The following is a 72,089-nucleotide window of genomic DNA, read 5'->3' on the forward strand; positions in this document are numbered from 1 at the left end:
TATATATATATATATATATATATATATATATATATATATATATATATATATATATATATATATTAGTGTGGCCACCCCCACTTGATTTTTGGAAACTTTTTTTAATCTACTTTTTTATTTGGTTTCTATAGTATTTAATTTGTAAATTAGTTTTTCTGTCTTGTCTTTCCCAGTTTGGCAACACCTGCTACTGCAATTCTGTTGTACAAGCACTTTATTTTTGTCGCCCGTTTCGGGAAAAAGTTCTGGCATACAAGGTCCAGCCACGGAAGAAGGAAAGCTTGCTCACATGCCTGGCGGACCTGTTTAACAGCATTGCCACGCAAAAGAAGAAAGTGGGGGTTATACCTCCCAAAAAGTTCATCTCCAGATTGAGGAAAGAAAATGGTAAGTAAATAATGCCTTGCCATATTAATGGAGGTTTCTCATGTGTGCAGTAAAGGTGAACTGAAGGCAGGTATTCAAATGTCATACTGAGTTGTACCGAATTGAGCCGGAGGTTTGGAAACCCACTTAAAGTAACATTTTAAAAACTTCAGTGAAGTACAATGTTAGAATTGTACCCTCTGATCTTCATATGATTGCCATACTGGGGAATGTAACCCTTTGAGAGATGCGAAAAATATATGCTAAAAATGCCAGCGTCGCTCACATTTCATATAAAAAAATGTTGTGTAAAAAACAATTAGATTTTTTAATACAAAGGTAAACATTACAGGTCATTGTGATGAATAAAAATGTTTGCTTGGTAATTTCTTCCACCTATTGGCACGCAAAGGATTAAAAGAAACTGCATGGCTATACTGTACATAAAAATATTATGTATTAATAAAACGCTCTCACTCCAACCCAGAAGCATTTAGCTGCTTTGCCAACTTGCATCTGTTGTAGTGTTTCTACAGCACTTATTTAACAGGGTATGACGTCAGGATGTTAACTTCAAAATGTTTGCATTGCCAAAGTTGACATTGACCTACCATCAAATAAGGTTATATTTACTGTTGGCCTACAGTAAAGGTAAAGGTGCGTACACACTGGCCGATATATTGTCTTTTCGATTGAATGGCCAATACATCGATGCACCGTCGGCAGTGTGTATGATCCACTGACCACCCATACAACCTTGCCGTGAGCCGTTGGTGATTGGCAGCTCAGTGGGCGAACGCATGCAAACATGCCCACCCATTTGAGATGTCAGCCCAGATGGATTGGGCAGCGTGTATGGAGAACACGATGCCCGATCCATCTTTAAGATAGATCTGCAGATCAATTTGATCTGCAGATCTATCTACCAGTGTTTACCCAGCTTTAGACTGACCATACACCCAAAGATTTATTGACCAATCTTGCGGTCTGGAACAAAAGTCTGGTTATATCTGGGTGCAAATGATGACAATTGAATTTTGCTAGCAAACTCCGGAAAACAGACAGAAATGGTCATTCGGATAAATCCGTTAAATCCCTTTTCCAGCATTTCAGTGCAAATGGTTGTGTTATTTCCTCCCAAATGTTACCAGATCTTCGCTCCAACGAGCCAGATTGGACAATAAATCTTTAGGTGTGTATGGCCAGCTTTAGGCTAAAATATCATTATTGTTAACCTTTACAATATCAACATTATGTCATTTAGAATGTAGACATGTTATACCATACCCTTTAGCATAGATGATAATATTTATGGAGCTTGTCCAACATGTTTTTTTCCCCTCCAAATAAATGTTATTGAGTTATAAAGAACGTGCAGTACATATACATAACATCAGACTGTGCAAAAAAGTCCAGCTCAAATCTGATACATTTCAGTTACCCATACTCGCAAGTATATTGTAAATAGCATAATAAATTCTGAGTCCAAAAAGTGGCCTTATCATACCACACATAAGAAATTACGGGTGAAATTTACTAAGATGTGAAATACACTTCACAGGTCATGTGGCTATGGGAAACCAATCACATCCTGTCTACTATATTCTAGAGGGTGGTAAATAAATAAGAAGTAGCTTCTGATTGGTTGCCCATAGCAACATGACCTGTGAAGGGTATTTCACATCTTAGTAAATTTCACCCTACATCTCAATTGAGAAAAAAGACACCGAGAAGAGGAAAATGTTTTATTTGCAGAGATAGGACCGTAGTGAGCTGCGGATGTAGGAAGGAAGATGATGGCTTTATGAACCGAGGCACAGAGGAAACCATTGCAAAATTTACAGTGTATAAAGCACAGCTTCCTTTTATGACAGAATCTGGGACATGTAGTTCCATAAAGGAATATTGTGAGGTGGACTCTTGCGCACTAACTTGTTGTTACTGTGTGTGTGTGTGTGTGTGTGTCGAACATCGAGCAGCTCTTTTCGTCACCATAGAAAAGCCGATAATGCTCCTTTTATTATGCATGTGAATAGGTATGGTGGCTGCTTTTCACATCCAACTCTCTTCCTGACTTACAGTATTCATAGTTCCGGTTACAGCTCATCCTGGTCATGCAGTGATCAGCAGCATTTATTAGCATTTTAATAGAGTGGTTTCATATACTTCAGAAACAGCACCCTCTTGTGGAGAAATGTATGTAATTCTGCTTGGGAATCATATGCTTTCTGTCTTGCATCGCAGTGATTTGTGAGTAACTGATATGGGAAAGAGGATCGAATAAAGAACATGGAAATTAGTAACTAATGATGTTTATAGGGAATAAACAAAAAGCATACTGTAATGTAATTTAAAAGGTTTTGAATGGGCAGTTTCATTAATAAACACACAAATAACTGTAGCAATACATCACATCTAACAATTTGGCCTCAAATCCAAATCTGTCCTCCTAAATGATCCGCGCCCTGCACCTACAGTAAATATTGACTCATACTAGGAATTTGAATCAGCACATTCCATACAATTGCACTGTAAACTATTGTTTTGTTTCTTTGGCTCATGCAGAACTGTTTGATAACTACATGCAACAGGATGCCCATGAGTTCCTAAATTACCTGCTCAACACTATTGCCGACCTACTACAGGAAGAGAAGAAACAGGAGAACCAGAATGGCAAGCTGCAGAATGGGAGCTTGGAACTGCCGGAACCAGATAAACCTGACCTCACTTGGGTTCACGAGATCTTCCAGGGAACCCTAACCAATGAAACCAGATGTCTTAACTGTGAGACTGTGAGTAGCACAGATTTCTAATGCATAAAATATAATCTATTAGGGTGATTTTCTATAACCACTGTTGTCAGATAAATATCCACTTTGATCCTCAATTATGTGCGAGGTCTGCATAGGTGTTTACATTATAATGCAGTGTAATAAGCTATTAAGCATGTTTTGTGTGTGTGAGGGGGGGGGGGGTTTGCGAGGGGGTTAAATATCAGGGATCGCCAAAAACAAGCGATCCTCACCTGTTTTAACCCCAGTGCGGTCCACACACCCTATTCCATTCGACAGGGAAATCTGACGGCGAGGATTCCCCCAAACAGCGAGGCTCTCGGCTAATGCAGGGAGCTCGCTACATTTAGCCATGAGCCTTGCTGTTTTAGCGGCCGCATACGCAGTTTCCCCCTCGCTCCAAAAACCTAGCGAGGGGGGAAACGGCGTGTGCAGGGGGTCGGTTGAAGACTGACCCTGCGAGCTGTGACAGTGAGCAGAAAGCATTGAATACACCCCTCTGTCTGTGTTCCTCTCTTTGGCTTTTTTTCACTTCCTTTCTTTCTTTTTCACTTCCTCCATTTACTCTGTCATTCTTAAATTCTGTTTCATAGCAGGAATCGCACGTGAAATAGAACTGCTATCTTAGTACATTTCCCCCTTTGTGTCTGGAACACATCATGTTGTTATGTAATGGGAGCAAAAACATTTATATTGTTTCTCTGCAGGCTAAATACTGGCTGCTTTTGCATGTTGCCCACAAATGTTAAAGGCCCCATACATCAGCAATCACAATTTATGGATTTTCAGATATTGGGATATTTTGGCCAGATAAATGGATTTTACAATCTATCTGACTTGCCCACACATTACAGATTTATTTCTGTGATCGGCAGATTTTTCCATCTAAAGATTGCATCTCCATATCTGGAAATTGCTCAATCGATTGTCATTTCAGCTGTTCATAATGTAAATAGATAAAGAAGACGAATTGGGAATGCCCACACATATAAAAAAGATCTGCAGATAATACCAGATTATTAAACATGTTTAAAAACCTGATTAAGCAATCGATTGGCGATTTTGATTGGGATTGCCAAAAGGGGGAGCCCACACATCTAAAATTAATTGTGGCAATCATCTCCATATCTGAAAATTGTCACAATTAATTGCTGATGTATGGGGCCCTATAGACCGCTTTCATTTTACAATACAATTTAGATTTCCGTTTGGACACAACCTACCCAAATCTAAATCTCTGCCTGGGAGAGATGCAATAAGCCTTAAAAAGTGATAAAATGGAGAGTGATAAACCACCAACCAATCGGCTCCTACCTGTCATTTCTCTTTCAATGGTCCTGGTGACACAGCTCAACACTGGGATGTAGGAGGGTCCGAAGGAGCCAGGCACCTATCCTAAAGCTTTAGAGGGTAGGCTCCTCCCCTACTGCATCCCGGACTCTTCAGTTCGTGTTAGGTGCCCACTGGAGTGGGTGCTATTCTAAAGGACTGCGGGAGCAGCCGAAGAAATAGAGTAGTTAGGGAATTTTTATTGTTTTATTAACTTTCACCCTAGCTAGGTAGGCACAGTGTGAGGATTCTCATAGTGAATCCTCACACTGCTAGCGCAGCAGGAGCTGACAGAATCGCGTCCTGTCAGCTCACTGTGCACAGGGGAGACGCTGTCTGGCCTCCCTGTGCAGCGCTTACAGCTTCTATTAAGAGGCTGCCTGGGCTCCGGAGTAGCCTGAAACCGGCTCCACATTTAGGTGGGGATCATGGGGGACAGGCGCTCCGTGATGGCGGCGGCCATTTTATGCGGAGCTTACACGCTGAGCTCCTATATGAGAGGACAGCAGCGTTGTGACAGGCATGTTCCAAGTGGTCCCCAGTCGAGGGGGAGACAATGGAACTAGGAAATCCTACCTAAGGAGCGGCTGGCTGGGGGTGGTTGGCGCCAAAAGGTCACGGACCCCGCAGCAGCAGGGACTTTTGGTCTCTTCCTTCACTCTGACTTTGGCGCCTTTCAGAACGCTTGCAGCGGAGCTGAGCTGGCTTACTGATCCTGGCAGAGTGACTTGGATTTCCTGGGCATCGCTTCCCCGCAGTTGAAACCAACAGACAGCTAAGTGACTGGGTGCATTGACTCTGTATAAACAGGCAGGTCAGTAAACGCTTTGGTGCAGCTTCTGGACAGGCAGAGTGATGTGTTGGTAGAATCACAGAGACCTATGCCATCATCTCAGCAGTCTTCTGGCTCCTTGCCTCTTACCCAGGCAGATCCTGCGCTTATTCAGGTGATGCAGGATACTGCTAAGGGGATCAACAGGTTCAGTGAAATACTGGACAAAATGGATGATGTTGCAGGGACCCCTAAAAGGTCTTATGCTATGCCTACTGTGGTAGATGAGGAGGAGGGAGAGTATACTGACACACCCTGGGATCAGGGTGATGATTTTGAAGAGACCTCTGCTGCTGGTATAGAGGATCTCATTGTAGCTGTAAAACAGGCTTTAAAACTGTCTGTGGAGGATAAGACTCCTGTTAAGGGTGTTTTTAAGCGACAGCGGAAGGAGGCTGTTACTTTTCCTTCAGATGAGGGGTTGCAGGAATTATTGGAAGGGGCTTGGAAAACCCCGGATAAGAGGCTACAGATGCCTAAGAGATTCCTTAGTCTGTACCCCATGCCAGAGTCTCATGCTGAACTCTGGGAAAAGGTGCCTGTTGTGGATGCTTCAGTGGCACGTTTATCCAAAGCTACGGTATTGCCTGTACAGGGCGGTGCAGCTTTTAAAGATTCTGTGGATAAAAAGCTGGAGGGAAACCTCAAGGCTATTTTTGAAGGGGTGGGGTTTACCCTACGCCCCCTTATTTCTTCAGCCTGGGTCTCTAAGGCCATTATAGAGTGGGCTGGTGAATTATGCACCATGCTGCAGGCTGACCCTGGTGCTTTGCTTGTAGCAGAAAAGATTAAGGCTGCTGCAGAATATGCGGTGGAAGCAGAGGAGGAAGCTCTTAAAATGGCTACCAGAGTGTCCACAGTCTCTATTAATGCCAGGAGAGTGCTCTGGCTTAAGGCCTGGGAAGCGGACAATGAGTCCAAGAAGGCCCTAGAAATGTTAGCTTTCAAGGGAAAGTTACTTTTTGGTTCTGAGCTAGAGGAGATTATAAAACAAGCCACGGGCGGCAAGAGTACATTTCTGCCGGCCTCCTCAGCAAAGCAGACATCCAGATTCGCTGCTTTTAGGCCGTCCTTTCGGCCCTCCCCTAGAGGTGGTGCGTCCTTTCGAGGACAGTCTTTCAGGGGAAAGTTTCAGGCCTCTAGGGGCAAAACTCAAAGGTCCAAGTTTGGCTCCTTCCATAAGAAGCCTGCCTCCAAAGGAGAGGACAAACCCTCCGCATGACTGTCAGGGGATGGGCCCGGCAGTGATAAAGGTGGGGGGGCGTCTCACACACTTCAGGGACGCATGGGCTTCTCTAGACCAGGATGCCTGGGTCTTAGAGATTATTACCCAGGGTTACAAAATCCCTTTCAGAGGGTTGCCTCCGAAGAGGTTCATCCCCACACCCGTGCCGAAACAGGCGCTCCTTCGCACAGCTCTTATGAGAGCGGCTCATTCCCTTTTGGAAAAAGGGGTGGTTATTCCGGTTCCCAGGGCAGAGTGGAAGAAAGGCTTTTACTCCACGCTGTTCCTGGTGCCCAAACCAGACGGGTCTTTCAGACCAATACTAAACTTGAAGTCCTTAAATGTCCACCTATGGGTAGACCATTTCAAAATGGAGTCTTTAAGGTCTGTACTCCTGAGTCTGGACCAGGGAGAATTTTTGGCGTCCATGGATGTCCACGACGCATATCTGCACGTTCCCATTCACCCGGAACATCAGACCCTGTTGAGGTTTGCTATAGGAGACCTGCATTTACAATTCCGGGCATTACCCTTTGGGCTAGCAACCGCGCCAAGGGTATTCACAAAGATAATGTCAGTGATGGCGGCGGTGCTGAGGCTCAGGGGAATCACAGTAATACCCTATTTGGACGATCTCCTGTTCAAAGCAGGGTCAGCAGCCCTGCTTCAGAGTCACTTGGCAGAGGCCATCAGTTTTTTGCAGGCTCACGGCTGGATTTTAAATTTACAAAAATCTCAGTTGGTACCATCACAGAGGCTTCAATTCTTGGGAGTCATACTGGATACCCATCTCCATCGGGTATTTCTCCCGGAGGTAAAGGCCAGGGATCTGGTCACCTTAGTTCAGGAGATTCTCAGAGCTCCGAGCTTGTCAGTATGGAGGTGCCTCAAGCTCCTGGGGAAAATGGTGGCGTCATTCGAGACGCTTCAATTTGCCAGGTTCCACTCTCGGGTGTTCCAATGGAACATTTTGTCAGCCTGGTCAGGAAACACTCTGACCATGAAGGCGGAGATGATAGTGCTGTCTTCGGACACTCGAGACTCCTTGAAATGGTGGACAGAAGTAGATTCCCTTCAGTGGGGTCGGTCATTACAGACCTGGGACTGGTTGGTAGTAACTACCGACGCCAGTCTCAGGGGCTGGGGGGCAGTAGTCCTGGATCTCAGGCTGCAGGGCCTGTGGACGGCAGAGGAATCAGTGTTACCAATCAACATCTTGGAGCTGAGAGCTGTCTGGAAAGTGATTTCCTTGGCGGGAGACAGGTTACGGAACCTCCCTTTGAGGATTCAGACCGACAATGCCACAGCTGTGGCGTATCTGAATCACCAGGGAGGTACACGCAGCAGATTGGCCATGTGGGAGGTGTCCAGAATCTTCTTATGGGCGGAACAGAATGTTCCTGCTGTGTCGGCTATATTCATTCCAGGAGTGGAGAATATAGAAGCAGACTTCCTGAGCAGGGAGGAGCTCAAGGAAGGAGAATGGAGCTTACACCCTCAGGTGTTTCACCAGATCACTGCGATGTGGGGAACTCCGGATTTGGACCTGATGGCATCCAGGTTCAACCATCAGGTGCCCAGGTTTTATGCCAGAACGAGAGATCCGCTAGCAGAGGCAGTGGATGCCATGACTACTCATTGGCAGGAAGATCTTCTTTATGCATTCCCTCCAATTCCAATGTTAGCGAGACTTTTGAAGAGGGTACAGGACCAGAAGGTTCCGGTGATCCTTGTGGCCCCAGATTGGCCAAGGAGGTCCTGGTACTCGAGGCTTCAGAGGTTGTCTGTGGACTCATGGCGTCTACCTCTGAGACCAGATCTGCTAAGACAAGGCCCATTCAATCACCTGGATTCCGATCGATTGATTTTGACGGCCTGGCTATTGAAGCCGCCATTTTGAAAAGGAAAGGGTTTTCTGACGCAGTAGTGCAGACTATGATAAAAGCCAGGAAAGCTGTTTCCTCGGCAAATTATTATAGAGTCTGGAAGACTTACATTAGATGGTGTGAGAGGCGAAAAGCTCACACATCTCACTTCAAATTATCAAGAATGTTGGAATTCTTACAAGATGGGTTTTCATCGGGCCTAAGCCTTCAATCATTGAAGGTGCAGATTTCGGCCTTGTCCATCTATTTCCAAAAAAGAATAGCCATTTTGCCGGAGATTCAAACTTTTTTACAAGGGGTATCCAGACTGAAACCCCCTTACAAGCAACCAGTAGCGCCTTGGGATCTGTCACTGGTTTTGGATTGCCTTCAGAAGGCACCATTTGAACCTTTAAGGTCGGCTGACTTTAAGTTTCTCACGTGGAAGCTAGTGTTTTTGTTAGCAGTAGCATCTGCTAAAAGAGTGTCAGAGTTGGGAGCCTCGTCATGCAAATCTCCCTTCTTAATTTTTCATGATTACAGGGCTGTTCTGAGAACAGTGCCTCAGTTTTTACCGAAGGTAGTCTCTGCCTTCCATTTAAATCAGGAGATAGTTTTACCTGTTTTTCAGCCCCCAGAGGGTTCTAAGAAAAGGGACAAGTTAAAAACTTTGGATGTTGTGCGTGCTTTACGCATATATGTGGACAGAGTGAAGAGTGTCAGGAAGACTGACACTTTATTGGTACTGTATGACGTACACAAAATTGGTTGGCCTGCATCTAAGCAGACTATTGCTAGGTGGTTGCGATCTGTGATAGCCTTTGCATACACCAAAGTGGGTAGGCCTGTACCGGCCAGAATTAATGCGCATACCACCAGGTCAGTTGCCACCTCTTGGGCGGTCCGACATGGGGCCACAGCTGAGCAAGTTTGCAGAGCTGCCACTTGGTCATCTGTTCACACATTTGCCAAATTCTATAGATTCCATGAGTTCGCGTCGGAGGACGCATCATTCGGGCGAGCAGTGCTGAGAGCTGCAGACCTGAGCGTACCCTCCCAAAGGACCGGCTCTGGAACGTCCCAGTGTTGAGCTGTGTCACCAGGACCATTGAAAGAGAAAAAGGGATTTTTGTAAGAACTTACCGTTCGAATCCCTTTCTCTGATATGGTCCTGGTGACACAGCGATCCCTCCCTTACGCTCAGTAAGTATGCCAGAAGTTTCATGATGTTCATGTTAAAATGGTTAAAAGTTAACAGTTTCTGTTATAAAATGTGCATATAATATGTGCAGGCGTTTGTACTGAGTTAATGTATTCCAGTGGCTTTGAAAGATTGAACTGAAGAGTCCAGGGATGCAGTAGGGGAGGAGCCTACCCTCTAAAGCTTTAGGATAGGTGCCTGGCTCCTTCGGACCCTCCTACATCCCAGTGTTGAGCTGTGTCACCAGGACCATATCAGAGAAAGGGATTCGAACGGTAAGTTCTTACAAAAATCCCTTTTTTTTAAACACAGCCTGTAGGAAGGAGCTGGTTGGCTGGTGGTTTTTCACTCTCCATTTTATCACTTTTTAAGCATAGTACATCTGGCCCCAAATGTTACATCTGCCCCACCTTCAGTACAACATGGCTTTGCACATTCATGTGCTTTTTTGCTTACACAAAGCTGAATTAGGCCCTTATATGGAATCGGTACATCTGTCAGAACAGACTTAGATCTACAGTCATTAGGTCGACCCCGGAAGGTCGACTGGCCCCAAGGTCAACAGGGTTGAAGGTCGACATGGCTCAATGTCGACATGGGTTTAGGTCAACAGTTATTAGGTCGACATGAGTTTTTCACTGTTTTTTTTACCCGAATGTCGACATGGACACAGTTGGAGTTGAACCGCTCGCGATGCTTCAGGCACACTTTTTTATTCTCCCACCACGCCCTAGTGGATGGTAGGGCATGAAATACCGCCTGTCGACCTTGAGCCATGTCGACCTTGAGCCATGTCGACCTTGGGGCCAGTCGACCTTCCGGGGTCGACCGAATGACAGTCGACCTAAGTCTGGTCTGACAGATGACCGTTTCCCGTCTATATACAGCAGCATAAAGCAGCTTTCACTCAACTGAATGAAAATATTCATTGTCTGAAAATTCTCTACATAAACCTATTATTATTGATCATTTCTAGGAAAGTAATCAGATAGTGAACTCTCTGTGACGTGCAGAACTGGTTTCAGTACTTAACAGAGTTTCTTTTGTTAACACTCTGCCTTTCCTATTCAAGGTTAGTAGCAAAGATGAAGATTTCTTGGATCTCTCGGTAGACGTGGAGCAGAACACTTCCATTACGCACTGCTTAAGGTGAGCTGGAAGCGATTGTGCGCTAGTTTCATTCAAAACTCCTGGCCAACGTACTTGTTAGAATTCTAGGTGGTTTAAAGATCACCTGTTAATGATGATGATTTTGTATACACAATGTTGGGAAATGATGGTAGGTGAAATAGTTGACATTCTTGGTAAAATACTGTTTTCCTAAACTGGAAACACAAACTTCAACGTGTAACGTTTCATCACTGCAGCATTACATTCACAAGGAACCTGAAACCAAATGTTACGTAGCTGGAATGATCAATCAGATGTAAATTTACATGTCCATTATAGGTATCAGTTATTATTCTATTTAGCTTCGATTTATTGTTAGTTTTTCCCCCGCAGTTTTCTGTATCTACTATACTGTATACAGAAAATGAAAGACATTACATCTACCTGTAGTAATTCATTTTAGCTATAGTCTTCCATCTCCACATAATAAACAGTGTGAAACTGCACTGATTCCCAAATGTTAGGGGGATACAGTCACTAGTTCTCCAGTAACTAGGTGCATGCACTAAAATGCATGAAGGTCGACAGGTCATTAGCTTGACACAAGCATTAGGTTGACAAAGGGAAGGTCGACAGAAAATGTCGACATTTGTGTTTTCACTTTAAGTCGACATGTGCCGGCAGCCGGTATTTCATGCCTTACCATCCATTAGTGTGGTGAAAGTATAAAATAGTGTGCCCGAAGCATGGCGAGGGGACGCGGTGCTGCATTTCAGTATCCATGTTGACTGTGTTGAAATTTGGGATAAAAAAGTGAAAAACCCCATGTCGCCCTTTTGCTTGTCAACCTTCCCCATGTCGACCTAATGCTTGTGTTTACCTAATGACCTGTCGACCTTCATGCATGTCGACCTTCCTGCATGTTGACTTAGAGGTGTCGACCTAATGCTTGTTGACCTAGTTACTGTCTATCCAATGATATCATTCCATTTTTTTAATCCGAATTTTATCCACAGCACTCCTAGACTAAAAATTTCTTAGTGAGATAAAAATCTTAATGAAATAAATTGTGTTTAAATTTCATCTTTACTTTTAATTATGTAGTAGGGACAAAATTAGCTTCTGTTTGTCCAAATATTTTATAACTGGCAGCCACAAGCACTGGTTATACCCTATTACACTGATTATAACTTATTTGAATTGGTCCTGGACCACCAACTCAAGCACCCCAGGGTGCCAAGTGACAGTTTGGGAACCACTGTTATACTGTTTGAGAGACCAGAAGCCAACTGTTAAAAGAACAATTTAATTTTTTTTTACTTTTTTGATCATAAAATATACTTTAAAAAGATGCTATATGTTTTAAGAAGACTGTAATTTTTTCCAGTTTTATAGAAGTATGCCCCCTACTGTGACATGTTGTGTTAGTCATACTCTTTTTTGTTGTGTTCCTGCAGGGGATTCAGTAATACAGAAACACTATGCAGCGAATACAAATATTACTGTGAGCAATGTCGAAGCAAACAGGAAGGACAGAAAAGGTGAGCCGGCTCTTCCACGTTCACATCTGCATTGCGGTGTTTGTACAGTACACGTCTATTGAGGGCTGGACCTGGAGATTATGGTGTGGAAATGGTAACACAGTTATGAGCTGTAGTACTTTTCTGTTAGGATTAATCCTGACACCACAGACATTGTGATATACGCAATATATGGGCACTTAGATGGGAGTTTTATTCAGATGGGATGTTGCCATGGGCAGCCAATCAGATTATGGGCGGTATGCAATGCTGCAATTTCCAACCGCATTGAAGGCAGATTACGACAAAACAAATCCGACTTTAAAACAAGTCGGATCAGTTTTGTCGGAAACTGCCATGGATTGTAGAATTCACAGACACTTTTCGACAATCCATGGCCGCTTTTGCCGACACCCCCACTTTCCAACACTCGAGCTAGAACAATGAATTCCGGCTGTCAAGTTACAGTCGAGCTGAGTGGAAACGGCCCGGGATTCCAACTTGGGACGTTCTGACAGTCGGAATCCTTGGTTGAATTCCCCCCTTAATCTAGTATTTCCTAGAAGGTGCTAAATAAAGTAGTCCTCTCTTCCAGGAGAGGCGGTGTCGGCAGACAAAATACATACATTAAGAATAAAGTTGGACAAACCGTTATTGAGTAACAACACCCAGGGTACAAACATGCATAGTCTATCATTTAATCAGAATACACAATTTATATAAAGGGATGTAGCAAATAGATCATGCACAGTAACTAAAGGCTGAACTCAATCGACACCCGTCTTTATTCAGCCTGAACTACTATGTAACTATGAGTATACAATTGGAAAAGAGACTGACCTAGGTCAATCTATTAGAGCGCTATTGTATGAGTCTATTCCTTTAAAGAGCAGCCGATTCAGGGGATGGTCAGTTCCCCAAGTAAGAATATAGAACAACAAAAAACAGAGGGGAGAATCGGCGCTCAGAAAAATACTGTTTCAAGTGCCTGCATCAATTCAATAAAAATGATTTAATCAATAAATAAATAAATTCATACACATGTATACAATAGACATAAGGAAAATAATAAATATATAAATATAAAAACAATAAATGGCAATGGACCTGTTGGGAGAGCTGAGGTATTTTTATAGTCACCCGTGTGGTGTTGATAGGACCTGCACCTATCCAAGAACTTGTGTCCATAAAAGTCCAGAAAGCGTCCGTGTGATTTAAGGCCGTATGATGTTATGTCCTGGTAGCTGCCTAGGAGGTGTGCCCGTTGGCAAAAGATGGTATATGATAGCCATATTTATATATTTATTATTTTCCTTATGTCTATTGTATACATGTGTATGAATTTATTTATTTATTGATTAAATAATTTTTATTGAATTGATGCAGGCACTTGAAACAGTATTTTTCTGAGCGCCGATTCTCCCCTCTGTTTTTTGTTGAACTATGAGTATACACCTGTGGCTGGCTACATGGAGTATGCAGGTGTCTCCCAGTAACAGTTGTGATAGACAAGAGTGACTTCATTTCCCTCTGACGTAGGAAATACTTTCAGCCAAGCTGTCTAATTTACTGACAAGCTCTGTATTCTGACACTGATCACTGTTATTCCTTTCCCCTTCACATATTGGGCGAGATGTACTAAAGGGCCCTACATACGCAGAGATGTGTGCCAGAGATACATAACGGGAGATTCAGCACAAGAGATTTCACTCTTGTGGCTCATTTCAGACAATGAGCCACATACAGAGAGATTTGTGTCAGAGATTCAAATTGGGAGATTCAGCACGGGAGATTTCAAATCTGTCACGACTGTCACAGCCGCACATGCCATCAAACTGCACTGTGTGTGTGTGTATATATATATATATATATATATATATATATATATATATATATATATATAGTGGTATAGGGGTCCCCATCCCCTATACAGAGTGACAGGGTGACAGGGATCATAGGAGAGAGCACTGGCTGGCAGGCTGCTGCAGGATCAGAGGGAGCTGGGCGGGGAGCCAGGAGTAGTAGGTCCTTCCCTTCTTCCTACACACATCAGAGGTGACAGCGCTGCCCTGTCCACCTGAGCCCACTGCACACTAGCACAACTTCTATTCCATGAGAGCCCCACATCCCTTCCCTTGTCTCCATCAGCCTGACATTAGTGCCGCCAATCCCCGCACAGTGTCCAGCGCTGCACGTCCCCGCACAGTGCCCAGCGCTGCCCGTCCCCGCACAGTGCCCAGTGCCACCAACAGTGCAGCAGCGCAGCTAGTACACCCCATGCTGCCTCAGGGGTCACCTCTCTCCCCTCCCATCTCAGAGAGCTTCTATCACCCCCTCATAGCCGCAGCAGAGCCCCGATGTAGGTCCCTGTTATCCGCAGTGCTTGGGACTCACCCTGGTCCCTCTGTGTGCCTCAGGTGGAGGTCTCCCTGCCCCAGCCCAGAAAACAGCCCAGCCCTCACCTTAGCCTGGAGCCGCGGTGAAGGAAGCCTTTCAGGGCTCAGTGCCCCGGCGCTGCGCAGGAATGCTTCCGGGCGGCAGCTGCTTCAGTGGGGCGGTGAGTGACAGCGGGGCTGGCGGCGTCTTCAGTGACGGTCGCTCAGATGGCCCTGCTCATCCCCGCGCCACACATGCGGGAGATGAGCAGGAGCATCTCAGCGACTGCTCTGAATTGACAGACAGGTCCGTTCTGAATCTTGTGCAGATTCAGAACGGCGGGGGCGCGCATGTAAATCGCTGTGTGGGCTATATACACAGCGATTTACATGCATTTTCTGAGCGATTTGTTAAGATCGCTCAGAAAATGCCTAAATATTGTGCTGTGTGTGGGGCCCATAAGCCTTAAAAAGTGATCAAAAGGAGAGTGATAAACCACCAAGCAATGAGATCCTACCTGTCATTTTTCAAACACAGCCTGTGACATGACAGGTAGGAACTGATTAGCTGTCTGTTTATGTCTCCATTTTGTCACTTTTCAAGCTTAGTACATCTGGCCAATTCTCCTACAACTTAACTATGTGTCTTGACCATCTCTCCCTTTGTATCATCGTTCACAGCAGGATTTATATTCTAGTTCTCCACTTCTGAAAATGTTTGAGTAGTACAAGTATATCTCAGCGTGTCTTCTCATTCTGTGTCTCTGTCTGACCTGTCTTGCTACATGTGAATGATACAATGAAATACTTGCCATTTTGTGTGTTTAATCTGTTTGCAGGATGAGAGTGAAGAAGTTGCCTATGATATTAGCCCTGCACTTGAAAAGATTTAAATACATGGACCAGCTGCACCGATATACCAAACTCTCCTACCGTGTGGTGTTCCCACTAGAGCTGCGGCTCTTCAACACTTCCGGGGATGCCACCAACCCTGAACGAATGTATGACCTCGTAGCGGTGGTGGTCCACTGCGGCAGGTGTGTAAATCTGATTATTAATAGGGTAGCTATTAGAGATTACATACCATTACATATGACCATTGAGCTGACCATTAAAAGGCATGTGAGTGCTCCGTATCCCATCTCCAACATAAAGCTTAAATAGTTCTTCTTCACTGCTCGCAATATTAAACCTTCTCCTTTTCTACGGGTCTTTATCATTTGTCTTGTATTGTGTAGCAATGAATAATGATAGAAAACTTGTCTAAGCTTTGCACAAATAGATGATTATCTACAGTACATAAGTATAATTGAACGATGTTTGTGTGTGTGTGTATGTATGTTCCACGATAACGTTTAAACTTTTTAACTAATCATCGTCAAACTTTGCACACTACCTTATCATCGTAACCCTTTGAGTGCCAACATCTGTGAGATGTGCAAATAATCTGCTACAAATGCCAGCGTCACTCACATTTGTTATATAGATTCAAATAAATAATGTGTTAACAAATATTATATTTCCTCTTCTCTGCTGTACATGAGAATTGCAATTTTTTATATACTGGTTCCACTGCCCCATTAAGGACTTCTTTAGGATTGCATGGAATTCCCTTTTTCATGCAATATGTCTTTCCCTAGGCCAGGGGTGGCCAAACTGGACCTTGAGATATTTCAAAGGTCCACATTTTCCAAATCACCTAGCTGGTGCACAGCTGTAGTCATTACTAAAGGCCCATACACACTGGAAGATTTTGAGATGAAAGCAGCTCAGTTTTGTCGTTTGAGCTGCTTTCAGACCCAAAGCTACCCCAGTGTGCATGGGCAGGCGATGAGCGCTGATGCACGCTCCTGTATCATCGCCGGCTGGCGCCATGTGTCTGAACCTGCATCCTGCTATGGAAAGCCATTCACAGCGGCAAAAATCGCTGGGTAGGGGGGAAATCGCTCAGTGAGTATGCACTGAGCTATTTTCAACCCAACGATTTCAGCGATCATCGCTGTCCATTTACGCTGGGCCAAAATGGCCAGTGTGTATGCACCGTAACTGCCACATGTCAAACATGCTGCATTCATTCCTACTATAGATCCACAGGTTGCCTGACATACAGGAACTGTTGGTAGATCTTGAGGACCGGTTTGGCCACCCCTGTTCTAGGCTCTAAACCTTCCAGGGTTCCCTGAATACCGCTTAAGGAAAGCTTAGCAACCTCCTGATCCTAAGCCAATACTGCTGTATGACTAAGCACTTATTCATATTGCATTCTAGATGGCCCAATATGTACTTTCCCTATCAATTTGTAAATCCCAAAAAATCAAGCTGGCTTTACCTTTTAAAATTTGCTGCAAAAAAGGCACGCCCCGAGAATCTGACCCTATTAAACTGTCCTTTTTGTTTAATACTTAGCCTTGTTTTATTACTGTGCTCCAAATGGTGAAGCTATGTGTACTGGTGCCATATATTTATTATTAACAGTTTCTTATATAGCGCACACTTATTCCGTAGCGCTGTACAGAGAATATTTGAACCCTCCAGTCACTGCCCCAGTGGAGCTTACAATCTATATTCCCTACCACATGTACACGCACACACAGACATTCTAGTGTTAATTTGTTGGCAGCCAATTAGCCTACCAGTATATTTTTGGAATGTGGGAGGAAACCGGAGTACCCGGAGGAAACCCACGCAAGTACGGGGAGAATATACAAACTCTGCACAGTTAGGGCCATGGTGGGAATCGGACCCATGACCTCAGTGCTGTGAGGCAGGAATGATAACCATTACACCGTCTGAGCTGCCTCAGTAAATACATATATGGTCTGTTTTTATACGTGTATGCACATGGGCTTTTAACATATAGTAGAACTCTTCCTTTTTTATTATTATTAGCATCTCCAAGTCAACTGCATAACCGCACAATTCTCTTTTTGTTGAGACAGTGGGCCGAACCGTGGACACTACATCACCATTGTAAAGAGCCATGGATTCTGGCTGCTGTTTGATGATGATATTGTAGAGGTTGGTTATGTTCGTCTTGTCAGCTTCTGTACCTTTTCTGTGATATAATCTCCCCCAGTCAAACATTGTTTTATGTATTGTAGCTTAAAACCTGTATCTCTTACAGAGTGCATCCTGTTCTTGCTAAATATACATTGAATATACTGCCATATCCACTGTACATGGTGGTATGCCTGGTCCAGAATAAGGATGGCCTCTAAGGAGTTTACTGCATCGCATCACATACATTGTACTCGTGTTCAGTGACCGTATTGTAACCTCCTTAGAAGCTCCTTCTCCTGAATTCATTTATCATCCAGTATTATATTTGGTCTGTTTTATTTCACCTTTAAAGGTACATTTAATAAAGCTACTAAAACGGAAGAAAGGTGATTTTGCCCATAGCAGCTTATCTGATTCTATCTAGCATTTATAGGATGCACTAGAGAAATGCGTATTGAGAATAAGTATATTGTTGGTAATACTTTTCCCTCATGAAACCAGATGGTAACTAGTGATGAGTGACATTTCTTTATTGGCTGAGGAGTAGATGCAGGAATTCTGGTGTCCCTGTATATACCATCACATTATCTCAATGATGTAAAAGGGTAACCTAGAACGTCATCTATTATAGTGTCCTATTGCATATAGGGCCTGATTCGTGCCTGCTCGCTAGGCCGTGCGGTTACTCGCAACCTAGCGAACAGGTCAGCACCGCTTATCCCGAGCTGACCGAATCCGGTCGCTACCATGCGAGGGGATGTGTTCCCTTACACGTCCCCTCGCATGTGGCCGAATGGGAGAGAAATCATTCAAAGGTGGAACACCACTGAATGATTTCTCTCCCCTTTGGGAATAAAAGTCCAGTCTAAACTGACTTTTATTCCAGACGCAGATCAGCCACCGGCCCCACACAGGCACCAACCAGCCTATGTTCCCAGGAGAATGCCCACAAAACTGTACACGTTCCCCTGCAGTCCCCTCGGACCTTAAGCTGGGTACACATATATACAATCCCTATTTCTTGCGACCGTTCGATCGACCGTACACCCATCGGATCGTCCACAAACAACAGCCGATCACGCGCGTACACACCTGTACAATTTTACTTGCGAAGTCTGATGTATTCCCTTCCAAACAGTCGCAAGAAAAAGATTGTACCAACGTACACACTGTCACGATTTGGGCTATTGACACGTCATATGTGAACAAAATTATCATAATAGGCTGGGTTAGGGCATACTTATAGCAAACCACTATATATGCAAAATAGCCGGCACGGTGACTAAAATTTAGACGCAAACCCGTCTATATAGAAATTTAGTCAGCTGGCAGGGTGACTAAACTTCTATATAGATGGGTTATGCGTCTACATTTTAGTCACCCTTTTACCCATTAAAAAAAAAAAACTACATGGGGTCCCCCCCCACGGCTGTAACCAGCACCAGGCTGAAGAGCCGGGGCTGGTATTAAAAAATCAGGAAACCAACCATATAGGGCTTTGCTTTTTTTTTTAAACTAGCCCCAGGCTCCAGGTCCGGGGCTGGTTCCCAAAATACGGGGGACTAAATGACTATGGGTCCCCCGTATTTTAAGAACCAGCCCCAGGCCAAACCAGCCAGCAAGTCCCCCAGGCCAAAGCATTCAGCCCTCTGACCGGTCAGCCTGGCCAGGGGCCCTGGGGGAGTGGGGACCCCCCCAATTAAGGGGTCTCCCCCTCCAGGACTTACCTGACCAGGCTGAAGCCTGGTGCTGTCCCCGGTGACCCTGTGCGGTGGTCATCGGGCTGATTGAAGTGTAAAAAAAAATAGAATAAAAACTATTGTCTTCTACTGTGGAACTATGAGTCCCAGAAAGCCTCCCCCGCATGCTGGGACTTGGAGAACCACAAGTCCCAGCATGCAGGGCATTAAAGGGCCCGCTGGCACTTATAGTTCCACAGGAAAAAAAATAGTAAAATAAACACACTGACACACGATAAAAATAAAACTTTATTACATCCAAAGCCCATACATACTGATACTTCTTACCTATCTTGAGCCCGTCGGTAGGTCCCTGGGTCCGTTCTGGTGCCTTGGTTCCGGGGCTCCAGGGCTGAAGAGTCCGGGGTCCTGGATCCAAAGAAATCCATGGGGGACCTGTGGAAGGAAATACTACTCACCAGGTCCTCTGGCGAAGATCCCGACATCTTCTCCGTCTCCGCCGCATCAGCCGCCGGTACACGATGGACTTTGAGAGGCACAGAGATGTTTCATCTTCCGCGCCTCTTATCCGAATGATTCTATTGGCCGCCTAGCGGCCAATCAGGAGCCGACTTTCTCGTTTTGTTTTTTTATTTTTTTTAGTCACCCTGCTGAGAGATCATGCAGCTATGGAACGCCCACATGGGCGTTCCAGCTTTGGCAGTATAGTCGCAAGGACGGCAGCATATCAATCGTACGTGCGTACACACTGCACTTTTGTTCCGATATGGGGCCGTCCTGTCGGATGAAAATTAAACAGCAAAGAACCTTTGACTGACCGAGTATGGACGGACAAGACCCTTTTTTGCCGTTTATCGCTCTTACGGGACAGCGACACACCTATACAATTGAACGGCCGCCCGACCCAGAACGGAAGAATGGCCCGACAATTGTATATATGTGTACCCAGCTTTACTGTCTAGAGCAAATGGCTCTGCATATTTGGCATATTCACAGAAGTGCAAACCCCCCACCATTGGAGAAGTGTCTGAATCGCCCCATAGTTTGCACCATGGGAGTTCTTAGAAGTGACAATTTATATAGGAGTTGGTTTTAAAAAGGGAGCTAATGTTACATGTTTCGGTTAAACAATTTTAAAAGAGAATATTATTGGGTTGGGTTGGGTTGGCGCATTGATCCATGAAATGGATTTAAATGTATTCTGTGTCCCATCTACTAAGTAAATAAAAGTATTCCTATCCTGGATATCTAATTTCAGCCCAAATGCCTTTTCCTGGGTACAGTAGGGATTCAAAGCAATTTGGCAGAGGTTTATGCTCCTGAATAAGAAGGGCCTGAGGGGCAGATTCATTAAGCTCGGTGAAGTGATAAAGTGTCTGGTTTTAATCACCGGCCAATCAGCTCCTACCTGTCATTTTTCAAACCACGCCTGTAACTTCACAGTTAGGAGCTAATTGGCCGTGATAAAAACAAACCAGACACTTTATCACTTCACCGAGCTTAATAAATTTGGTGTTATACAGTTCCATCATCTATGTTTTGTAGGGTCAGGTATTAGACTGGATCAGAATTGGACATAGAGGGGGAAATTTACTAAGATATGTATTCTACTGCACTTGTGATGTTGCTATGGGCAGCCAATCAGAATCTACTTATTTATTTAGCACCCTCTAGAAGATGGTGGACATGATCTGATTGGTTGCCCATAGCAACATCACATGCAAAGCAGAATACACATCTTAGTAAATTTCCCCCAGAATGTCCATCATTGTGTGAAACATTGTCAATCAAAACTTTTCAGTGTCTAAAAATTGACATATTTAAGAACTTTTTCTTTCTTCCATCCTTCCACAGAAGATAGATGCCCAAGCCATTGAAGAGTTCTACGGTTTAACGTCAGACATTTCCAAAAACTCAGAGTCAGGATATATCCTGTTCTACCAATCCAGAGACTAATTCCCATCCTGGGGAAATAATAAATGCCTAGTACTGAAGAAGGTTAAACTGTTGGACAGTGAATGAGGAATCAGTGGTCCTAACACGGACATAAAGGATTCACACAGCTGCCACTGTGGATATCAGTTTTCAGTTCATGGAAAAACTGTTTTCCCTTATAATTTCTCTGGTCTCCACAAGTATCCAAAGCCGATCTTCTCCAGAAAGCCATTTCAGTGTGTCTTCTCCTTACCAGGCCTAGGAAGGCCAAACCCTTCCTTATGCCTTGTAGGCTGAGAAGAGTGGCTTGGCATTGTGTTTTGTTGGAGAGTCCGTAGGAAGGATGACATCCACTGCCGAGTGTATATGACTCACTCAGACCCAAGCAAAGAAGATAGCACTTTGTAAGACAGAGGACAGCTGTGGTTTGGTGCTCAGTTCATACTCAATCAAAGATTTTAAAGTTCAAAAAAATGTGATTCATAACAATCAAGTTATTGTTTCATATCACTTGTAATCACGTCTGCTTCTGCACCATCTTCAGTGATTCCTGCCTTCCATTTGTTTGCTGTAACACTCCTTGTAGTGAGTGTTAATAGGCTGCTGTTCTGCACACTAAATAATGGGATCACTACGTTTTTTTTTTTTTTCCTTATTTAATTTTTTTTCAGTATATGTTTTGAATTTTAGCACCTTTTTTATGGTTGAAGACCTCTTCAAGTATTGCTGCATTAATGGACGTGAGCCAACCAGAGTGTAAGGCCAGAGGGTTCCAACCTCAATTTAACAAGCTGCCTGATCTGGAAGGCTCTTAGGCTCTATGTACATGAGCACAGGTGAGTTGATCAGCATCCATGTTTGGCTCACTTGTGCTCCTGTGATTAGGGGCCAAGAACACTTGGATGTCAGGGAAAAGTGCTACAATTGGTAATCTCTGCAACCGCTGTCCATAAAACTCCAATTACAAGAGACGCATTAAGAATTTCAGTAGGATTAAAGTGTCAAAACCCATAAATAAAGCAATTAACCCATCTATTTGGGATTTAATCTTATTTTTTTCAAGTGTCATGACTGTTACTCCTATAGCGAGTGTGAATGAGATGCGGGTGCCTGGACAGGTAACATGTACTGATCCCTTCTTGTTTGTGCAGGGATAAGAGTTTGCATGCATATGTGAAAGTAGTTTTGTAGCAGAACAGACTGCTTCACATCGATGGTTCCACGGATACCATCTTTCATTTGGCTTATGTATCACTAATCCACTATAGTTGTAGATTTACTATGCCTTTGGGTAAGACTTGAAGCATGTTGGACAAATTGTACATATTGTCTCTTCCAAGTGCAGCACAAGGTGAAGATTTTTGGAAAATTTTGTGTCATAGACTTTTCTTAAAGGATGCAATATATTTGCATCACTAATGCAACAAATCTACAACTCCTACAACCTCCATCCCACAATGCCACCAAAGTCCACTTTTCTGCCTCTCAAGTGATAGTGTGGATGCTTAGATGTTCCACAGCCACTTCCTGCATTAAATACTACATGCCTGTCTTCCTCGTAGACATCCTTCATTTTTTGATAAGCAGTCTCGGTGGTGACCCCTTCAGATCCCGGTGCCCTAGGCAGATGCCTAATGAGCCTTGAGTCCTGTTGAAGAAAGAGCGCTATATAAATAAATTTTTTATTAATGAATATAAAGTTGACTTTGGTGCTACTTTGTATTGGCTGTGATGTGAATAAGATGCTAAGGCGGTATCCTGTTATACCCCTTTCACACTGACAAATATTTCCTGGGTTATTGCACATGAACATGCAGCAACCCAGGAAATTGGTCAGTGTGAATGGGTCCTGAAAATTGTTCCAGTATTTCAAACTAGGTCTTGACCAGGGTTGGACCCAGGATGCTCGCGGGTCCAGGGGCAGTGTGAATGGGTAACACGGGTCGATGCATTGTGAAGGTGCCGCTGACGCTGAAAGATGCTGACATCTCCCAACGCCGTCCCGATTATGCCAATCACCCGGCTTTATGGTGGGTCGGGTGGCTAGTGTGAAAGCGCTTGCAAGCCTGGTTGCACCTGGTATTTTGTACCCGGCTTGCAAGTGTGAAAGGGGTATTACCTGCAGTAACTTGCTGCATGTACAAGAACAGGCTTTTTTTCATGATAAAACCCCGATGTTCAATTTGGGCTATCCAACTAGGGCCCATTTGTCATGCACTGCAAAAGCCGCAGACCTATGTATTTTCATGGCTGATGTCAGGTAAAAAATTGTCATGTATCAGGTATTTTGTTTGCCTGCCGAAAGCAGTTTGAAACAAAATCCCCCATAAGTGCTGACAGTAAGTAGCCCCACCAGCGGTAACTAGTTATGATAATTTACCACAGCTAATAGGATATCAGCCATACTTTAGGTAACGGTATGAAGGTTTGCAGGTCACTACTGGTGGTGGAGAGTCTAAGTTGCGACATGTATCTTGTGTCATAAGGTGCAAAAGGAATAGGTATATGAGCATACAGTATATCTGTACGTAAGTAATAGAAGCATTAGTGCTTGTTATCCCTATGAAGTGTGAGCTGCTGTGAATGTGTCTGTCCTTATGGCTGAAGACTACATTATTAGAAGGGTCACTTTCAAATTCTAAATGAAATAATTTGGATGGATATGTGCATATATGTATATATTTCTGTTGCTCGGGAATAGGTTCCTGGTTGGTAACCATTTGTACGCCACACTGATATTTACTGGCACTTTGAAAAGGGCCTCAGCAAGGGGTGAAAACGCGTTGGCCCTACAGCATGACCAGAGGGTGTTTACCAGAGTGGGGGACTGGATTCCCTGTGAGATCTCTATGTGAATGGATGGATTGTCTGGGATTCCTGTCACTTTATCCAAGCTCTTGCTGATCTGGTCATTTCCTGTCATTTTCTGCTGCACTATTGGGCTGCTGTGATTGCCATTGTATGTGACTAAGGGCCTGATTCAGGCATGTTCGCTAGGCTGTGTATACTCACAGCCTAGCCATCAAGTCAGCACCGCTTCTCTGCCGCCGAATCCCCTCTTGAATATGGGACCATCGAATACATTTTCAGCATTTGTTCTGAAAAGTAAGTCAGTACTTCAGGTGGCCTGTGATCTCCGTAGTCGGCTAGGTGCTGACATCATGCCACACCTGTGTTCTCAGGGGAATGGGATATACAAGAGAAGAAAGTATGTCGTGGTGTGGTGCACCAAAGAAAATACAAATAAAATATAACCTTTATTTATACATTATTTAAGACTGCGAAATATAAAAAAACATTTAAATGACAAACAAAGTGAGAATTGTGCATGTTTAAAAACAGCACGTGCGGGGACTGTTTGTGTGTTGTCAGTGTGTCTCTATACAGTTATAATGTGACGTTCTGAGTGAGCAACAGTAGTTGTTAAAGGTCTGTGACCTGTAGTTACCTCTTGGCTCCCTTAATTACTCTGGTAGCCAAAGTGTTGCTAAATATTTCTCCCCTCCTTTTTTTTACACTAGGGGATGTTTTGATATGGTGGACCATAATACAGTAAATTTGTGGGGTATATATCAACCTCTGAATAATTCTTACTGCCACCAACATATAACACAGAAACGAGATTTACTCGTAGAATGCCTGATACTGAATGCGGTGCGTGCTATAATTGAGCATGCCCGTTGTTCAGGTACACTGTAACAATTCAGCTATTGGAGATATCATGCAACTTGGAGTAATGTTGCAGCCCTGAATAGGGTTAAATTGAATAGAATGCCACTGTCTATTGTAGAAATCTGCCTAGACACAATTAAATTAGATACAACAACATTTCAAATTACAGCCCTGAAAAGGGCTAGATGTATGAGCCGCTAGGCTGTATGTGTCTGGCTTGGAGAAGCAGAACACACAACAGGACACCCGCACTGCCGTACTACCGGCGCACGTTCCGCTCCCCACTTTATCAAGGTAACCCGCTCTGTTACCTCAGGTGCTGTGTTATATGTTGGTGGCAGTAAGAATTATTCGGAGGTTGATATATACCCCACAAATTTACTGTATTACGGTCCACCATATTAAAACATCCCCTAGTGTAAAAAAAGGAGGGGAGAATTATTTAGCAACACTCTGGCTACCAGAGTAATTAAGGGAGCCAAGAGGTAACTACAGGTCACAGACCTTTAACAACTACTGTTGCTCACTCAGAATGCCACATTATAACAGTATAGAGACACACTGACAACACACAAACAGTCCCCGCACGTGCTGTTTTTAAACATGCACAATTCTCACTTTGTTTGTCATTTAAATGTTTTTTTTTATTATTTCGCAGTCTTAAATGTATAAATAAAGGTTATATTTTATTTGTATTTTCTTTGGTGCACCACACCACGACATACTTTCTTCTCTTGTGTATCTAATTCTTATGATAATGTCAGTGGTAGCACACCCCTGTATAAATTGATGGTCATTGCCAATTATAAGAAATAAGGGGGCCAAAATATCCTTATTTTCTCATCACAATAGTGTATCCTGTTCGGCTGATTCTCCTATTCTGTCTCTTCTCAGGGGAATGACCAGCGTCTTTATGGAGACCCCCATGGGGTGTGGTATAGGGTTCCAAAAGTCGGGATCCCGACAGGCCGGACTCAGACAGCATGACAAGCGCAACAAAGCCCCTTGCGGGCTCGCTGTGCTCACCATATATTCTATTTTGCCTCTATGGGGGTCGTGGACCCCCACGAGGGAGAATAGCCGGTGGCCGTCAGGAACCCGTCTGTCAGTGTTTTAACAGTTGGGATCCCTACTGTTGGGACCGCGTCCGGCACCCGTTCTCCTGCTGCTGCTCACTGCCCACCCCGGTCCTCCCTGTCCAGAGCGGAAACTCGCTGCAGCTGTTTTCTCCCGAGGTTTGAGCAAGCGCATATTCACACATGTGCAAACCTCCGCCATCGGACACAGGGCTGAATTGGCCCTTAAGTCTGTATAGGTGATTGTATGTACATTAACCCCTTCCTGACAGAGCCAGTTTTTGCGTTCCTGACAGAGCCCTTTTTTTCAAATCTGACATGTCTCACTTAAGTGGGGATAACTTTTTTTTGCTTTTACTTATCCCAGTGATTTTGAGATTGTTTTTTCGTGACACATTGTACTTCAAATTAGTGGTAAATTTGGGTCGATACAGTCTGTGGTTTTTTGTGAAAAATACCAAAATGTCGTAAAAAAATGGAAAATTTAGCAATTTGCAAAATGTTAAATTTTCTGCTTGTGAGACAAATAATCATACCACTCAAAATAGTTAATAACTAACATAGACCATATGTCTACTTTATTTTGACATCATTATTTCAACTTCCTTTTAATTTTTGGTACTTGTTTCCTATCTGGGCGCCCACGATCATAATCGCGGTCATCGGGGGTAAAAATCGCGGGCATCGCGGGTAAATTGGGATGGCCGCGATGCCCGCGATGACCGCGATTTTCCCATAGGGAACAATGTTAAAAATCCTGATTGACCGCGATTTTACTGTTAAATGCCTCAATGGACCCGATTTGGGGCCAAATAGCCCCAATTAACCCTTAAATGTCCCCCCCAATTTTTGACGCCACCCCACGATCGACGCCAACCCGAAGCGTGGCGAGCGCAGCGAGCCCGCGAGGGGCGGCGGTACGCGTCCTCCGACCTTTTCATGCCCTACTATCCACTAGGGCGTGGTGTGAGAATATAATAGTGTGGCGAGCGCAGCGAGCCACCGAGCCCGAAGCGTGGCGAGCGCAGCGAGCCCCGCGAGGGGACGCGGATACCTTCACAGTTAAGCGCGTCCCTTCGCGGGCTTCACAGGTGTCCGGGTCGCCACGGACACCTGTGAAGCCCGCGAAGGGACGCGCTTAACTGTGAAGGTATCCGCGTCCCCTCGCGGGGCTCGCTGCGCTCGCCACGCTTCGGGCTCGGTGGCTCGCTGCGCTCGCCACACTATTATATTCTCACACCACGCCCTAGTGGATAGTAGGGCATGAAAAGGTCGGAGGACGCGTACCGCCGCCCCTCGCGGGCTCGCTGCGCTCGCCACGCTTCGGGTTCGCGTTGATCGTGGGGTGGCGTCAAAAATTGGGGGGGACATTTAAGGGTTAATTGGGGCTATTTGGGCTCTGTGGCCCATTTAACATTGATTCCTATGGGCAAATCGGGTCCATTGAGGCATTTAACACTAAAATCGGGTCCATCGCGCCTTTTAACATTGATTCCTATGGGAAATCGGTAGCATCGCGTCGCGGGTACATTTATGTATGGCCGCGACGCGACCGACGCGATTTCCAAGTTTAACATTGGTTTCAATGGGAAATCGCGGGCATCGCGTCGGTCGCGTCGCGGCCATACATAAATGTACCCGCGATGCCCGCGACGGGCGCCCAGATAGGAAACAAGTACCTAATTTTTTTGGACACTAGGAGGCTTACAATATGAATAGCAAATTCTCAAATTTTCAAGAAAATTTCAAACACTGATTTTTTTAGGGACCAGTTCAGTTCTGATGTGACTTTGAGGGACTTGTATGTGAGACACCCCCATAAATGATACCATTTCAAAAACTGCACCCCTCACAGTATTCAAAACAGCATTTTGGAAGTTTGTTAACCCTTTAGGTGTTTCACAGGAATTAAAACAAAGTGTAGGTGAAATTTCAAAATTTCATTTTTTTTGCAGATTTGCAATTTTAATACATTTTTCTAAGGAACACAGTACATTTTACTAGAGAAATGTGACTAAAAATTGATTCCCCCAATTCTTTTGTTTTCATAAATATCCTATATGTGGCCCTAGTGTGCACGTTGACCAAACCACAGGCTTCATAATAGAAGGAGCACCTACTTGATTTTGGAGCCTCCTTTTTATGAGATTATTTTTTAGGCACCATGTAGGTTTCTAGGCACCATAAGATGCTAAAAGTTAGGAACCCCCCCACAAGTGACCCCATTTTGCAAACTACACCCCTCAGGGAATTCATCTAGGGGTATAGTGTACATTTCAAACCCCCAGGGGTTTCACCAATTTTGATACAAGTGGGCAGTGAAAATGAAAAATTACATTTTTTTACACAAAAATGCAGTTCTGGCTCAAAATTTTTCATTTTCAGAAGGTATGAAGGAGAAAAAGCACCCCAAAATATGTGCCCCAATTTCTCCCGAGTACGGCAATGCCTCACATGTGACCAAAAAATACCAGTTGGGTGCATGGCAGGACTCAGAAGGGAAGGAGTGATTTTTGGATTTTGCAGCTCAGATTCTGGTGGAATTTTGGTGGGTGCTATGTCGCATTAGCAAGACCCCCCAAGCACCAATACAGTGGAACCCCCCCACAAGTGACCCCATTTTGCAAACTACACCCCTCAGGGAATTCATCTAGGGGTATAGTGTACATTTCAAACCCCCAGGGGTTTCACCAATTTTGATACAACTGGGCAGTGAAAATGAAAAATTACATTTTTTTACACAAAAATGCAGTTCTGGCTCAAAATTTTTCATTTTCAGAAGGTATGAAGGAGAAAAAGCACCCCAAAATCTGTGCCCCAATTTCTCCCGAGTACGGCAATGCCTCACATGTGACCAAAAAATACCAGTTGGGTGCATGGCAGGACTCAGAAGGGAAGGAGTGATTTTTGGATTTTGCAGCACAGATTTTGGTGGAATGAATGGTGGGTGCTATGTTGCACCAATACAGTGGAACCCCCCCACAAGTCACCCCATTTTGCAAAGTACACCCCTCAGGGAATTGATCTAGGGGTATAGTGTACATTTCAAACCCCCAGGGGTTTCACCAATTTTGATACAAGTGGGCAGTGAAAATGAAAAATTACATTTTTTTACACAAAAATGCAGTTCTGGCTCAAAATTTTTCATTTTCAGAAGGTATGAAGGAGAAAAAGCACCCCAAAATATGTGCCCCAATTTCTCCCGAGTACGGCAATGCCTCACATGTGACCAAAAAATACCAGTTGGGTGCATGGCAGGACTCAGAAGGGAAGGAGTGATTTTTGGATTTTGCAGCTCAGATTCTGGTGGAATTTTGGTGGGTGCTATGTCGCATTAGCAAGACCCCCCAAGCACCAATACAGTGGAACCCCCCCACAAGTGACCCCATTTTGCAAACTACACCCCTCAGGGAATTCATCTAGGGGTATAGTGTACATTTCAAACCCCCAGGGGTTTCACCAATTTTGATACAAGTGGGCAGTGAAAATGAAAAATTAAATTTTTTTACACAAAAATGCAGTTCTGGCTCAAAATTTTTCATTTTCAGAAGGTATGAAGGAGAAAAAGCACCCCAAAATATGTGCCCCAATTTCTCCCGAGTACGGCAATGCCTCACATGTGACCAAAAAATACCAGTTGGGTGCATGGCAGGACTCAGAAGGGAAGGAGTGATTTTTGGATTTTGCAGCTCAGATTCTGGTGGAATTTTGGTGGGTGCTATGTCGCATTAGCAAGACCCCCCAAGCACCAATACAGTGGAACCCCCCCACAAGTGACCCCATTTTGCAAACTACACCCCTCAGGGAATTCATCTAGGGGTATAGTGTACATTTCAAACCCCCAGGGGTTTCACCAATTTTGATACAAGTGGGCAGTGAAAATGAAAAATTACATTTTTTTACACAAAAATGCAGTTCTGGCTCAAAATTTTTCATTTTCAGAAGGTATGAAGGAGAAAAAGCACCCCAAAATCTGTGCCCCAATTTCTCCCGAGTACGGCAATGCCTCACATGTGACCAAAAAATACCAGTTGGGTGCATGGCAGGACTCAGAAGGGAAGGAGTGATTTTTGGATTTTGCAGCACAGATTTTGGTGGAATGAATGGTGGGTGCTATGTTGCACCAATACAGTGGAACCCCCCTACAAGTCACCCCATTTTGCAAACTACACCCCTCAGGGAATTGATCTAGGGGTATAGTGTACATTTCAAACCCCCAGGGGTTTCACCAATTTTGATACAAGTGGGCAGTGAAAATGAAAAATTACATTTTTTTACACAAAAATGCAGTTCTGGCTCAAAATTTTTCATTTTCAGAAGGTATGAAGGAGAAAAAGCACCCCAAAATATGTGCCCCAATTTCTCCCGAGTACGGCAATGCCTCACATGTGACCAAAAAATACCAGTTGGGTGCATGGCAGGACTCAGAAGGGAAGGAGTGATTTTTGGATTTTGCAGCTCAGATTCTGGTGGAATTTTGGTGGGTGCTATGTCGCATTAGCAAGACCCCCCAAGCACCAATACAGTGGAACCCCCCACAAGTGACCCCATTTTGCAAACTACACCCCTCAGGGAATTCATCTAGGGGTATAGTGTACATTTCAAACCCCCAGGGGTTTCACCAATTTTGATACATGTGGGCAGTGAAAATGAAAAATTACATTTTTTTACACAAAAATGCAGTTCTGGCTCAAAATTTTTCATTTTCAGAAGGTATGAAGGAGAAAAAGCACCCCAAAATCTGTGCCCCAATTTCTCCCAAGTACGGCAATGCCTCACATGTGACCAAAAAATACCAGTTGGGTGCATGGCAGGACTCAGAAGGGAAGGAGTGATTTTTGGATTTTGCAGCACAGATTTTGGTGGAATGAATGGTGGGTGCTATGTTGCACCAATACAGTGGAACCCCCCCACAAGTCACCCCATTTTGCAAACTACACCCCTCAGGGAATTGATCTAGGGGTATAGTGTACATTTCAAACCCCCAGGGGTTTCACCAATTTTGATACAAGTGGGCAGTGAAAATGAAAAATTACATTTTTTTACACAAAAATGCAGTTCTGGCTCAAAATTTTTCATTTTCAGAAGGAATGAAGGAGACAAAGCACCCCAAAATGTGCCCCAATTTCTCCCGAGTACGGCAATGCCTCATGTGTGACCAAAAAGTGGCAGGACTCAGAAGGGAAGGAGTGATATTTGGATTTTGCAGCACAAATTCTGGTGGAATGATGGTGGGTGCTATGTCGCATTAGCAAGACCCCCAAAGCACCAATACAGTGGAACCCCCCCACAAGTGACCCCATTTTGCAAACTACACCCCTCAGGGAATTCATCTAGGGGTATAGTGTACATTTCAAACCCCCAGGGGTTTCACCAATTTTGATACAACTGGGCAGTGAAAATGAAAAATTACATTTTTTTACACAAAAATGCAGTTCTGGCTCAAAATTTTTCATTTTCATAAGGTATGAAGGAGAAAAAGCACCCCAAAATCTGTGCCCCAATTTCTCCCGAGTATGGCAATGCCTCATATGTGACCAAAAAATACCAGTTGGGTGCATGGCAGGACTCAGAAGGGAAGGAGTGATTTTTGAATTTTGCAGCTCAGATTCTGGTGGAATGTTGGTGGGTGCTATGTGGCATTAGCAAGACCCCCGAAGCACGGTGAAATGATGAACCTAATAATCCATAGATGTGTGGTATATTTTAAAACACTCCTTTATACATAGGCCGGGTTTGTCGGGGCAAGTTTCACAGTGGAAAATAGTTTCCTTTCTTATTCCCTTTTTATAGCAAACTTTGCACCTTTTTTGTGTCCTGCCCTTTCTTGCAGTGGAGGGGATTTCGTTCGGAAAATGCTGCCCTGGTACAATACGGGGGCCAGTACTAGAAGTACTGGGGCCCTCTGCCTGCTGGTTCCCAAATACTAGGCCCTTTATGACTTCCTCTTGAAAGTGCATAAATGTCCCCCTCTGGCCGGTAGAACGGAATAGCACGTAAGCGTTATACAGTGCCATCTGGATGATATACACGGCCAGCTTCTTGTACCAGATTTTTGTTTTCCGCAGGGCACTGTACGGCTTCAGTACCTGATCTGAAAGATCCACTCCGCCCATGTACCTATTGTAATCCAGGATACAATTAGGTTTTGAGGTGTGGGTACTGGTACCTCGTACAGGGACGGAGGTGGTACTGTCTCCGTGAATTGTTGTCAGTATAAGGACATCCCTCTTGTCCTTATATTTGACCAACAACATATTTTCGGTGCATATTCCCCTGCTTTCACCCCTTCTCATTACTTGGGCAATGTGCGTTTTTGGGAGGCCTCTTTGGTTCTTGCGCACAGTACCGCAAGCTGCTGTACCTCTTGAACCAAGGGCCTTAAACAGGGGGATGCTAGTGTAAAAGTTATCCACATAGAGGTGATAACCTTTATCCAGGAAGGGGTGCACTAAATCCCAGACAATTTTTCCACTAACACCTACGAGGGAGGGGGGGCATTCTGGCGGTTCAATTCTTGAATCCTTCCCTTCATATACCCTAAACCTGTGAGTGTACCCTGAGGTGCTTTCACACAGCTTATACATTTTTATGCCATACCTTGCCCTCTTACTGGGAAGGTACTGGCGGAATTTAACCCTTCCTTTAAAATGTATAAGGGACTCGTCTATGCAAATGAATTTATCTGGGATGTACATCTCTTCAAATTTGGCACTGAAATGATCAATGACCGGCCTGACTTTGAATAGCCGGTCAAAGGTGGGATCATCTCTGGGTGGGCACTGTGCATTATCGTTGTAATGCAAAAATTTAAGGATCGTCTCAAATCGAGCCCGGGGCATGGCCATACGGTAAAATGGGGTGCTGTACAGAACATCTGTACTCCAATATTGCCTAATTTCTGGCTTTTTTACTATGCCCATATGAAACACCAGACCCCAAAACGTCATCATCTCTACTGCATCTACAGGGGTCCACCTAGCAAATGATGACGTGGGGTTTTGAGCAATAAACTGCTGGGCATATAAATTAGTTTGGTCCACCATTAAATTTATAAAATCATCAGAGAAAAATAATTTGAAAAAGTCAATTTCTCTGAGACCTGTGGAATCAAATTGGATTCCTGGCATGGCCAAAAACTCAGGAACCTGGGGCTCAAAATTGTCTGGTGGTGGGGTCCATACGAGATCAATTATTGGGGGGGGGTCTCAGCTGCTCTACAGGGGCGTCTTTGAGGGGGTCCCTCATCACCAGAGGAGGAAGAGGAGCTTAAGGCGAATCCTTCAAATTCCCCGCTTGCATCACTGGCTGTGTCAGAGTCAGAAGCAAGCATGGCATATGCCTCCTCCACTGAATACATTCTTCTGGATGACTGGGATGACATTTGGGATGACATTTGGGATGACATTTGGGATGCCATTTTTATTTTTGTGTTACTGGTAGTGAAATGTTTCAACACGTGTATAGTGTAGGGGGGGGGTACAAACTTTATTTCAACCAGGGGGGTATGTAGTGTGTAGTGTGTATGTAGTGCAGAAAAAAAAAAATACTTTATACAAAAAAAAAAAAATGAAGGGGTTAAAAAAAAAAAATTGAAGGGTTTAAAAAAAAAAATTGAAGGGGTTAAAAAAAAAAAAAAAAAGGTCCTGCGCCAAAAATTGAGCACAGATGTTGGTCAGTAACGTCCGTCACTGAACAGCGCTCAAAGGCAACAGGAATTTGATCAAAAAAAAAAAAAATAGATCAACCCTGTGCCGAAAAAGATGATCAGTGATGTACGTCACTGATCAGCGCACAGCGGCCACAGGACACCCCCAAAATCACAGTGTGTGTAAAAAAAAAAATTAAAAAAAGACCCCACAGCACACACAAAAAAAGAAAGGTGATCAGTGATGCGACACTGATTACCAGTGAGGGGCAGCAGGTGCACAACCTTTGGTGCAACTGACAGTGCAACTGGCAGGTATATATAAAAAAAAAAAACCTCTGCACCCCTAAAAAGTTGCTGATCACCTCAGATATAGTGATCAGCACAAAAGGCGGGGGCAGCAGACACAAAATTTAGCACTCTCTATCACTCTCTGTCACTATCTCTCTCTATCTCTCTATCTCTCACTCTATGACACTGCAGCAGCAGCACTGACAGTTATATATATGAAAAATAACCCCTGCACCCCCAAAAAGTTGCTGATCACCTCAGATATAGTGATCAGCACAAAAGGCGGGGGCAGCAGACACAAAATATAGCAGTCTCTATCACTCTCTGTCACTATCTCTCTCTATCTCTCTATCTCTCACTATCTATCACTCTATGACACTGCAGCAGCAGCACTGACAGGTATATATATATATAAAAAATACCCTGAGCCCCCAAAAAGTTGCTGATCAGTTAATTTATACTGATCAGCACAAAAGGGGGGGCAGCAGTCAGTTATATAAAAAATATATAGCACGATCTGTCACTATCTCTCTATCTCTCTCTATCTCTCTCTATCTCTCTCTCTATCTCTCTCTATCTCTCTATCTATAACTCTATTACACTGCAGCAGCACAAAATATAGCACTCTCTGTCACTAGGCCTCTCTATCTCTCTCTCTCTATCTCTCTCTCTCTCTAACTCGATGACACTGCAGCAGCACAACACAGCACAGGATGTCACAAGATGAAGCAAGATCCCAAGCAGTGATCAGGTAAGTATTGAGCAAGGTTCTGGTCAGTAAATGGCGACAGCTGGGCACGGTGACCGCACTGCACGCTATTCCAGACCGGAATGGCGTCTGCAGTGTAGTCCCCGTTAGTTTAAACCCCCCTCCATGGCTGTGATTGGTCCGTCGGTCCGACGGACCAATCACGGCCTTTGGGGGCGGGCGGGGTGAGGTGGGGTGACACCAGTGTCACCCTTACACCCCGCGGTGATTGGTGCTGTACTTTACAGCACCAATCACCTCCGATCCCGTGTCACCGGCGAACGTTATTCGCCGGTGACACAGAAAACGCTGTAATTGGCTGTTCACACTGAACAGCCAATCACAGCGATCGCCGACGGGGGGGCTGCATCGCAGCCCCCCCTGGGCATGCAGGGACATGTCTGCTGTCAGGGACAGCAGACATCGTCCCTCTGTCACTGCGTCTCTAGACGCAGTGACAGTTAGAAGTCATGACGTATATATACGTCATGTGTCGGGAAGTACTTCCCGGCCATGACGTATATATACGTCAAATGTCGGGAAGGGGTTAAAATTAACCGTACTCAACTATCAACATTTCCCTTCTTGTTTACATATCTGACATTGGGCGGAATACCCGCTGAAAGAGCTACTGAAGAGCCCCAGATAGGTTCATTTTTCATCCCTTCATGTTGTTTTGAGTATGACGTTTTGGTGGAGTGATTAGGGAATAATATCTGACTCGCTGCTCTGTATGTGCACTTGGGGCCTGATTCTGGTTCACTTGTAAAAGCAATTTTTTTCTCTAATGGACAGAACCATGTGCACTGCAGGGGGGGGGGGGCAGATGTAGCATGTATAGAGAGATTTAGATTTGGGTGAGTTATTTTGTTTCTGCAGGCTAAGTACTGGCTGCTTTATTCTTACACTGCAATTTAGATATCAGTTTGAAGTAAAAAACCCCCACCCAACTCTAACTCTTTCTGCACATGTTACATCTGCCCCACCTGCAGTGCACATGGTTTTGTCCATTAGAGAGAATTTTCGTTTGCAAGTGAACCAGAATCAGACCCATCTCATACACATTTCTATTTGTTTGGCTTGAACCACAGATAAAGAACAACTCAAGATTCACAAGTTCCCTAATGTCTCTTTTGAGGACTGCTAATCATTATGGTATCACACGCCACTAGGACAGGCTCTACATGGATTTCTCATTTTTATTTATTTTGTGTAGAGAATACTATTTGCATGTCAATGTCAGCCATGTACTTTTTTAATGTAACATTTAGTATACAGTATATCTATAGATAATCAGGGTAAGATTTATATAATTATAGTGGCATAATATGTTTAGGGTTACCGTTTTCTAGTAGTAACTTACAGTAAACTTAAAATAGAAAAAAATCCCAAAAACTACACTAGGGCTTTCCCAGCATATTTAGTGTCCCTGCTCTTAATCCTCAGTGAAGCTAACAAGCCGCAGTCCCACACAGGGACTACTCTGCTTCCCACTCAAGTGCCTGTGTATCTATAGGGCATGGAAAGTGTTGCAGACACTGGCGGCCAGCAGTGGGGTCTTTCAAAAATATTTTCTTAAATTCTGCTGCTGCTTTCTGTCCCACCGCCCGACACCTTCCGCTCCCCGTCACTGTTTCCCGAACCCCGTCTCTGCCCAACACCACTACTGCCCACCCCTGCACATACAGTAGGTGTGTGCCAGCAGCGCTTTATCACTGACACACACACACACCTACAATACGGAACCAATACATCAGCACCCGCGATTTGCCGCTTAGGGGTCGGATCCAACAGATTGAACCTGCAGCAGGTTTGCATAATATAAAATTATATACAGGTGGGAAAGGGGAATTGGGAAAAAGGGAGTATGACCGCACAGGTGTGTATGAAAATTCAAATAGAAATAGACAACAATGAGAAACTGACTTTTACCTGTAAGATAGGATCTGTGTGTCCCTATGCACCTTGTGGCTCTGAGCCAATGGGTGCCTATTTGTGGGACAGTTAGTGGTGCACCCCGGAGTTAGAATAGCAATATGTAGGCTTGCCAAGGGAGGTAAAGAGGGAAAGAAAACTCTGGGTGGGGGCACCTTTATGTCACTGTTGTTGATTAATGTTTTTGATACAATTTAAAAATTAATAAATCTTTATTAGGTATGCTCTAAAATATTGTTCCTTATTATATGTCACCTTTGTGTTTAGAGCGCCGCAAAAATATGTGGTATTTGGTGAGGGGCAAACTTTGCCTCCTAGGGGGAAGGAGACAGCCGGTTTCCAGTGTTTAGTTATTGATCCTCATTTATCCTATGATATCACCATGGTATTGGTATATAAGGACTGTAATCATTGGATCATTTTCTTAAAAACCGGTGGTCACCTATCAGGCAGGGATATGTTAAAGAAGTGTAGCTCTTGAGCTGTAATACTGTTAGTGCTCACAGGGGGGCGGTATAGTGCTACAGATACAGCTAAATTGCATTAAATAGCAGGTAGACGTAAATGGCTGGTCCCAAGTGAGACCGATGGGTGATAAGGAGGGAAGCCACTGGACTAAGCCAGTGGTTACCTGGCGACCTGACCCGCCTGAGATGGAGGACTGGTGTCAGGTCTGCTGCCGTCTCTCTGTAGCGATGTCCCTGTGTGAGCTCCTGCCCGGCCGGTCACGTGAGTGCACCACGTGATCGGTATCCCTTCTGACGTACGTTTCGCGGTGCGCTTGGTCACAGGGGGGTGTGTGGAGCTGTCTGTAATGAGTGTGTTTATTTGATGCGCAACCAATGGGAGGCTTCTGTACTAGATGGACATAGCTGTGATCCTATGGAGAGTGAGCCTGCTTTTGTGCAGTGGACCACTGAGGAGCTTTGATTCTCAATATACCTACGTGTTTAGACCAATGGTGCAGCGGGGGCTTGTGTAATTCAGCCAATGGGTTGCTGCTATTAGTTTAGTTACACTTGGCTGTCTTATCGGGCTTCTAGCGTTATGGGTTTGTATGGTATTCACTATAGTGCGCTGTTTATTACGCACAGTGTTAGACTGTGCTAATTTAGGTATCATGGCATACATTATCTCGTTTTAAGCTAGTGCCTGCTTGTTAATCCCTTAAACTCTGCTTCTATGCATGTAGTATGTGTAGTATGCTTAGGTGTAATGGACCAATCAGGAGCTATAGGGAAACTCCGTGTTTTGACCAATGGTGCAATGAGGGCTTGTAGTCTTAAGCCAATAGGTTGCTTATGTGTGTTTTTACACGCTAGGCTGTCATATAGGGCTCCTAATGTTATGGGCTAGTGTACTAGTAGTTATAGTGCGCTGTTGATTGCGCACAGATGGTTTTATAGGTAGGCACTTGTGTCAGTTTATGCCTACCTATAAAACCATCTGTGCGCAATCAACAGCGCACTATAACTACTAGTACACTAGCCCATAACATTAGGAGCCCTATATGACAGCCTAGCGTGTAAAAACACACATAATCAACCTATTGGCTTAAGACTACAAGCCCTCATTGCACCATTGGTCAAAACACGGAGTTTCCCTATAGCTCCTGATTGGTCCATTACACCTAAGCATACTACACATACTACATGCATAGAAGCAGAGCTTAAGGGATTAACAAGCAGGCACTAGCTTAAAACGAGATAATGTATGCCATGATACCTAAATTAGCACAGTCTAACACTGTGCGTAATCAACAGCGCACTATAGTGAATACCATACAAACCCATAACGCTAGAAGCCCGATAAGACAGCCAAGTGTAACTAAACTAATACCAGCAACCCATTGGCTGAATTACACAAGCCCCCGCTGCACCATTGGTCTAAACACGTAGGTCTATTGAGAATCAAAGCTCCTCAGTGGTCCACTGCACAAAAGCAGGCTCACTCTCCATAGGATCACAGCTATGTCCATCTAGTACAGAAGCCTCCCATTGGTTGCGCATCAAATAAATAAACACACTCATTACAGACAGCTCCACACACCCCCCTGTGACCAAGCGCACCGCGAAACGTACGTCAGAAGGGATACCGATCACGTGGTGCACTCACGTGACCGGCCGGGCAGGAGCTCACACAGGGACATCGCTACAGAGAGACGGCAGCAGACCTGACACCAGTCCTCCATCTCAGGCGGGTCAGGTCGCCAGGTAACCACTGGCTTAGTCCTGTGGCTTCCCTCCTTATCACCCATCGGTCTCACTTGGGACCAGCCATTTACGTCCACCTGCTATTTATGCAATTTACCTGTATCTGTAGCACTATACCGCCCCCCTGTGAGCACTAACAGTATTACAGCTCAAGAGCTACACTTCTTTAACATATCCCTGCCTGATAGGTGACCACCGGTTTTTAAGAAAATGATCCAATGATTACAGTCCTTATATACCTATACCAATACCATGGTGATATCATAGGATAAATGAGGACCAATAACTAAACACTGGAAACCGGCTGTCTCCTTCCCCCTTGGAGGCAAAGTTTGCCCCTCACCAAATACCACATATTTTTGCGGCGCTCTAAACACAAAGGTGACATATAATAAGGAACAATATTTTAGAGCATACCTAATAAAGATTTATTAATTTTTAAATTGTATCAAAAACATTAATCAACAACAGTGACATAAGGGTGCCCCCACCCAGAGTTTTCTTTCCCTCTTTCCCTCCCTTGGCAAGCCTACATAATATAAAATTATACAGAGCAATAGGGGGTCGATAACCACCCACGCGAGCATGCATAGTTATCGTTTGTACACAGTGAACAATATACACAATAACATCATTAACCATATTATTATCTGCTACATCATCCTGATCAATAGATTTAGCCCAATGTGCTATTCTGTTACAGAACAATTCTAACCCTGGATTACATTAACTATCAATAACACTTATCCATCATACCATAGCAAGGAAATGTGGGCTCAAAATATATTATGTAATATACAAATGACATTAGAACGGTTAGCATGTTTTATCATATTGAGATAATAAAATTCCCTGGATTCTTTACTGTGTTTGAGATTCACTAAGGGGAGATCTAGCAATACTTGTAGAGAGATCAAATGCAGATAGTTAAAGTACCAACCATTCCGCTTATATCTAACATTTGACAGGCTGGGGGAAATTTACAAAGATGGGAGTTCTATTTTACATAAGATATTGCTACGGGCAACAATCAGAATCCACTTATTTATTTAGCACCGTCTACATTAAAAGATAATAGATAGTAGGCAGTATTCAATTGCATTAATTGCTATCTGCAGTGAATCCTGTTTAGGATTCGCTGCACATTCGGTGCGTTCCGGAGGGCTGGAGCATTCACTGCCAGCCCTCCCTCTCACCCTATTCAAGCTGCAGTGGCTCGCTGCCCCTCCCCCGCTCCCCCCCTCCCCCCCCCCCCCCCGGCGAGTGCCGCAGGGAGCCAGGGGACGGTGCAAAGCACGGAGATGGCAGCCGGACACAGGGGGGCTCCTGGTAGAGCTGGCAGGGGATGCGGTGGAGGGACCCGCTGCGCTGGTCCTGCTCATGCATATGTAATGAGCGGGACCAGTGTGCAGTGAACATGCAATGAGCGGCTCCCCCTGCTGACATCATGTGTAAAAAAATATATATATATATTCAAATAGCATGCCCCTTCACAGAATAAAATTACTGATATTTTTGACACCAAAAAAAAAACCCTTTGTTTTAAAAGAACACATTCCAGTTCCCCTTAAAAAATGCAAAACGTTGAATCACGGCGAAAATCATGCTGAAAGCCGTTCTCCATCTTAGCATTGAATACACTCATGGCGAATCACAGTGAAAACCCCATTGAAATACCCCAGCGACTTGCAGCGAGCATGAAACGGAGAACTGGCCGGCATTCACTGTTCACTTTGGGCGAACAGTGAACATTTAAATAGGGTGAATCAGAATATCAGTGAAAAAGATTCACCGCAGGGAGTGAAAACAGTCTGATTTGCCGGGAAAAAAAACCTGTGAATTGAGAGCATTGAATACTGCCCAGTATCTGATTAGTTGCCCATAACAGCATCCCATGTGAACTAGAACTCCCATCTTAGTAAATTTCCCCCGCTGTGTCTGATTAAATGTTAAGTCAGGAGCTTATTGGTTGATACTATGGGTGAAATGTAATAGAGTGAGAGAATCATAAAGTGAGAGATTTGGATACACAATCTCCAGGCTTTTTTATAGCGGCAATCATTTACACTGCAAAATCAAACTGGTTTTGCAGTGTAAATGATTGCTGCTTTAAAAAACTGGAGATTTCTAACCAAATCTCTCACTTTCTGATTCTCTCACTAGGGCCCTTATTCTGATCGGTGCGGATATTCCCGAATTCTGACGGTGCGGTCCGCACGCCACGCTGTGCAGCAGCGTGCGGCCATCGTCCATAGAAACGCCCACGTGTCCTCCGCATTCGGACGGACTCACTCTTTAAGAACAGGGCGTGTGTACGGACGACATCCAAACCGTGCGTGTGCGGTGGAAACGTACAGATTCTTGCACGGTCTTCCCGCACAAGCACGGTCTTACCGTGTCAGAACGTACGGGAAGCTGTCCGTACGCCCCGATGCGGAGTATTTACGCTCAATCCAACACTTTTGTACTGAGTACACACAGCGATCACATGACCCACTTAGGCAATTAGCCAACCTCCTGGAAAAGGGATTGTTAGCAATTTCAATCAATTAAATGCTCATCTATACTAACCCACATTCCTACTTCATTCATGACACACATTAACCCTTACAGCATGTGACCCTAACATACATCTATATACACTATGTACATTTTGCTTATTTTAAAGAATTTAAACAACTTACACATATACTTTAGCATGTTAGAAAAAAACACTGACAACTTTGAACTTTAAATAACGATTTATTATAACAGAACTGTAAAAAAAAAAAAAAAATCACATTTCCCCATCAATGATTTCATCCATTAGGTCCAACATTTGCCTCATCAGGCCTCTGAGTCTAAGGAGGGCCCCACGGCGACCCTCCTCTGCTTGGGCAGGCTCATCTGTGGAGGAAATTCAAAATGAAAAATGACTAATGATATTCATGCATACATTTAACATAGTCAAACCTACATTTTAAACATGCATTCTGAGAGGTGTGTGTGTGTGTATATATATATATATATATATAGATATATATATATCTATATATATATATATATATATATATATATATATATATATATATATATAACTATATATATATATATATATATATATATATATATATATATATATACACACATATCTACCTATATATATGAGACATACACCTATACATACATGCATACATACTACATGGAAAGCCTGATTTTGGCCCTCTACCCTTTACTCTGTAGAACACCTCACAGTCATACTGCTCCTTCTCAATCCAAACCCACCCATGACTAAGCTCTGAGAAGCATGCCACGCGCTGCACCAATCACAATTCTGCAAACAAAGGTCAGTGTCGGTTATATGATGGAGCCTGGCAGGGGAGTTACACAACTCTCCGGAATGCTCAGTACATTTGTGCAATCAAGCATGGCTTGGCTGCTGATGGTCTGCTCCAGAAATCATTGTCAGAATGCCAGTTAGGGGAAGCTGCAGCACTAACCCACTCCCATGCTCAAAAGCATTACTAAGACCAAATACACACACAATTATGGTGAAAAACATACAGTACATGCAGACCGCAGGGGGTGGTTAGCTAGAGGAGGGCCCAGGGGCACTGACCACTTGTTACTCCAGTCTAAGCCACGCCTGGCCATACTCCATTTATGCCATACTGAATCTAGTTTACACAGATCAATCACCAGTAAACTCTACTCACCTATATGAGGCTACAGATTGTATGCAAGCAGCAGGGACATGTAACCCTTACATGAGCAAGTCATCACTATCTTCCAGGATACAGATTAACTACACAGGTTCAGTGGCACTTAAAATCGACCTGACAGCCATCTGCACAACCTGTGTCATTAATATGTGTCCAGGATGAAAGGGATGGTTTGGCCACCCTATCTAACCCCAAAGTGTGTCTGTTGCTATCCAGTTTGTTTTATCACTTTATAGTATTGGCCAACACTATTGAATCACCAGTGCTACAAAGCAAATAGAAGATGACTACAGGAATAATGATTCTTTATGTATACATACCACTTTCCTCCGCCTGCGCCACCTCACAGGCCTCCTCATCTTCCTCTTCAGCTGGTACCAGCTCTGCCTCCACCAGCTCCACCTCCTCTGGCTCCACAACCTCCTCCTCCTGTGCCACCACCTCCTCCTCAACAATCTCCTCCTCCTCTGGCACCACCTCCTCTGGCTCCACAGTCTCCTCCTCCTCTGGCCCCACCTCCTCGGCCATCTCGCCAGTGCCCTCCTCCTGGGCCTGGTACGCCTCTGCCTGCTCCCGTGCCTGTCTTGCTCTATCACGGGCTGTGTTTGGACAAAGTAAAAAAATTGGCAATTAGTGGTAATTTGTATTAAGCCTTATCAACCTATAAATGCAAAGGTTATAAGTACAGATAATTGTACAGCCAAACAGCTCCTCAGTGGCCTTTACAAAACACAGCCTGTAACATGGCAGGTATGCTGTGACATTTGGCCCATTTTAAGCATCACAAGCATTAATCCTCCCCAATAACATATTTTATGACCATTACAGGGAGTCAAACTCATATATTCTATGCCATGTTTACCTCATGATCAGGCTGCTGACCTTAGTGGATTAAATAATGTCAAGTAAGCAATCATGTACAAATCCACATTTACTGTTGAAATACTCACATCTAGCAATGCTGGCCCTTATGGATTGAAGCCTCTCTGGCTCCCTGCGCCGGAGGTCGGACCACCGCCGCTCCAGCTGAGCGATGGTCCGCCGCACATGGGTGCGGGTGTATATCCGCCGGCGGGCCACCGCATAGGCAGAGCGTTTCTGCCTATTCGTAATGAAGGGGCCAGCACGCCCCAGCCTGGTCTTCATAACGGAGACCAGTGTCCTTAGCTCGGCTGCAGAAAAGGGTGCTGCTCTGCCATAAGCCGCCATCTTAGCAATGGCACAAATCAAACAATCATGTGCTGTCATTGGTTGATCAGAGTGATATTTGGTATTAACTTTATTGTTCATTTTTACACTAACAGCGTGTATGCGCCCGAACAGACGGCTAACCCATTGCATCGCACACCCATCCTAAACAGTGTAAAATGAGATGGAAACACATTATATCTAATCTATAACATTCACCAAACATGGGTCTAAGCAACAGGTGAAATAGTGTGCATCTCTAGACACTTACACCTAACTCCACAAGGTACTAAACAGCTAATTTATAATGAAGGCAGACCTTTTCCCAAAATTAGCCCATGCAGCCATGTGTACACTTACCTTCTACTGGCCCCTACTACAGAGGTGGAATGAAAAGTAGCTAGCATCTAACCTGAATGTGGAGTGCTTTCACATGTGATTTGGATGCTAGCACTGATTACTTGTGGCTAAGTGGTGGACTGGATTGACATATGGAATGGGTAGTGTCAGTTGTACTACACTACATAGCAAACAAGTGCACAGTACAGAAGTACATTCAAATATACATTGCATGTCTGACCTCAGTTGTATTTGGTCATTGGTGTTGGAATCTGCATTTAGCAAATAAATCAGACTTACTGAGTTTGCCAGGTTTTTGGGAAATATTTTTCAACACCAAGGGGCGGCCCGTATGCGCCGCACGGTTGACACTGGCGTACGGGACGTGGCCGTACGGAACGCAGGTTGCAGCTGATTAACGCCAATTACAGAAATAGTATTTAAAGTTGTCCTAGAAAGGCAAACACTTGTTGCAAACATGCCAGGCTCAGACTCAGAGGAAGACCAGGTGGTGCAGAATCTGTTGTCCCGCATGGAGGCCAATACCACCTATGTCCCCCTCAACCCAGAGGACCCAGCTGGCCCATCAACATCAGGCCAATCAGCAGCTGGGCCATCCTCAGCAGAATCATTGGGAACACAGCAGGTGGCTTCCCAACAGAGTAGCCAGCCCAGCACTTCAGGTACAGCAACCGGTGGCCGTGGCAGTGGCAGTGCCAGTGGCCGTGCCCGTGGCCGCAGTGGGGCAACACGGGAACCAACAACACGAAACATGGCATATGAACCGCGGGAGCTTGACATCCTGGTGACCCGGGCACGTGATTTAATTGAGTGTCCAGCGGTGAAGTTGACACACACAAGGAAGATCTGGGAGGAGATAACGGCGGAGATTAATGCAGTGGCTCCACAAGTTCGTCAGACGGAGCATGTTAAGAAGAGGCAAGTACATGTGTGTTACATTAGAGTAGTACAAGTCCAGTAATGTTTACATTCAATATTAGATCTAGTTGGGCAATGGGTGTTCACGTTGCTTGGAGGCACAGACATGTGGGCCATGACATTGAATTGATAGTTATTGGAGGGTGAATGTTTTTGTATCTTCTAAGGGTTGGTATGAAAAATTAATATAATGTAAGTTTGGTGTCAGTAGGCACATGTTGTATTATGTTTCAGATTGCAATGGGTGCTACAGCAAACATGAGGAGTTACATGTATTAATATGTACACTTTGATTGCAGGTGGCACGACTTCAAAGGCAACCTCAAGAAGAAATTGACCGAGCGGTGGCAACACAGCCAGACCTCTGGGGCTGGCCCCATGCCATCCAAGCTGGAGCTCACCCCCCTGGAAGAGATGGCCCAGTGCTGTATTGCAGTGGAGGAGGTCCGGGGGGTGAGCACTATAGACAGCGAGTCCCCAGCAGAAGTGATGGCTTCTACTCTTGAAGGTAATTATTTGCCAGGCCATAAGTAGATGTTTTAAATTTGGCATGGAATGTGTGGTAATTGGTAATTTCTCGTTCAACAGCATCGCCACCGCTTGGTCAAGATTCTCTTGAGGAGGTTGTGGAGTCTGTGCCACCTGGCCCCAGTAGCAGGCCCGTGCAGCAGCAGCCGGGATTGTCCGCGGCTGAATTGTCCATGTGGGGCCGTGTGCTGGATAGTATTGTGCAGCAGGGAGAGTCGGCATTCGAGCGGGTGCGTAGGGCCGAGGAGGTGCTGCAGGGTTTGACCACCAGCCAGCAGAGTATTGCTGAGAGCCTGCAGGCTATGAGTGCCAGCCAGCAAGCTATGGCTGCCAGCCACCAAGCTATTGCTGGTAGCCTGCAGGTGCTGGCTGATCAAGCCCTGCGGCAAAACGACCTCCTCCTCCGCCATAACGAACTTATGGTGGAGCTAGTTAACAGCAATAGGGCTCTAATGTCACCCGCTTCGGTTGCATTACCAACCTCATCACTCCCTGCTGCCAGAGGGGGAAGAAGATCCACCCCCTTACCAGCATGTGCTCCACATGAGCCACCATCGGACTCTGGCCGTGGACGAGGCAGAAGAGCTGCTGCACGTGGCAAGGAGCCTGCCAGGGGCAAACGTGCTCGCAAATGAACTTGTGTCCCCATTATTCTCCACCGTTATGTCTTCCCAAATCTTCCATTGAGCTGTGTGTGTCAGCATCCTGTGTCCAAATCCGTGCCCAGGGTCACCACTTTTGCCCGCGGTTCAAATGTCATGTTTGGTTCCCCTGTTGCCCTGTTTCGGCTACCATTACTGTGTGCTGTACTTGAAGTGTTGGTGCTGTACTTTTGTTGTGAAGCCACCTGATGTGTTCCCAATGATTCTGCTGTGGCTATTTATTCTATATTATGTCTGTTTTGTCCTGGTATGGTACCATTTGTTTTGTTATGTATTTGAAATTTTTGCCAAAGTTTGTTTAATAAATGTTATTTTGGCCCCACAAATGTCTGTATTAATTGATACATGCAGAAGTGGCATGTGTATTAGTATTATTATTATTAAGTTGTGTGCATTATTTGCAGTGTAAAAGTGTGTGACAAGTGCAGCATGTAATGTTCCCTTTAAGCTGCAATGCTTCCAATTGTAGCAGTGAGAAGCGTGTAATTAACAAGTAATGGGTAAAGTATGTGAGTGTACTGGGTTCAGGTGACATTGGTTGAGGTGCGTCCGTCCTGATTAGGCGTTCCGATTGCCTAGCGCATGACCGAGTGGTGTCCGCAAAGCAAGAGTAACCTTTTGGACACCGCACATTTCTTCCCTTTTTGTTCGCGTGCATTCGGCGTGCTGTCCGAATGCACGCCTACCAAAATATGTGTACTCCCCCGTGTCCGCCCATGTTTCCGCCCAGTTTAGCCCACTTTGAAACTACGCCCCTCTGTCATTCCGCATGACGCCCATAACACACCCCTATTGCCCGAATGATTGCGGTGCACATTTCTGTACGGGATTAGTGAGAACAAGTACGGAGACCATGCGTGGCACATGCGCGTAGTGTTCTCCACGCATGCGCAGACGGCTAAAAAACGCCATCCGAAAGAATTCGGAAAAGTCCGCACCGATCAGAATAAGGGCCTAGATTACATTTAACCCCTAATCTCTACAGTTTTGATAATTCTCCCATATAGCCTGTAGGTGACACTGTTGCACCTCGGCAGTAACATTGAGACAAATGACTATTCAGTGGAAACAGAGTTCTTAAATGGCTGTCTCTGCTCACTGCATGATCATCAAAATAATCACAATCTGACTGCGTAGAACACAGGTTCTCAATGTTAGGCAATTAGCAAGACCCCCTCAACAAAGGAGTTGTTCTGCAGACCACTTCTCAGCTCAGATGTTTTGGTCACTTTTGAAAGCTGGCAATGCTTTCATTCCAGTGGTAGCATGAGACCGAGTCTACAACCCACACAAGTGGCTCAGGTAGTGCAGCTCAACCAGGATGGCACATCAATGCGAGCTGTGGCAAGAAGGCTTTCTGTGTCTGTCAGCGTAGTGTCCAGAGCATGGAGGCACTACCAGGAGACCCTACCGTAGGAGGGCAACAATCTAGCAGCAGGACCACTACCTCTGCCTTGTGCAAGGAGGAACAGGAGGAGGATTGCCAGAGACCTGCAAAATGACCTCCAACAGGCTACAAATGTGCATGTGTCTACTCAACCGGTCAGAAACAGACTCCATGAGGGTGGTTTGAGGGCCCAACATCCACAGGCGGGGGTTGCGCTTACAGCCCAACACCATGCAGGACGTTTGGCAAATTCACCACTGGCGCCCTGTGCTCTTCACAGATGAAAGCAGGTTCACACTGAGCACGTGACAGACTGGAGATGCCAAGGAAAAAGTTCTGCTGCCTGCAACAACCTGGTTTGGCAGTGGGTCAGTAATGGTGTGGGGTGTGCTCACCAGAGGAAGCCTGACTGCCATTATGTACTGAGATGAGATCCTCAGACCCCTTGTGAGACCAAATGCTGGTGCGGTTGGCCCTGGGTTCCTCCTAATGCAAGACAATTCTTGACCTCATGTGGCTGGAGTGTTTCAGCAGTTCCTGCAAGACAAAGGCATTGATGCTATGGACTGGCCCGCCCCTTCCCCAGACCTGAATCCAATTGAGCACATCTGGGACATCATGTCTCGCTCCATCCACTAACGCCACCTTGCACCACAGACTGTCCAGGAGTTGGCGGATGCTTTAGTCCAGGTCTTGGAGGAGATCCCTCAGGAGACCATCCACCACCTCATCAGGAGCATGTCCAGGAGTTGTAGGGAAGTCATACAGACACATGGAGGCCACACACACTACTGAGCCTCATTTTGACTTGTTTTAAGGACATTAAATCATAGTTTGGTTGGATCAGCCTGTAGAGTGTTTTTCCACTTTAAATTTGAGGTTGACTCCAAATCCAGACCTCCATGGGTTAATAAATTACGATTTCCATTGATAATTTTTGTGTTATTTTGTTGTCAGCACATTCAACTATGTAAAGAACAAAGTATTTAATAAGAATATTTAATTCGTTCAGATCTAGGATGTGTTATGATAGTGTTCCCTTTATTTTTTTGAGCAGTGTATATTGGTTGTTGAAGTATGAAAATGTATTGTATAACTATGGGCAAATCAGATTAAAGGCAAGAGACTATTTTGTCTGACTAAGAAATTGCTAAATTTTGATATTACTTTGGTCTCATTAACACCATTGGCCTTCCCTGCTAAGGGTTTCCTTTGTTGTGCTGATATCATTTTCTGATGTTCACTTTATCAATATCACTGATTGCTTTATGCAGTATCCACACAAATTATATCTTTTTTTTTTTAACATCAATAGTTTTTATTGAAGAATTTTTACATTTCGTATAACAGAACAAAACATTAGGGGTGGGAGGGGGTGACAGAAAGGGAAAACAAGGGAGGGTCACTCTATCAAAACATAATCATAGAACAATATTGGACAACAGGCAAGGTCATATGGCAATACAATCTCCATAAATGATATGTACTTAATATTAATTGAGATTAAAATGCGGTCCTAAATTGAGTCAGTTGGATCTAGCTTGAGAAGGTTAGCCCCCTCCCCAACCGTGACAAAATTCCTCCACGGGTTCCAGCGGGCTGAAAAATCGTATGTAGAGAGATGGGCGGGGAAGTAGTCTGTCTCCATCAGGAAGTGCGACTGAACCTTATGGAAAACTCTAACACAGGGGGGTGGAGTTGCTTGCTTCCAGCACTGTGCCAGAGTAGTCCGGGTGGCAATGCATATATGACCCAGTACATAATGTAAGTGGGAGGGGACTGAGCTTGGGAAGCAGTTCAGGAGGGCAATGAGGGGGGAAGGTGAGAGCATTAAGGTTAGTGCTTTATTTATAAGGTCAAAAACTCCTTTCCAAAAGGGTATTATACGTGGGCATGTCCAGAAGATATGGAACTGATGGCCGACTTCTCCGCAGAGGCGCCAACAGAACTTGGAAGAGGAGGGCCATATCGTGTGGAGTCTGTCGGGTGTGAGATATAACTGATTCAGAAGTTTTACGTGCATCTCGGAATGATTCAAGCACTTGGACATTTTATGTGAAGAATTAAAAATTTTCCTCCATTGTGATTCCTGTAGGGTACAACCAATATCTTCCTCCCACCTAATCTGTGCTTTGGTTTTGGGGGCCGGGGTCAATTCTAAGAGGGTTCTATACCAAAAGGAGATTCCTCCTTTGGACTCGCCGTTGGAGAGTCTATCAACTATACTTGCGTTGTAGGATACTGGTACTGTAGCACGTACCGAGAGGCCACTCCACCAATGATTGATCTGGTAGTACTGCAATCTATCTGTGTCAGGTATAAGGAAACGCTTTTGTAAATCTTGGAAGGAAATAAGGGTCGGCCCATTCAATACATCAGCAAGTGATTTGATCCCCTTAGAAATCCATTTATTTGGGTTAAAGGTAGGGATGATAGCGGCTATAGTATGTAGAGATATGGAGGGTAAGTTGTGAAAGTTATTAGAGACGGCCCTAGTCAATCTGTCCCAGGTAGTCAGGGAGGCACGTGTGGCAGGCAGGAGGTTTAAATTGTTAGGGCGTAAATTGGGTGGGAGCCAAAAAAGATCTCTCACAGGAAATTGGGGGCAGGCCTCGTCCTCCAAACCCACCCAGCTCCGGGAGTCATCTTGAGTAAAAAGAGTTTGAAGTTGGGCCAGGAGTGTTAGATTAGGAAGATTTAGGCCGCCCTTACTTTTGGGTAAGCACATTTTGGTGCGGGCTAATCTACAGGGACGTGATGCCCATACATATTTCATCATAATAGAGTTTGCTTTGTCAATATATTTTTTGGGGAAAGTATAGGGGCATCGTGCGGAAGAGGAACATCAACTTAGGGAGAAGTGACATCTTAAAGGCTGCAATTCGGCCAAGCCAGGATATATCGTAATGGAGCCAGGATTTGCAAAGGGATAATATTGAGTTGAGAAGAGGGGGAAGGTTGACCTCAAAAATCTGGGAGGAGGTAGGAGGGATGCGGATTCCTAGGTAACGAATTGCTGTAGATTGCCAGTTGTAGGGGTATAAGGGTCGCAGAGAGTTAATGGAATGATCTAGATTTATGGGGAGTGCGTCAGTTTTTGTTGTATTGAGTTTGTAATAGGAAGCTGAGGAATATTCGTCTTATATTTTATGCAATTGGGGAAGAGATGTAGCCGGCTGTGAGACTAATAGGAGGACATCATTGGCAAACATACAAAGTTTATGGGGGGTCGAACCGATTAATGGTCCTGGAAATAGTGGATCTGCACGGATCTTGGCCGCCAGAGGTTCGATAGCCAATACAAAAATAAGAGGGGACAGGGGGCAACCCTGACGAGTTCCGTTATGGATTAAAAAGGGGTTGGATAGGAAACCATTACTAAAGACACGTGCGGATGGGGAGCTGTAGAGTGCAAGTATTGAAGAGAGTATTTGGTTGCGTAAGCCAAATTTCAGCAACACTTCACGCATGTAAGTCCAGTTTAAGCGATCAAAGGCCTTCTCTGCGTCTAAAGACAACAAGAGAAGGCCCTGGTCTGGGGGAAGAGAGTCGATAATGTTGAAAACCCTGCGTGTGTTGTCTGATGCCTGTCTTCCCGGGACAAAACCTACTTGGTCTGGGTGAATCAATGAAGGGAGGAGGACTTTTAACCGGGAGGCAATTAGCTTAGCGTAAATTTTTACGTCTCCGTTCAGTAGGGAAATTGGACGATAATTTTGGCATAAGGCAGGGTCTTTTTCTGGTTTGGGTATGGTGACAATTTGGGCTTCCAACATCTCCCTGGGGATATTGCCACAAGCGGTGATCTCGTTATACACGCTCACTAGGGAGGGAGAAAGGAGACCTTGGAAAGAGATATAAAAATCGTTAACAAAACCATCCAGGCATTTAGGGATTCTAGTTGTAGTTGAGTAATTGAGGGGAGATTTAGATTGGCCAGGAAGTAGTTAATAGACAAGAGATCCGGTTGAGGTATGGAGGTATCAGCAGAGAGGTTATAAAGTTGAGAATAATATGATGCAAATTGGTTTGATATTTCAGAGGGATTGGAGATCTTTAAGCCCGAAACAGTCTTAATGAATTTGATCCTATTTCTAGCCTGTTGTACTCGGAGCTTGCGGGCCAGCATTTTTCCAGACCTATTACCGACTAGGTAAAATTTTTGCCGCAGTCGATTGAGAGCTGCTTGTGTGCGTGTTGTGAGGAATTTCTGGAGTTGAGATCTAACTTCGGCTAGCTGTTTCTGAAGAGATCTTGAGGGCTTACTTTTATTTTGTGTTTCAAGGTTCTTTAATTTTAATTCCAGATCAACTATGGTTTGTTGGTTTAACTTTTTGAGTCTAGCTCCTGCCTGTATAGCTGCTCCTCTAACAACTGCCTTTAAAGAGCACCAATAGTTCAGAATGGACGTGTCCGAGGGGGAGTTGCACCTCTGAAACATCTCAATTGACTCTTTGATAATCCCTTTAGAGATTGGGTCGGCCAATAAGTAGGGAGAGAGTCGCCAAGGGCGGGGGGGTAGAGAATGGTGCAAGATATCCCAGCGGAAGCTAATCGGGGCATGGTCCGACCATGTGATAGGAAGAACATCACTAGATTTAGCTAGTTGTAGGGTCCATTTATCTAAGAGGATATAATCGATACGGGAGTATGTATTATGGACAGGGGAGTGGTAGGTGTATTCTCGTCCAGAGGGGTTATGAACCCGCCAGACATCATAGAGGTCATATTCCGCCAGGAGGGTCCGGAATGCAAGGGAATTGGAGTTGAGGGCTGAAGCTGAGGTAGAGGATATAGTGGACTTATCGAGTTTGGGTTCCAGGACCAAATTAAAATCACCCATAAGGAGAAGGGAGCCCTTACGTACTTTCTGAATTTCTGAGCATAATTTACGTAGGAATGGTATTTGATTTGAATTGGGGGCGTATAGCGAAACTAAAGTAACTAGTTTAGTGTCCAGGACTCCAGTTAGAATAAGATACCGTCCATTCTTATCAGCTACTTGGGTATGCAAAGTAAAGGAGAGAGGGCTTTTAAACAATATGGCTACTCCATTTCTCTTGAAGGGGCCATTGGCAAAATATCCATTAGTATAATGACGGTCCTTAAGGACCGGGGGGCGGAGGGCTGAAAAATGGGTCTCTTGAAGTGCTACAATATCGGCTTTTTGTTTGGCAAAGAATCCTAAAGCTAATCTGCGTTTGTTGGGGGAGTTCAACCCCTTAACATTGAGGGAGAGTAATTCAATCATGAGGAGATTTAAAAGGTACTGTAGAAGTATTGAGGCTCATAAAACCTGCATGAAGCAGTTTTGTGAAAATTGGTGGGATGTTGCCCATCGTAGAAATGTGAGTGACCTGGGGGGGAGAGAGAGGGAGGCGTACTGGAAGGGGGCGGGGGGGGGGGGGGGGGGAGACAAAAACCAAAACATCCCAGTATATCGGGGTGGATTGACTACTGCAAGGTAAAGGGGAACGTGCAGTAGTACACTAGAAGGGGCAAACATGTGGCCTAGCGCCACCACCCAAATAAGTAACAATATGACACATAATTAACAATAGCGAACCTAATAGATCAAATAGAGAGGTAACAACATTGAGAAAAAATACACTCAAATTACAACTCTGTGAGCTAGAGGGCTCAAAGATAGAAGCAGGTAACATATAACTTTTAGCTTATGGTTATAAACAGACCAATATCACCATCATCGCCAGGGAAAGATAAAGTCCCAGTGGACTCAATACCTGGCCAAACTTTTAATGAAAGTACCTCCAAGAGAGGGAGTCCATGTCAGGTAACAGCCCATTCAGATTGGACTGGGGGTTGTTTCTTCTTTCCCGGGGGCAGGGTGACTGAGATGTCCCATTCCATAAGCAGCTTGACGCCTGCATCCAGTGAAGTGACCGTGTATGAGGTGTTATCATAGGAGATAATAAGTTTCACAGGAAACCCCCATTTGTATGGGATCTCCTGAGAACGTAAGGCCAAGGTAATGGGAGCTAAGGCTCTTCTTTTAGCTAGAGTGAGAGCGGAAAAATCTGGAAAGATCTGTAGGCCGCCAAGGCCATCAGAGATCGCTGCTTCTCTAGCTGCCTTTAAAATGCGTTCTTTCGTCGTGAAGAAATGCACCCTTAAGAGGGTATCCTTCGGCAACGATGAGGCGACAGAACGTGGTCTGGGGAGTCGGTGAATCCTATCGATGAGGAGATCTCTCTGGTCTAGGTCAGGTAGGAGTTTGTGGAATAAGGAGATGGCGTATCCCTCCAGTTCACTGTTCGCCACTGAGTCTGGGATGCCCCGGATCTTAATATTATTCCTCCTGGAGCGATCTTCCATATCCGCTATCTTATCTTTGAATGCTTCAAGGTCGGCTTGTTGTTGGTCATGAGCCGTTATAAGATCATTATGGGAGGAGACCAGTTCTTCTAGTTTCTTTTCCAAGTGGTCAGTACATTCTCCGATAGCGTTGACGTCCGCCTTCACCTCACAGATTTTGGCAGAGAGGTCTTGTGTTATTTCTGATTTAAATGCACTGAGAGCTTGATACAGGATTTTCACAGTGGACCTGGGCAAGATCATCTTGCTGTCCCTGTCAGCTCAGGAGTGCCGGGTCCCTGGAGGAAGGTGCAAGACTTCCGGTGGGCGGCCTGGCGGAGTGGTCGTGTTCACAGGCAGCTCCTAGCTCCGGACCGGTCTACCCAGCTAACACACGCCGGCGACCGGACTTCAATCACCGGAGTGAACGGCCCAACAAGAGCAAGTGGCCGGTAGTGAGCGCCTGCACCCCCGGGATCATAGCGCATAGGATTTTTATCAAAGTCTTTAGAAGTAAAGAGAGAAATTCCCCTCTTTTCTTCTTTCTTTCTCTTCCTTTTTCTGGCCTCCTCTCTTTCCCTCTCCTTTTCTTTGCTTGCGCTCTCTTTGCCCTTCTGCCCTTCCTTTTTCCCTCCCCTCCCCTCCCTTTTTTTTTTTTTGGATACTTTCATAAAGGCACACTGGAAGAAAACTTACCTGGACACTGCTTTTGTTATGTCAATCACTATCAGAGTTTCACGAGGATATTTTTATGTGGACATTTTGCACTCGCTAGTAGGAGACACAAGAAAAGTTGGCCACAGTCTATATCATGTTAATTATTTGAGTGGTATGAAAACTAAAACAAGTAGGTTGGGTCTTGGATCACTATAATGAGGAATGGAGTGGTGGATACACAGTATAGTTATGAGATGTTACACTGTATAATATGTGGGTAATAGAGGCATGGAAAAATGCTGAAATGCTGCAAACACTTGCACCTTGCACTATATTGTTATCATTTTTTTTTTTTTTTTTTTTTGGGGGCAGGAGGATATAAGATTTAAAAGGTATAAAGTATGGGCGCAACAGAAGAGAGATTAAAAGATAGAATCACGTTCCTTTCGTGGAACGTGGAAGGTTTGAATTCCCCTATAAAAAAGAAAAAAGTTCTGCAACACCTAAAAAAGTTAAAACCGGATATTGCGGTCTTGCAAGAGACCCATTGGCGGAACAGAGACTTAAATACACTTAGGGATAACTGGTTCGCCGAGGTAATTGCAGCATCTTACACCAAGAAAAAAAGAGGGGTAATGATACTTGTGAATAAAACTTTACACCATAACATTGTAGACCAAAAAAAAAGATTCAGAAGGGAGATACTTATTTTTAAAAATAATAATAGAAGGAGAATTATATACAATTGTAACAATATACGGCCCAACTGGCCCTAACTCCGCCTTTTATACCGAGTTATATGTGAAACTACAAGACTGGGCAGAAGGCCATATCATAATAGGTGGGGATTTTAACACCACGGTTAATCAGAGATTAGATAAAACAGGAGTTAGCAAAAATGATAAAACACCACCGGCACTAGCGTTATTAATGGAAACACTGAACTTAAGGGACCCCTGGCGACACGAACACCCAGTGGGCAGAGAGTTCACCTTTTATTCGCACCCACACGGTTCATCATCCAGGATTGACTTTTGGCTAATCCCGGTACCCCTGCTATCCAGAATAAAGAACACTGGTATTGAGAACATTGCCATATCAGACCATGCCCCTACCTGGTTCTCCCTAGCAATGGCTAACCCCAGAACAGCTTCGTATAACTGGCGATTTCCTAGTTTTTTGAGTGACTCTACTGACTTTAAGTCCTTCCTAATACAATACTATAATAACTTTGTGGAGGACAATAAACAACATATTGAGGACATAAATCTTTTTTGGGCAGCCTCCAAACCGGTTGTTCGTGGACAGATTATGGCTTATGTAGCGAGCATACGGAAAAAGTTAAACAGAAGATTTGAAGAACTTAGTTGGGAGGTCTCGGGTGCATACTCTGAAATGCTGAGAAATAATACAATAGACACACGTAAAACTTATACAGAGACTAAATCACTGTATGATGCTTTATGTACTGAGAAAGCAAAATATAATGTAGATTGTCAAAAGAACAAATATTTCAGAGGGGGAAATAAGGCGGGGAAATTGCTGGCGTCTCTAATAAGGGGTAAAACACCAACAACTCAGATAACAAAGCTAGTAAGAGACACACAGCAGATTAAATCCACAGAAGAGATAGCTAATACTTTTTTAGATCATTTCTCTAACCTGTATAAAAATCCTGGTGATGACCCAGTAAAAGGAATGGAGTTTATCAGGAAGGCAGGGATCCCTAAACTATCAGAAAGTGAAAACGCAGAACTGTCTAGATCCATCTCAGCAGCGGAAATTAAAGATTGTATTGGAAAACTAGCAAGAAATAAAACCCCTGGGCCGGATGGACTAAGTGCTGAATATTATAAAATACTGGCAGTACAGGTGACGCCTCACCTACAATTACTGTATAATGCCTTACTGGGTGGTTCATCAGCCTTTAAAGAATTTAATAAAGCAAGAATTATTTTAATCCCCAAAGCAAATAGGGACATGACCCAAATAACTTCATATCGCCCTATTTCCCTGTTAAATCAGGACTTTAAAATATTAACATCTATTATGGCCAACAGACTACAACAAAAACTTCCCAAACTACTACATAAAGCTCAATCGGGATTTCTGAGAGGAAGATCCTCGGTGCAAAACATGCGCCAAGCCATTGCAGTTTTGACAAAGGCTGAAAGTGAACCAACCGGGAAGGCAATAATGGTGGGATGTGATGCAGACAATGCGTTTGACAGGGTAACGTGGTCGCATCTTCTTAGAATGCTTCATGCCCAAAATCTGGGTGTCGGTTTTATTACCCTTTTCCGCAAACTTTACTCCTCCCCCACAGCTTTTATTACGGTGAATGGGAAGAACACACAGGAATTCCCCTTGGCCCGGGGCACAAGGCAAGGATGTCCCTTGTCGCCATTATTATTCAATATAGCGATAGATCCTTTAATCAGACACTGTTACTTAGCCAAGGAATGGCAGGGATTCCAGTTTGGCACAGAAGTGCTGAAAGTATCGGCTTATGCCGATGACTTATTACTATACATAAAAAATCCCCACGCAGCAATTCCAAAGTTGCTGCGGGTCCTGAGCGACTTTGAAATGGTGTCGGGCTTTAGAATAAACAAAGATAAAACAAAAGCACTGGCCTTGAACGCGGGGGTCAAAGAGGGCTGGCAAGATAACTTCCCTTTCAAGTGGGTATCCTCAACTATGTCTTACTTGGGCATTAACGTACCCAGATATACGGCCGAAATCTACATCAACAATATTCAGCCAATGATTGCACGTACGCTGAATGATTTCAAAGCCTGGCGATGCTTGCCGTTATCATATCTTGGGAGGATACATTTGATTAAAATGGTGGCTTTCCCACGAATATTGTATTATATACAAATGTTACCCTTTATGGTTAAGGATACGGACCTGAAAGTGCTCAATGCAGCAATAAGTAAATTCATCTGGGCCGGGAAAAAACCCCGAATAGCCAGGCATAAACTTATTCAAAACCCGAAATTGGGTGGTACAAACTTGCCTTGCATTCAGAGCTATGTGTTAGCGGCCAACCTGAGATACGCTATAGATTGGATAAACAAAACAGATAATTATTCGAATGTTGAAATAGAACAATCATTCTGTCCAGAAATTCCTCTAACAGGTCTTCTTCATACGCAACCCTCAAAAACTCCGTATAAAGTAAAAAGAAACCCATTGCTGAATACCACCTGTGGGGCGTGGAGGAAAGTGATGGTGAGAAAGGGGTTATCTCCGTACAGAACGATATTCATCCCATTATTATATAACATAAAGGAACATTCCTTTTTGCTTCAAAATGAGAAGTTGACGCAGAAAGGGATAATAGGGGTTAGGGGGTGCATCTCGGATGTACTGGAAGAGAGAAGTATGCAGATACTCACGATGGAGAAGATGGTAGAGAAATTTGATACCAATATGCTATCCTGGTTGGATTGTTTTCAGATAAGAGGTTATGTAACCGAGATAGTATCAGAAATAATAAACAAAGATACCCCTGATGAATTGACTAGATTAATTAACATGGCCCATAACAAGAAGTGCACCACTGCATTGCTCTATTCACAGATTAAGAATACAATCCACTACGATAGAGCCCACTCTGGCCTGGGGAAATGGATAGATGACCTTCCAGGGTTAAATCTACAGATGATTCTTTCCGCCTTTAATCGTATCAACAAATACTTGGTGGGCGCCTCATACCTAGAAATGCAATATAAATTACTGCATAGGGCGTATTATACCCCGAGGAAAAGGTTTTTGATAGGTAGCTCTACTAATTCAAATTGTTTTAAATGTTCACAGAATGACGCAGACCTATTTCACTGTATGTGGTTATGCCCGGAAGTGCTGGGATATTGGGAAATGGTGGGTAGATTTATACAGGACGAATTTAAGATCATAGTGAAACCTACTCCTGAGTGGGCTCTATGGGACATACATACAAATACTAGCATAAAAGGTCTCACAAAAGGCCACCGAATATTTTTGGCAAAAATTGCCGCGGCGACGCGGAAAACTATTCTTTCGCAATGGATTGAAGCAAATACACTAACTATAGCTCTCCTAATCCCTAGAATCGTATATTTGTTTCAAATGGATTGGTGTGAAATGGTTAAGAACAAAGAACAAAACGCTGAAAATTTTTTTAATATTTGGTTACCGTACGTTAGGTCACTCTCAGAAGTGAATAAATCTATGTTGAGAAAGGTAGTGTCAATGACGACATGGTATGAGAGAGAATCACTAACTAACGGGGACCGCCCCTTCTAAACTGGTAAAACATGGGCAGGGTATACAGAGTAGTTAATGGGGAATGGGTCAGCTAACGGGCTCATAACTATGCTGCTTCTGACTTTTATTTAGTCAGCCGATATACCGAAAGATATATATACCTACTGGAAAGTTCTGGCAGGTGTCAGGAATAGGAGCTGCAAGCAGAATTATTATCAGTAGTTCCTTTTTTTTGCTTAGCGGGAAATAGGATTACTAGAAGGAAGTGCTATTTATATTGGGTTGTGGGGAGAAGGGAACACTAGTCTGGCGGGTATTTTGTGCCGTGTACATTTTTCCTCGTGGCCCCTTTTTTTTTCAATCTAGGAATGAACGGGGGGGAGGGGAGGGTGGTTGGGGGGGTGGGGTTAGGTATTCTTATAAATTATCACATAAACTTAATGCATTGGAAGGAGGTGGATTAAAGTTAGAGAATGGTAGTGAATATAAAATTGGGAAGACTGGATGGGCCGCCTTGTCACTGCTAAACGTAAAATTTTGTGATCTATTAAATATAGTTGCACTAGGTAGAAGTTGCCAACTTATAAAGCAAATAGATAAGAAATACCTAGATTGTGAGGGGGTCTGCCCACAGGGGGGTTATTAAGAAGAATGTGAGGGGAACCTCCCACAGTAAGATAAGAGGTAAGACTGTGCGGGGATTTTCCCTCAGGCTTAATTCTTTATATGTTCCCTTTGATAACGATATATAAGCTCACGGAAAGTGTGACCCAATGTATTTTAATTTTTATTTTGTATGGTGATATAAGAAAATAATAAAGATTATATATAAAAAAGGATTTTCACAGTGAGGGGGGCCTCAGAGTCAGGGTCAAATCCCGGTGCTGAAGTGGCGGGATGCGAGGTGACTGTCGCAGAGGTCGGGGTTGTCACGACTGAATTAAAAGAGGGAGCAGCAGCTTTCTGGGCAGGGAAGGTCACCTTCGGGGGGAGGATGTTCTTAGCTTTTTTACCAGGCATGTTGATATATCACAGGACTCAGAGATGAGACAGTTTGATGCAGTCGAGGAGCTTGAGAGATTGTGAAGAGGTTTAGGTAAGCATTAATGCTTTGGGTGGTGGGTTGCAGAGTGCAGCTTACATTAGGGCAGCCCTAACAATGTTCTCCACAGGAGTAATGAAGTGGCCCATGAAGTTGGGTGCTTGCATTTTCCTTGTAGGGAGTGCTGGTAAGCTTGTGGTAAGTGTGTCAACAAAATATGGGTTTGGTCACTGCACCCAATAGAGGGGGATGTACAGTGCTCCTCCAGAGGGATGAGTCAGTGCCCAGCAGATGATATACTGCCTTCCTGGGTTAGGGCTGCAGCACTTAACCCACCCGGATGCAGTGCCTTTATTTTGTATGCAGGCACCAGGACAGTATAGGCCCGTTAGAGGGGGCGAGGGTTGTCAGAAGGGGACAGCTGCAGCCACAGGGTTTAACACTGAGGCGGGAGGGCCCCCACCCCTCAACTCCAGGGTCACTGTGCCTGTATTGGTGTACACAGGACACCACAGAGGGAGAGGGGAGCTCCCAGATCTCAGTGCTCAGGGGTCCCTGGGGCTTTCAAATAGGCTATCTGCCCCCAGTAATGCCAGCGGGGCACCACTCAGGAGCCCCAATCACAATAGGCTGGCAGCGGGAGCAGGGGTACCCGGCCTCAGACAGGTCGCGGGTCCCGGCACATAGCGGGGGCTGCCGACAGCAGGGAGCGGGGGATGGGGAGAGGAGAGACTCACCGCTTATCAGGATTGCCGAGCGGGCGTATGGGGGAGCTTCGGTGGACGGGTCACGCTGCGGTGGTGAGGCGGCGGTCTGTGACGCGCGTCCCCACTCCAGGTCGCGGCTCCAGGTACTCAGCCAGGCCGCAATCCGCAGGCGCCGTAATAACGGCACCCCGACTCCGCGACTCCGTCAGCCGGCACCGGAGGACGCAGGGGACCCCAGGGATCGGGTGAGCAGCTCCCCAAAGAGCAGATGCCACTGCACGGGGTGTTTTAACCGTGGAGGTCCGGGAGCACAGAAATCAGGCTGCTGGTTGATATGGCTGCCAGGCCACGCCCCTATATCTTTTTTTTTAAGAAGTCTTAGGTCACCACTGTCGGTCTGCCCCGACAGCTATGGCCCTGGCCAAGGTGGGATTCAATGTCCTGTTTGTCAATCGGTGAAAAGGGGCGTGTCCACGTAAACAGCCATGAATTGTCTTGATCCGGCCGTGACCATGACAATTCACTGCTGTTCTCAGCAAAGAAGGCCCGACCGCTTTTAAAGTTGGGCCCGTTCTGTCGATCTGCCTCTTCGATGCAATCGGGCAATGCCGCATTGAATAGGCGCACACCGCTATTTCCCCCGTCGGAAATAGCGGCGGGGATTGAATACCCCCTTTGTATCTTAAGAAACTGAAATTTGTGTTTTACTCATTCTAACATGTCAACAGCAACAAAAAATACCCAAATGTCCAGAAAAGTCTTTCTATTGAAATTTCTTATTCTTATTTATTATCTTATTCTTATTTGGAAATAGTCCATCTTGCCAAAAGAATATTCTAGGGCCAGGTACAGTATCTTCCTACATGTAGGAACAGTCTGGCAGCTCAACTTGGATACTATTCTAAAAATTCTCATTTTAGCAAATTGTTTCATATGGAAAAACGTTGTGGCCCTTTGTGTGTGGTTTGAAATAAACAGTGGCATAACTAAAGTGGGAGCAGGGGATGAAACTGCTATGGGGGCTGGGGGGGCCGGAGGATCCAGCAGTCAATCCCCTGCAACCTTTTGAGTTTTCTTTTCCTTATTTTTTCAATTAATTCTGCAGTACCGCTCACTGAGTTAGGTCTGGCAGCCCTTCCTCTTAATAAAGGAGGTGGGAGGAGGCAGGATACAGACACGACAGGCTGCGTACGGCACCACACTAGAGGGCGCTGCGGCTGACTTCTTCAATTGCTGAGCGCATGCTGAGATTGTGTACCAGGTCCATCGGGCTTCCAGCCTCCGGCACATGAGGAGCAGATGCCTGTAATGCCGCACTCAGACTTTTTTAAGGAGAGAAAGAATTGTCATATGGTGGTGCACCATTTATAAGAACTTGAGTCATAAAATATGACATACAACATAAAACATATACACAAGTGAAAACAGTGTGTTTTAAAAGGCAAGTGCGAGTTCAAGGAGTTCAAGGAGCAACTAACCATTTAATACTCCTTCTTATCATAAAACAATTGTTCAGGAGGGAGGTGTCAATATGATTCTATTAGGGTTTGGTGTGTGTTTAAGTACAGTTTCAGTCAGCCATATTAGTAGCTACTATTAGGTTACAGTGTTGATAATTGTAGGGTGTCACTTTGCAATCAATTGGTTACAATAGACTAATTTGTTAATTCGGCATCAGAGTGCTGGCAGTCTGCCTAAAATGTATCACTTCAGATCCAGATACATGTTAGTCTTAGTAAATGGGCGTTTTAAATTAGATCTTATATACCCCGTTATTTACAGTCATCTCCTATAATGGAAAAAGGTGCTGTGATATGGGTTTATTAAATCACACTTGTCTCTCTTCTGTATCACCGTCAGCTATGCTGATATTGCAGTGATTGCAGGGAGACTGTGATTATCGCCTTGAGATAAATGCTTTATTGCGAGTTATTTTTAGAACAACTGTCTCTCTCTGCGCCGCTGTCGGTTGGTACTGGTACCACTGCGGTCGTGTGGAGACTATTGATTGATCTGGTTCTATTAGTTATCACGCAATATCAAGACACGCACTCCCTGTGAGGGAGGTGAGTGCTACAATACACACTGCCGGACGTGGTGAGTCTCACTCTGTACCGCCGACCGCTTGCGCTGGTCGTACTACGGTTGACAGGGAGACCGCCGGTACTGTAGTCCGAATAGCTAGCTTATCTGCGGGCACTCCCTGTGCCGTCAGCTCGTGCTGCTGCGGTCTTAGGGGGACTAAAGACTGTTAGGCTGCTGATTACATTAAAGTCCTAAAAAGGACTAGTAAATACATTTCATACACACTAACAAACAGGGTGGTAGTGCTCAATGAACGTGCGCACGGCTGGGCCGGCCGGCGTACACTTCGCAGGTCTTCCTCAGGGCCCCGGCCGACCCAGCGTGCGCATGTTCATTGAGCACTACCACCCTGTTTGTTTGTGTGTATGAAATGTATTTACTAGTCCTTTTTAAGGTAATATCTAACATGTATCTGGTTCAGAAGTGATACATATTAGGCAGACTGCCAGCACTCTGATGCCGAATTAACAAATTAGTCTATTGTAACCAATTGATTGCAAAGTGACACCCTACAATTATCAACACTGTAACCTAATAGTAGCTACTAATATGGCTGACTGAAACTGTACTTAAACACACACCAAACCCTAATAGAATCATATTGACACCTTTCTCCTTAACAATTGGTTTATGATAAAAAGGAGTATTAAAAGGTGATACTAATAAATATTTGATTAAGGTAGTTGCTCTTTGAACTCGCACATGCCTTTTAAAACACACTGTTTTCAATTGTGTATATGTTTTATGTTGTATGTCATATTTCACGTTCCTTTTTAAGTGATAACTAATAAAAGGTATATTTTATGACTCAAGTTCTTATAAATGGTGCACCACCATATGACAATTCTTTCTCTCCTTAAAAAAGTCTTCTACTAATACTGTCTGTGGTAGCACACCCCTAAGAAAATTACAATTTATACTTATCCTTACTAGAGGGGGCCAAGCTTAAATATACCCCATACCTGTTTATCTTCCTGTGCAACAGATCAACAAACCTTTGCCCAAATGCTGCAGTCAGCACTGTGCGTGAGGACGTTGGAGGGAAGGAGACTGTCAGATTCAGAGCTCCTCCAATACAATCAGCGATGCATTACAGCAGGTATTCAGATGGGTGCTGGCTGCACACACCCTTTGCAATGCTCACAGGTCAGCTCCTGAACCAAGATGCAGGTAACCTGCTTGGGTGGGGGGGGGGGGAGATGCACTGGAACTGGAGGAGCTGCCTCTCCTACTTCACCCCCACCTCTTCCAGTGCATCACATTTTGCCCTCACCGCCAGGCTACATGCAACCCCCATCTTCCAAATGTGCCTGTGCCCCCCTTGTCCCCCCCAGAAGCTAACCTGCCCCCTCCTCCTATATAGTTCAGATGTTAGAAAGCTTAGGAAGTTGGTCAGACATCGGGGTGGAGGAGGCACTGCATTATGAGGTGATTTTAGCTCATATTCATATGCCACATTAACAATATATAGAATGTATTTCTGATTAATTTGATTATATCTTCATTGAAAAAAATGGTGCTTTTCTTTAAAAAAAATAAGGAAATATCGAAGACCCCAAACTTTTGAACGGTAGTGTAAGTGTTAATAAATAAATAATAAACTCTGAATCAGGCCCACAGTGACGATACTGGTTGCAAAGTGACTTCAAGCGAATGTTCCGGAAGCACTGTGTCCATTCTGATTAATTAAATTCCCCCCAATAAATCTGGACTTACTGTATCTCTGTGAGTATAAATAGCTTGCAACATGAATATTCTTAGGGGGGTTTGAAATCCTAAACTGGTTTTATGTTCTGGTAACATGTTGTACAGTATAGACAGTTTGTTGTGTGGTGTAGACTGCTATAAATGTTACAGGGGTGTACACACCGTGCAATTCCTTTTCTATTCAATCACGATTCGGTCAGGATTGGATGTGCACATTCGGGTCAGGTGTGGTATAATACCCCAACAGTCGGGATTCCGACAGTCAGTACTCCGACGTCGGGATCCAGACTGCACAGCGTGGGGAGCGCAATGAAGCCCCTTGCGGGCTCGCTGCACTCGCCACCTATTTTATTCTCCCTCTATGGGGGTCGTGCAGGGCCGGCGCTACCCACTCAGCAGCTCCTGCAAAGCAGGGAGGCGCCATGCTGAAAAGGCGCTGTTTCCCTCCCTGTTCTGCTAAAGCTGCCTCAGCCCTCACTGTCACTGCTTCCTGCACGCCGCCTGCAGCGCCTGTCTGACAGCGGGCGGCAGTATGGAGACGCTGAGCAGCTCCCTGCACCGCGCACACGCTGTCCTCCTCTTGCGACCTGCTCCCTCTTCCTCATGGACAATTGCGCTGAGGCATGTAGCACTGTCTGTGAATGCCTGGATGACATGTTATGTCCGGATCCACCCCCTAGCCATTGCTCCCTGCGCAGCTGTCAATCAAATGACGAACAGGCAGCAGCGCCGCCTCCCCTTCCTTCCCTCTTCTCAGTGTGCTGTGCCAGTGCAACAGCCAGTCCTCAACACTCCGCCCCCTCTATCTCCTCCCCTCTTCTTCCATCTACTCCTTCTCTCCCCTCCTTTCCCCCTCAGTCACGAGTGCTGCACATACTTTTTGTACTGCTTTCGGATTGCAACGCACACACATTGCATGCATGCCGTGCGATGTGATGCGATCTAGCCCATAACTAATGCGATTCTCGCAGCGTGTATGGGCACCTTTAGTGCCTGCAACATTTTGCGGACACAGCACTGAGATGGTGTATGCATACATGTACATGCACCCGAGATCCTCCATAGGATCGCATGTTGCATACACTCCCACAATCGGGCTGCAGCTTGTTGCAATGGCAATGTGAAAGGGCGCAAAATGTATGGTTTGCAGGAGGGCGCCGGACACCCTAGCACCGGCCCTGGGTACAATGAGGAGAAGGAGAACAGAGACACGTAACAGGTACAATGAAGAGAAGGAGAACAGAGACACGTAACAGGTACAATGAAGAGAAGGAGAACAGAGACACGTAACAGGTACAATGAAGAGAAGGAGAACAGAGACATGTAACAGGTACAATGAGGAGGAGAGCAGAGACATGTAACAGGTACAATGAGGAGGAGAACAGAGACACGTAACAGGTACAATGAGGAGGAGGAGAACAGAGACACGTAACAGGTACAATGAGGAGATGGAGAACAGAGACACGTAACAGCTACAATGAGGAGATGGAGAACAGAGACACGTAACAGCTACAATGAGGAGATGGAGAACAGAGACACGTAACAGGTACAATGAGGAGAAGGAGAACAGAGACACGTAACAGGTACAATGAGGAGAAGGAGAACAGGGACACGTAACAGGTACAATGAGGAGAAGGAGAACAGAGGCACGTTACAGGTAAAATGAGGAGGAGAACAGAGACACGTAACAGGTACAATGAGGAGAAGGAGAACAGAGACACGTAACAGGTACAATGAGGAGATGGAGAACAGAGACACGTTACAGGTACAATGAGGGGATGGAGAACAGAGACACGTAACAGGTACAATGAAGAGAAGGAGAACAGAGACATGTAACAGGTACAATGAGGAGATGGAGAACAGAGACACGTAACAGGTACAATGAGGAGAAGGAGAACAGAGACACGTAACAGGTACAATGAGGAGATGGAGAACAGAGACACGTAACAGGTACAATGAAGAGAAGGAGAACAGAGACACGTAACAGGTACAATGAGGAGAAGGAGAACAGAGACACGTAACAGGCACAATAAGGGACGGCTTTTGGCGGAGGGTTCCGGTCCCGCCTCCCATGTGAGGGGGCAGGTGTAGCAGAGCTCCGTTACAGCACCAGCTCAAACATGCTCTAAGCCAGCCAGAAAACAAAAAAATAACCCCCAGTACGCGAACACCCCTGGAGGGGAAGAACAAATAGAACTCCCATCAGACAACGCTGAAAACAGCAAGGACGCGCCTGGGACTCTAGCCATCTACGTGCGGCACCCACTCGGCAGGGAACCCGAGACCTCGGAGCCGGGGGCTGCATCCTGCAGCTCTGCGGGTTGAGGCTGGGGTATTACCTGGAGCGGAGGACAGGAGTCCGGTGGTGCCAGGCGGGAGGCGTGAACACCTCGCGGTATCTTGGTGGGGTCAGCTGGGCTCCCCATAGCCATTTTGCTTCCTGGGCAACGGACTGGGGGAAGCTCCAGCAGAAGGACACCGGACGGAGAGGAGGATGACGCAGAGTCTGGGACCGGAAGCGACAGGGCTGGAGGTTGCTGGAGGGAGACCCTGACCCGCTGCTGGCTCCCAGCTATCAGTGCAAGCCTATAAATCGCTGCTTTCGGAGGAAAAGCCCCGGACCTGGAGACAGCACACATACCAGTAAGCCTGATTTCCACTCTATATGATAGATCAAGCTGTACTGCCTAAAGCATAGGTGAGCGTGTGACAAACTAAAAGGGAACTGTCTTTTAAAGATATATCATTAAGGGGACTACTGATTTAGGACTGGGAATCAGTGTATCTCTGGGGTTACACCCCTAAAAAAAAAAAAAAAAAAAAAAGAAAAACCCAGAGGAGTATCTCTATGAAGCAGAGCTCCATACAAAAGAGGTTTTCGAGGGGAACATGTTCATCTGAGGCAAAATCCCTCTGAAGGAACTAGTAATCGATTGGTCTCCCTACAATAAAGCTATAAGAGACATTGATAATCCTAAGTGAATATATCTTTAAATCGGCAGTATCATATGGACAGATACTTGTCCCCACAGATGCCGAGAAATAGCAGAGAAAAAAAAGGTGTGGGCCCCAAAACAGGGGTTGCAAGAGAGACAGCAGGCTCACAGCACCAGACGCAAATAATGTCTCCGGCTCCAGGGGTGCATGTACTAGAGGATCCCCCAGTAACATATGGGGAAGTGGTAAAAGCCATCCAGGAGACGATGGGACCACTAATGGAAATGCAGGCCACTAAATTCTCTACAGCCATACAAGAACTAAAGGAACAGATACAACAAATAGCAATTGGACAAAGAGAAGCTGATGGGAGAATGGGAGAGTTATTTTCAGATGTATCCAGTATGAAACAAACTACATCTACAATGCAAGATACTATAAGCCAGCTACAGTCTAAAATCGACAATATGGAAAATAGGGCAAGAAGAAAAAATCTTCGTATAGTAGGCCTGGATGAGAGTATAAAAGGCCCTGACTTAATGCATTTTATTCTACAGACATTACCAGAAATGCTACAGATAACGGCTCAATGTAAAGATATGACAATTGAGAGGGCCCATCGATTAGGACCCCCACATAAGGCAGCAAATGGGAGACCAAGAGCAGTTATCTTCAGATGTCTAAGTTACGTGCATAAGGAGGCTATATGGTCAGCCTCAAGAAAAACGAGAGAACTAACCTGGAATGGAAGACTTTTCGGCGGAAGTTACAAGGGCACGTAAGGAGTTTGCCCCTTTTTGCACTAAGTTTTTCAAGGCCAATGTGAGGTTTGCCCTCATATATCCATCAAGACTGAGGTTGTTTTTAGGAGAGTCGATCAAGGAATTTGCTACGGTTGGAGAGGTAGAGAAGTTTATAAAGGAGAACCCGACTCTATTCGAAAAACAACCTCCCAGCCCTGGAAAGGAAGACACATAAAAGGCTACTGGGATGAAATACCAGGCCTAAATAATAAAGACAATTAATAACAGAGGTACAGCGTTCCAGAAGCCTTGGCCCAAGGGACCCCTGAAAAGGGGATAAAAGAGAGGACAATTTTGAACATTGAAAGAATGATAAGATATGAGACATAGTATCTAAGTAGGTGAAGGAAATGGTTTCCCGGGGGTGGGGAAAGGGGGGAAAGGAGAAGGAAAAAAAAAAATATACATATATGCAAATACAAGGGAAAGGGGAAGGGGGGGAAAAAAAAAGAAAGAAAAAGAAAATACACATAACCGCAGCAGGCACGCAGGAGTATATCTCCCAACCAATCAATATAAATAACTAGAGGAGTAGCCCCTTTAAGAGGGGAAATGGAAGCATATATAGGATAAATTAGCAGAGACATATATATATGTTTGAGTTTTTTTTCTTTTCTGTATTTTCTTTCTTCCTTTTTTCTTTTTTTTTTTGTTTTGAAGAGAAGGGCTGGTTTGGAAAGAAGATATCTGTGTTTAAAAATAAGGAAGGAGCTGGTGCATGTTAGGGGCGATATAGGCATATTAGATAACAGACATAGCTTAATAGCAATATTGAGCAAAAATTACAAGGAAGCCTAAGGTTGTTAACAATGTCTTACTGGGGAACGGCGGATCCCCAGCAGACGAATGTCTTTTTTGTACCCATATCTGGGAAATATGGGTGTTAGTTTTTCATTGTATTGTATTGTAGTATGTATTCCAATTGTGTCTTGTCCAATGTTCTATGTAATTCTCATTGTCAGAGGGATAAAACAATTTCAGAGAAACACAATATCAGATGGATGAAGATGCTAGTGTAAATAATGCTGGGAAGCCTTATTCTGTACAAAAGATACACTTCCAATTGTTACTATGGAACCAAAAAGATCACTTCAATATGGGACTCCCGAGGGTGACTGGTTTATGGAGAGATGTAGCTGGAAGCAGTAAGGAAAAAAAAAAAGAGCCAACTAGGACACGGAGATTAGTGTAAAAATAGGAACTCTAAATGTGGGAGGCATAAACACCCCATCTAAGCGGAAAAAGATACTGATATACTTGAATAAGCTCCGACTGGATGTGGTGTTTATGCAGGAGACACACTTATTACCACCAGAGATCCTTAAGCTTAACATGCTAAGGTGGAAAGTTATAGCATCAGCACATTATACTTCCAAAGCCAGGGGAGTGGTTATCCTGGTAAAACAATCCCTAGGAATCACAGTACACTCAGTAATCACAGACCCCCAAGGTCGGTATGTTATCGTAGAAGCTACGGTAGGGGGTACACAATACACTTGGTGTAATATCTATGCCCCAAATTCAAAATCAAAAGAATTTTTTACCACACTGATGAATAAAATATATTCATACCCCATGGACTCAGTAATAATGGGCGGGGATTTTAATCTAGTGGCCTCTCCTACGCTGGATAGGAACCTAAAGTCAAAAAAGAAATATAAAGAGGGGAAAAGTACTATAGGACTGATAGAGCAAAAATTGCAGATGATAGACGTATGGAGAGCGTGTTATCCTATAGGGCGAGAGTATACATGTCTCTCAGCAGCCCACGGAACATTGTCCAGATTGGACTATCTGCTAGTCTCAAAACAGCTGTTTCCCAGAATAACGGACTCTAACATTGAATCAATATCTATATCAGACCATGCATTATGCTGGATGAAAATAGCTCAGAGAGTCGATAAGGGACCGATACGTCAGTGGATCTTTCCTTCATATCTGGCAAATTCAGTACAGTTCAGACAAGAACTGGAAAAAATGTGGGAAGAATACATGCAAGAAAATGGAGAAATGGCAAAAAATGATCCAATGATATTTTGGCAGGCATCTAAATCGGTAATAAGAGGCCAAATATTATCATACTGCAAAGTGAGAGAGAGAACCACTGAATCAACGTATCTAGAGGCTCAGACAGCACTGACCCATTCCTATCAAGAGTACAAACAAAACCCAAATAGAGAGAATAGGACAACATACTTAGTAAGGAAAACAGCATTTGACAATATATTAACATTCTTGGAATCAAAATATACATTTCAAAGGGAGTGTGGGATATATAGATATGGTAATAAAGCGACTAAATTACTGTCCAACTTATTAAAAGGCAGGCAACCGAGGACCTGTATCACGGCCATCAGAACCAAGGATAAAACCTTGATCAAAAATAATGCAGCCTTAGCACAGGTATTTAGAGAATATTATTCCCAACTGTATTCCAAGCCAGAAGTAAATAGCAAAGCTAGAGACGAATTTTGGGCGCAAATACGGACGCCGCAGATTACAGAGGCCCAAGCTACAACATTAATGCTCCCAATCTCAGAGGAAGAAGTAAAGAAAACTATAGGTCTATTGAAAGTAGGAAAATCACCAGGCCCAGATGGGTTCTCGAATGAGTACTATAAAATGTTGGGGCCCAAAATTATTAATCAACTAACAAAAATCTATAATCTCATTTTAACAGGTAAAAAGTTACCCTTATATTTTAATGCAGCTACAATCAAAGTCCTGCCCAAAAAGGGTAGAGACCTAGAACTAACTAATTCATATAGACCTATATCTCTGTTAAATTCAGATTATAAAATCTTAACAAAAATCTTGTCAGATAGATTGAAGATAATAATGCCGACTATAATACATCAAGATCAATCAGGATTTATTTGGGGGCGACAATCGGTGGTAAACATAAGGAAACTGTTAACAGTGATGGAATGGGTACGAACACATCTGGGAACCGATACAAAGGTAGTGCTTTCTCTGGACGCTTTCTCTGGAACATTTGGCAGATACACTAAGGAGATTTGGGATGCCAGAAAGCTTTGTGGCTCTAATAATAAGATTATATGAGACCCCTAATACGCAGGTCATGATCAATGGGTACATGTCTCAGGCTTTTAATATTGAAAGGGGCACAAGACAGGGGTGCCCATTGTCGCCCCTCTTGTTTGCCCTGGCACTCGAGCCATTGGCAATTGCATTGAGGACCACAGAAGGATATAGGGGGGTGGAGGTGGGGAGGATGGAGGCGAAGTTGGCACTGTTTGCGGACGACATGTTGCTCTTCGCCTCCAGCCCCTCCGAATCAATACCATGCATAGTGGAGTTAATTGAACTATTTGGGTCCTTTGCAGGCTATAGAGTAAATTATAAAAAATCTGAAGTAATGATATTATCAGGAGACGCCGCAGAGTTAAAGTCAAATCCGCTCACTAACCAATTCCCGATAGTAAATAATTATTTAAAATATTTAGGAGTATGTGTGCCCCCAAAAGTGGCCAATATCTACACACAGAATGTCACACCAGCGATAATAGCTATAAAAAAACTACTGGGAAATTGGATGACACTCCCACTCTCCCTGATGGGAAGAGCGGTGGTACTAAAGAGTGTAGCTTTCCCAAAAATAGCGTATATCTTACAAATGTTACCCATAAGACTGACTAAAGCAGACAATAAAGCGGTCGATAAAATGTTTTCCTCTTTTTTATGGGCGGGAGGTAAAGCTAGAGTGCCCTATAATAAACTGCAGTTGCCTAGAAGAGAAGGAGGATTAAATATACCCAATGTGGAGGCATACAGTAAGGCAACATGCTTTAGATATATTATAGATTGGTTTTGGAAGAGATCAGTTTTCACTAATTTTGAGTTGGAAGCAGAATTTTTTTACCCGTTTACAGCCACAGCATTAATCCACTCTCCTAAAAACATGATACCGAGAGATATGGCTACTTCAATACTATTTAAAGATACATATGAAACATGGGTGAAAACGAATAAACAAGTGAAAAG

At 44.5% G+C, this 72,089-nt stretch overlaps 1 protein-coding gene across 1 annotated transcript; it reads left to right on the forward strand.

Moving 5' to 3' along the window:
- Positions 1-253: 253 nt before the first annotated feature.
- On the forward strand, positions 254-22,302 carry LOC146035682 (ubiquitin carboxyl-terminal hydrolase 12-like). Its single transcript, XM_083159269.1, has 7 exons — positions 254-387; positions 2,932-3,158; positions 10,683-10,759; positions 12,178-12,261; positions 15,455-15,652; positions 17,555-17,633; positions 21,170-22,302. Exons 2-7 carry the CDS (start codon positions 2,949-2,951, stop codon positions 21,269-21,271), a joined length of 750 nt encoding a protein of 249 aa, XP_083015395.1. The 5' UTR covers positions 254-387; positions 2,932-2,948; the 3' UTR covers positions 21,272-22,302.
- The last annotated feature ends 49,787 nt before the right edge of the window (positions 22,303-72,089 follow it).

This window comes from Crinia signifera, chromosome 9 (genome assembly GCF_055691185.1).
Source record: "Crinia signifera chromosome 9, ASM5569118v1, whole genome shotgun sequence".
Lineage (NCBI taxonomy): Eukaryota > Metazoa > Chordata > Amphibia > Anura > Myobatrachidae > Crinia > Crinia signifera.

Bases quoted from the DNA above. Each gene is read 5' to 3' on its own strand.
- LOC146035682 (XM_083159269.1), top strand. From the start codon at position 2,949: ATGCAACAGGATGCCCATGAGTTCCTAAATTACCTGCTCAACACTATT. The intron at 3,159-10,682 runs GTGAGTAGCACA...TTCCTATTCAAG, and splicing joins GATGTCTTAACTGTGAGACT to GTTAGTAGCAAAGATGAAGA. The intron at 17,634-21,169 runs GTTGGTTATGTT...ATCCTTCCACAG, and splicing joins TTGATGATGATATTGTAGAG to AAGATAGATGCCCAAGCCAT.